Below are 72,089 nucleotides of genomic sequence, written 5' to 3'. Positions count from 1 at the left end.
AATGTATGAGATTATTTGTATTTTTTATATATATTTGTTTCCAACAAGTTATCCTCCCACGTATAGGCATCACATGAGTGGGAGGGAGGAAAAAAATAAGGAAGAGTAGAGGGAGGAGAGGAAAAATGTAAGTCAAGTGTGAATTACATTCACATCCCTTTATAATTAAAAACTTCCATTGACTTCTTTTGACGTATCCCTTTACATAATAATTAAAATTCATATAGACACATATCTTATAAATAGTACACAATTCTTCACATAATAACTAAATATTTTTTAAAAAATAAATACAAATTTTCTACAAGCTCATATTTCGTTGGCCCCATCTCCATTTTTGGAATGACATAGAAAAAATTGTAAAATGATAATTGAAGTTTTTGTTTTTTATAAAGAAAATATTGGATCATGGCAAAATGAAACCTTGATAATCCATAAACTTATTTTCTCCAATGAAAAGGTATGATTATTATCTTCATATTTAAACTCTGATTTAATATTGTTTATTAATCGATATATTTGAAAAATCAAATATTTATAGTATATTGAAGTTAAATTTTGAAACAATGTAGATGAATAGATTTGTTTCCAACACTAACAAATATTTGGATTATTCTTAAATTTAAATTATGACTACGTAGGAAATTCAGTTTCATTTTTTTTATTTTTTTTTAAATTCCTTTTCTAGGAGACAAGTGAGAGAAATTACAAGAAACAAAAGTAAACAAGAATTGGGTTGGTATATAAGAAATGGAAGTGGATTGGAAAAGGAAAAATGGGAGATAAACGGATGTGAAAGAAAACAGATAGAATCCAAACAATATAACAACTACCCACTAGGATCTCTTTCAAGACAAACAATCAAACAATTGTACTTCAGAACACCACAAATTAATCGCCAAATAATTATCAAGTAGTCAACCAACAATGGATAGCAATAAACCACAAAATTCTGGAAGACTAAAAGTAAAGAGCACACACGAATTATATGTGGAAAACCTCTTCGATGTGAAGAGTAAAAACCACAGAACTTGTGAGGAGTCCACCTTGTTACTTATCTTATTATGATAAAATCGAAGGAAAAAGAACTCAAATCAGTCATACAACGGTTCACTATCCACCAATACTTTCATACATAAAAGATGAACACTTGAGAGATAAAAAGAATGAAAAAACCAAGTTTAACAGGTTCTGTTTGGTAACCATTACGGACAAACTAGAGCTACAAACAACGATGCAACCGTTCAAAACGAGAGTCCCAAACAAGCTGACCAAATTTCAGCACGTTCCAACAGTTCAAACTCCGGGAATCAACAACTTTGTGGAAGTTGTCGCTGAAAAATCGAACTGTTGTATTTCTCTCCGATCTTCTGTCTTTTTTTCATTAGGTCATCCCCATATCACATAAATGAAAACCAAAGGCTTTCAATATGGGTCAACCTAAAAATTAGTCTCAATTAGGCTCACAAAACACAAGTTTAAAATAAAGTCTTACTTGTGCAACAAGTGGGCTAGACACCCACAACAATCTCCTCCTCTAGCCTAACACAGGGAAGACTCATCACATCCATGATCACTTGAACCTCATCCTGGCAAGCTTACTACAAAGCTCAATCTTACTTCCAGGAACTACCTTACTTAACATATCTGCACTGTTCTTGTTGGTGTGGACTTTCTTCAGATTCAATTTCTTCTCTTTAGTTACATCTCGTAGCCAATGATATCTATGTCAATGTGTTTAGTACGAGTATGATACATTGGATTCATGCTCAAATCCATAGCACTTTGACTATCACAAAATATTACATACTCACCTTACTTCAAACATAACTCTTGAAGGAACCTTTTAAGCCATAACATCTCCTTGCTTGCTTCCACCGCTGCAATATACTCTGCATTAGTTGTGGACAATGCTATGCATTTTTGTTGCTTGGATTGTCATGAGACGGCTCCCCCTGAAAATGTAAACATACAACTTGAGGTAACTTTCTTTTATCAAGATCACCTACTATGTTTGCATCAATATAGTCTTCAAGCATAGGTTTGTCACTTCCATAACACAAACTCAATTTGGAGGTGCCCTGCAAGTATCTGAAGATCCACTTCACTGCTTCCCAATGAGTCTTACCTGGATTGGATAGAAAATGACTCACTAGACTAAGTGCATATATAATATTAGGTTTAATACACACCATAGCATACATCAAATAACCAATAAAAGTAGAATAAGGAATGAATGACATAACTTCGTTCTCTTTTTTTGTTGTAGGGAAAGCTCTCTTACTTAACTTAAAGTAAGTTGCTAGCGGTGTACTAATAGGTTTAGCATGCTTTATATTTAACCTTTCCGGCACCCCTTCAATATACTTCTCCTACGATAACCACAATTTTCCAGCTTTACTATCACGAGCAATCTTCATACCTAAGATTTGCTCTACAGGACCCAAATCTTTTATATAAAATGACTTGAACAAATCTTTCTTCAAATTTTGAATCAATATTTATACCTTGTCCAACTATCAACATATCATCTACATATAAAAGAAGAATGATGAAGTTGCATGCGAGGAACTTTCTAAAATACACACAAGAATTAGTTGTAGTTTGCTTATAATCATTGCTTATCATAAACTAATCAAATTTCTTGTACCACTACCTTGATGTCTATTTAAGCCCATAAAGACCCTTCTTCAACTTGCAAACAAGTTTATCTTTCCCCTTTTCTTGAAATCCTTCAAATTGTTCTGTGTAGATCTCTTCATGCAAGTCACTATGTAAAAAAACAATTTTTACATCAAGTTGCTCTATCACAAGATCAAGACTTGTTAATCTCAAAACTGTTCTGGTAGATGTCATTTTGACCATTAGAGAAAAGATCTCATCAAAGTAAATGCCCTTTTTCTTGTTGCATCCCTTAATCACTAATCTGGCTTTATACCTCACTATTTTCTCACCATCCTTCTTGTACTTGAAAACCCATCTTTTTTTCAATATTTTCCTGCCCTTTGGAGGCTTCACTAGCTTATAGGTACCATTCTTTTCCAGGGAATTTATCTCATCCTTCATTGCATTGATCCACCGGTTTTTTTCATCATGAGACAAGGCCTCTTGATAGTTCTCTGGCTCTCCATCTTTACTAACTAGAATGAACTCTAAGCTTGGATACCTTGTTAAAAGTTTATATACTCTAATGAACTTTTGAGCCTGAGTATCCTCCACTTGGGGAATAGGTTGCTCCCCCTTCCCATGAACTTCTCTATGAATCACTTCCTCATATGCATCTTCATCATGAATTTCTTCATCAAATGAAGACCCACCAAGATCATCATCATCATCAACATGATCTGGTACATTACCATTAGGTTGTATCTCACCAACATCATCATTTATATCATCAACATTTTCATCTATCGGCCTGTTGGCTGAACAACAGAAGGAGTAGAAGTATAATCATTAGTAGTATCAAAACACAATTCTAAAGTAGAAGTTTACCTTGTACTAAAAAGTGAAGGGATCGAATCCTGTAGTGGAAGTGTAACACCCCAAATTTTGTTAGTAATGTAATTTCAGTAATTTATATTAATTAAGGATATTTTTGGAATTTTGGAAAATTTTAATTATTGAGATTTAATGTAAATTGGGATTTTACTTTTAATTTTGGAATTTTGTTTTGAAGAGGAAAGGATTTTATATGTAGGGTATGTCTAGAAGGAAAGCATAAAAGAAAATATAATGAAATAAAATAAAGTAAAATCAATTAAAATTTTATTTTATTTTATTTTTTCATTTTCTTTTTTTAAAAAAAATCTCTCCCTCACCCCTCTCCTTCATAACCGAGACCACCCCCCTCCCGTTTTCTTCTTCCTCTTTGTGTGAACCCTAGCGCTAGCCCTGTCTTGCTACCGATTGCCAACCTTCAAGCGCTGCTGTCCACTACAGTCTGGACCCGCCAGATCTAAAGTGAAACATCAGCCATTCGCACCTCCAACAAGATGCCACCGCTCCCCTTTCTCTCATCCAACTGTGTCGAGCCCCTAAAAGCAACCTTTTTTTTCGTCAGATCCGTACCGAGCCACTTCTTCGTCGTCTCTTTCCTTTGTCTGTCGCCACCAACTTGAGTTCTGCAGTCGTTTGGGCCACGAACCAGTCGCTCGCGTTTTCTTCTTTTTCCATTGAAGTCGCATCGGCTTCCTTATCCAGCATCCATGTGACTTTAGCCATCTACCAGATCTGAGGTTACCGTTCAACCACTCGTCGTTGCTTGCTATCGCGGACTGCTATTTTATGCCAGAACTTTGGAGTTAGTGGTAAGTTCTTCGTTGATTTTTTTTACAATGGGTTTTAGATATCTTGAATGCGCATTAAGTTTCGATATTTTTTGGTTGACGTTCAGTGTGATTGGAGTTTGGATCAGAGATTGGGTCGTTCCGAGTCACTGTCAAGTAAGGATTGTGAGCAATTTGTGAGTTTAATTGGGTTCTTGTTAATTTGTAACACTCTTCAATTTGGCGTGTATCTACAGTGAATTTCGTGTCTGAATCTCAATTGTAGTTCGACTTCAGCAAACACTTCGAGTAAGTGTTTTGGATGTATTGATGTGAATTTTTTATTTGGGTTATATTCTTAGGATTGGAGTCTAATTTTGATTTTCACTATAGGGTTCGATTTAAGATTCTTTTTAAGTAAGGAAAGGGATAAATTTGTTTCGATTGAGCTCAAACTCTAAGGTAAGTAATCTTACTACTGGAACCGCCTTTGTGTCGCACGATGAATTTATGATTTATTTTAAGGATTTCGAGACTAGTTACAAGGATAATTTTGACTATTCTGAGATTTAATGGACTGTTTAGAAAAGATGTATGAGGATGTGACACTATGTCTGAAGCATCTTAATGTATGAGCATGATTTAGAATTTTATGAGACATATTAAAAGTATGATTGAGCATGACCCTAAATTATGAGTTAAGCGACACTACTACTGGAATGTCTTAAAGCTAGGTAAAAGTTGGAGCATTTGTTGATGTACATATTTATGTGATTTATTATGAAAGTGCGTAGGCTACATGATTTATTATGAAATTTCAAATGTTCGATTGTTTACATGAGTTAGTGCATGAAAGTGATGTACTAGAGTTGATCATTTAAAACTAGATTAAACACATATGTTGAGAGTAATTAACATGACCTTGACGAGGAGATTTTAGAGGACTCGTGATTATATGAATGTTATATATAGTATGAAGTTAGATGTAATATCTTTTCCTTTCAGACTATGTGACTGCATGAAAGTGATGCTAGTATATGAAAGAGATGTACTAGGGCTGGTGTGTACGAAAGTGATACATACCTAGAGGGTACTGGGGTGTATGTAAGAGGTGCGCGCTCAGTGGGTTATGTATATACGAAAGAGATATATACATAACCATGTGCACGAAAGAGGTATGAATCCCTACATTCATAGAGAGGATATAGGGTGTAGAAAGAGGTACACACTCAGTGGGCTATGTATATACGAAAGAGGTGTATACATAACCAGTACGATAGAGGTACACACTCAGTGGGTTATGTTTATAAGAAAGAGGTGTATACTTAACCAGGTATACGAAAGAGGTACACATTCAGTGGGTTATGTGTATATGAACGAGGTGTATACATAACCATGTGTATGAAAGAGGTACACATTAAGTGGGTTATGTGTATACGAAAGAGGTGTGTGCATAATCATGTGTACGTAAGAGATTGTGTTTCCTTCGGAATTCACCAGAGGTTGTGGGTCCTACGAGACTTACTAGAGATAGTGGGTATACTTAACTATAGTAGGATAGAAACAAGTTTTTTTTTTTCATGTATGTATGTATGTATCCCAGGAGGACTAGAGTAGTTTATACGTTCCAACAAAGGTAGGCATCTAGAGGACATAGATGTCTAGCCTGACCCCGGTAGTGGGGTTACTTATTGAGTATTTTATACTCATTCTTTCTCATTTTGTTGTTTCAGATAAGAGTAGAGATGAACTAGCAACTAACAAGAGGAATCCTTGAATAAGCCACTGAGGACTAGTTTACATGCTTCCGCTCATATTTAATATTTCTTTTATGTTTTACATTTTCAGTTTTGAGATTCGAGACTACCGTTTAAGTTTTTTTTAGACTTATTTGTTTCTTTTCATGATTTATGGATTCCCTATCCTTTGACTTTAAATATTTGAATTTAATGCAAATCTTTTAGTTATTTCATTTATTTAGCATTTATTTCACTATAAACAGAATGTCATTTTAACTTACATGCATGAATGTATTAGTAACGGCCTAGCTTGAGTCTTAGGGGGTCGGGTCATTATAGGAAGCATTTGTGTGAGAATGTCTTGCATCACGCAAATTGATTTTTACATAAACAAATTCATTATACTAAACAAAATATAGACATGTAAAATAGCTTGCTTTGGGAAAAAATTAGAACCATTCTTACCTCTGTAGATTTCCAAGCTTCATGAACAATCCTCTTGAAGTTCCAACGAATGGCTCCTCCAACGATCTTGATCACGAACGATTTCTTGAACAATCTCGAACATTACCACAAGAGTAACCTCATTATTATCTAGGATTCCAATAGAGGGATGAGTGGTATCCAACTATTGGGAGAGGGAGAGGAGAAAAGGGTTTTGGAGAGTAGAGAAGATTCTCTTTGTGCCTTGGGAAAAATTTTGCACAATAACACTTGTGTGTTGTATATTGTTCATATCAGTATCTCCTAGAGGGGCCATAGGGAGATCTTTATATAAAGAAGTGTCAAGCATTTTTCCTAATCCTTTTCCTATTTCACTTTTCCACAATTAATTAATTAAATAATACTTATTTTCATTAATTAGCCAAATTAAATAATACTTATTTAATTTAATTTGCACATTAATTAAATAACTATTTATACATTCAATCTAATTTAATGTATATACATTTAATTATCATAAATATCGTATGTATATGCAGTACCTCTCTATTAATTAATTCTTTGTAAATCTAATTCACTTGAATTAATTAATTGAATCTTATTCAAATATTACTTTCCAATTTAATTTGAATTATAAATCATATCTGATGGAATGTACAAGCATACAGCGGAAGCAATCAGATCAATAAGCACTCTAATTACATTTAATTTAAATTCTAAAAACATGCAAAAATTGTTTTTCAAAGAAAAGGGTTTCATGAATACAATACCTTTGAAGAATTCCACGAAATCCAAGCTGCTTTCCACGAATTTGTGTTCAAATAAATCGTAGACCACTAAAAGTGTCTTCTCTACTATTCTCCAAATTGGATTTGAGTGGTGGAACTCTTGATTGAGCTTAATTAGGGGAGGGAAGAGAGGGTTTAAGAGAAAAGTTGAACATTTCTGCAGAATTTCCCAAATTTAGCATTATTCTCCATCTCCCATTCAAAATTGAAGCTTTTATGTATCTAATGCATGCAAGTACTAAGCTCCACTAAGAGATTCAGCTCATTGACACTTTAAAGAGCACATGGAAGTGGGCTAGGTGTTGGATTTATGTTGATTTTTATTTTAATTAATTCCAAATTAATTAAAAAACAAATTTCAAATTCTGAATTTGAAATTCTGATAAAATCAATTTAATATCTTAAATAATTAATTAAACATATTTAATTAAATAAATAAATAATAATTTAATACTAAATATTAAATTATCAAACACCTATTTCACACATGAATCCTATTCATGTAAATATATTTAAATCAACATTTAAATATTTTAAACTCTCCGATTACGTTCAATTTCGATAAATTAAATGTTAATTATATTGATTATAATCATCCAAATTCTAAATTGAATTTGAACATTTCAAATTTCAAAACCCTAAAAGGAAATTTGAACACTTCAAATTGAAACCTTAATTTTGATTTTGAACATTTCAAAATCACTCAATTTATTAATCCAAGATACGAGCTAGTAGAGAGACCTTATGGACCTATAGATCATGTGCTCCAACGATTTGAGATTAATTGGCTAAACTCTTTAAACCGAATTAATCAATATTCATTAACTACTGAAACACACCACTATAGCTCAATAATTGCACTCTCCTCACCGTAAATATATTTCTATCCACTTGATTTAACCGTAATTAGTAAGTCGATCCTTCACAAATTGTTCGTAATATCGGCTAGGTCAAATGTTGTTTTACCCTCAAAATTACATCTTTCTCCTTAATCCCATTGATCCTCTAATGAACAATTGGTTTGTGATCCAATCACTAAACTGAGTCCCTTTCGGATCAATGAGAGGGTGGGGCCCCTTGTTCAAGACCTGGATTCAGTACTTAAGAGAATAACCTATCTATTATCCCTAAATTAGGTAGGTGTGAATTCTATCTTCCACCCTACGTCCCCAACTATCTACCCGATCTTACCCCTGAAATAGAAGACTTATTGAGTTCATAGTTAGCTCAGAATTAAGGTTGAGTTACCCAGATCATTAATTTGAAATAGTCAGTCTTAAACTGTAAACAACGTTATAAAGTAAGAGTGACTTATTTCTTGGTCCATCTTATGCAAACTCATTGGGACACCCTCGCTCCTAATGTCACTACATGAACGAACCAAGACCACTTCGTTTGTAGCACTTTACAATAAATTGTAACAACTACAAAGTGGGCCGCATTCGATAGTGTTACCAAAATAAGGCACCCAACCTTATTCATATATTATAGACCCTATTTACTCGAACTTGATCCATGTTTATGTCACCACATAAAGTTTAAGTATTCATATAATAGTCATGGATCTTTGTTTATTGAATTTAATTTTTATAAGTGCAATTTACATATTAAAAAACAATTTTATTGAATAAATATCAATAATATCTTTATTGATAATAGAATACGTTTAACATTACAAATTGAAAGTTTTAGGACATACAACCCAACAATATCCATAATTGATTATATATTAATCATATCAATATATGATTTCTTAAATTAATTTGAACAATTCAAATCATCCCCCTTAAATATCTTCTAGTGAGCTAACAAGGGGACCTGGTGGACCTGTAGATCAGAAGTTCCAACGATATGAGATTAATTGGCTAAACTCATTAACTAAGTTAATCAATATTCATTAATTGTGGGTACATTTCACTAAAGACCCACCGTTGCACTCTTCTCACTACAGATATATTTATGTGTCCACGGATATAGACTAATAACAGTAAGTTAGTCCTTCATGAGTGTTCGTAACTCCAATTGGATCAAATTATCATTTTATCCTTGGGTTACCTCTAATTCCTTAAGTATCGGTGCTTCTCTAATGAACAACCTATTTATGGTCCAACCAATAAATAGAAATCCATCTCGGGCCAATGAAAAGGTAGGGCCATTTGTTCAAGTCCCGAATGAAGGAACTCGTATCAGGAGAACCTTGAGCGGAAGCGGATCAACTAAATTCCATTAGTTATCGAATACAAAGTTTACAGTAAACATACAAATGGATATGCATTCAAAATTAAATTACAACATGCTTTATAAAGAAAATGGGTTTCAAGAAACCTCACCTTTGAAGAATCTTTCTCCGCATTCTCCCTCGAACAGTCACGAACAACTTGAAGACCTTCTTCAAGAATTTTCTCGAACCAAAACCCAGACACAACCACAATGCTACCTTGTATTCTCAGGGTGAGAATTTAGGAGTGGTGGGCTTTGACTATTTTGATTTAGAGGGAAAGATTAAATGGTGAAAGAGGAAGAAGATTGGGAAAACTTTCACACTAGGCAAACTCACAGAACACTTCTGTGATTTCTCTCAATCGTTCAACCCATTAGCAAAATCATTAAGGAAGAAGAAAAAACTAACTTTTCTTTTATTCCTTCTGTCATATCAATATAACCACCTCCACCAAAGTGGGTGGAGAGAAAATATGGGGAAGGGAGTTGTACTCCCTTCCTTATTATTCAAATGATAATAATATAATATAAATAAATACGATAACTAACTTATCATGTAATATTTATATTAAAATATATGTTATATCAAATATAATATATAACCTATAGTTTTAATATTGTATCACATACAATATAAACTATAGTTTATTTTCTCTATTATATGACATTTAATATAAATCATATTTATATTAAATTTAATAACAATGAATCCAATTCATAGAAAATATATTTGAATCTCATTCAAATATTTATTTCCTCCCGTTAAGCTATAATGTATCAAATACATTATGAAAATTATATCACATATAATTGAAATAATTTAATTATATCATATATAATTAAATCTCTCTATTAATTTGAACAATTCAAATTAATCCAAAAACAGATTCTCAACTAAATCCTTTTGAGCTACCAAGGGGACCTCATGGACCTGTAGCTTAATCTAACGATGCATGAATAATTAATTAAACTATTTAATTAAATTATTTACCATCCGTTAATTATCAGGCACTCTACTAAAGACCGACAACTGCACTCTTTGCACTATAAATATATTTCTGTGTCTATTGGATATAACCAATCAACAGTGTGATGACTTTCACAAATTGCTCGTAATTACAGTTGGGCGAAAATACCATTTTGCCCCTATAGTTACATCTAACTCCTTAAGTACCACTAATTCCTCTAATGAATAATAAGTCATAGTCCCACTATGACCAAGTCCCTCTCGGGCTAGGAGAGGGTGTGGCCATTATGTTCAAGACCCGAAATCAGCCCTTAAAGGAGCAATTTATCTACTTGTCCTGCATCGGAGAAGGAGTGAATTTCGTCTTATGTAGCTGAGTTCCCAACTCCCTAGTTAGAAAATTCCTAAAATGATAGGCTTGTTGAGTTGGCAATCTGGTCACTCTCACCCATACAAATCAAAGGACCGCCTTCATGAGCAAGAGTTCACAACTCACTCAGGATTCAGGTCATGTCACCTATGGTCATTCTAGTGAAATGTAAGTCTCTATTATTAACAGCGTTATATAAAGAGACTAATCATTTTGTGGTCCGATCTTATACAAACTCTTTGTATAGGATACCTCCACTCTCATGTCTCCATGTAAATGATCAGGATCAAATCATTTTATTTTATTAACAACAATATGTTTATATGGAGTTTACAAACTACGAGATTACAAGGAGATTTAGGATACCATTCCCAACACTAGAGACACCATTTAAGGGAAAACTCATCTACTTACCTTTAAGGCGAGAAGGAGGGAATTTCATCTTGTATTATTATGTTCCCAGTCGCCTACTCGACCTTGTCCCCAAAATGGAGGTATATTGGGTCAGCGAACTGGCCACCCTCACCCTTACAAATCAATGGACAATCCCTCGTGAACAAAAAGTTCATAATATACTTAGAATTAAGACTGAGTTGCCTAAGTCATTCTAATGAAATAGGAACCTTACTAGTTAATGGTGTTACATCTAGTGGTTACTATTTCGCGGACTAGTCTTATGTAAACTCATTGCAAATGATACCTCTACTTGCATGTCAACTACACGAACGCGTTGGATCATTTTGTTTGTATCAAATACAAAGTAGGTCATATCCATAGTGTTACCAGGATAAGGTACCAAGCCTTGTCCCTATACTATAGACCCTTCAGGCTGTATCTTGAACATTGATCCTTGTATGTCTCCACATACAGTTCAAGACTCAAAAGGCAATCTTAGATTATTAGTTTATTGGATTTATGGTTATTAAGAAAAAATAGACAGATAACACAAATAACAACATTGATTGAATTAACATCTATAACTCTTTATTGATGACAGTCAATTAATAACATTTACTATCTACGAGTTTTAGGGCATAAAACTAAACATACTCCCACTTGAACTAAAACTCTAGTTAATGGGTTGTATATGATATCAGAATATAAAAGGTGGGATTATTGTAAATAAATACAATAAACTAGGGCATCCATATACCCATTACACATTTTCCACTTGCCCTAGATTATACAATGTACATGTCTTGTAGACCTAAACTCTCTAGATGACCCTCAAACACTTTAGCCGAGAGAGAGCCTTCGTAAATAGATCAACAGTGGATATTGCCCCACTGTTGTCACAGTATAAAGTGGCGAGCTCATATTTGAAACCACTTCCAAATCACTTAGGAACTTCTTGAGCCAAGCTGTTTTCTTTGCTACTTCACAAGCAGCTATATACTTAGCTTACATAGTGGAATCTACAATATATCCTTACTTGATGCTACACCACACTACAGCTTCCACATTTAGGGTAAACACCGATTTTGATGTGGATTTCCTAAAATCCTTATCAATTTGGAAATCAGAGTCGGTGTATCTTGTAAGGACCAAATCCTTTTCTCTATACACCAGCTTATAGTCCCTCATTCTCCTAAGATACTTGAGGATATTCTTAATCATAGTCCAGTGGTCTAACCCTATTTTGGACTGGTACCTGCTGACTATTAATGTCAGTAAGGTACCCTACATCATTCCTAATGAGTAGGATATCGTCCATATAAAGTACTAGAAAAGCTACTTTATTGTTAATGATTTTCATGTAGATACAAGATTCATCAACATTTTGATCAAAACCAAAAGATTTGATTATTGTATCAAATCTAATGTTTCAAGATTTGGATGTCTGTTTCAACCCACAAATTGATCGATTCAACTTACAAACTTTTTGCTTCCCTTAGGCTGAGACATAAGGATATTCTCTTCAAGATTACCATTCAAAAACCAATCTTGACATTCATTTTCCATATCTCATAGTCATAATATGTGGCTACGGACAAGAGATTTTTTATAGACTTAAGCATAGCAATAGGGGAAAAAAGTTTCCTCATAGTTAACCTCTTCCCTCTAGGTATAACCCTTTGCTATAAATCTAGCTTTGAAGGTTTGTACCTTTCCAGTTACATCTCTCTTTCTTTTATAGATCCATTAGCACCTTATGGGTTTTACCCCTTCAGGTGGATCTATAAGATCTTATACTGGATTGGAGCATATACACACCATTCCAAGGTCCATGGCTTTTACTCATTGGTTCTTGTCTATGTCATTCATTACCTGTTTTATAGGACAATGGATCCTTAACACCATCATCTAGCATGATAACCTAAGTTTTAGTTAAACCCAAGTAGCGGTCAGATTGTATCGCAACTCTTCCACAACGTCGAGGCACTCTCAATGATTGAGAAGAATGAGACTGGCCTAAAGTTTTGGCTTCTTCATTAACTCTTGATGAAGGACCAGGTACATCAACAACCCTTGTTGATTCTTCAGTAGCTTCACTTAATACTATTTTTCTTCGTAGTCTATGATCTCTCATGTAGTCTTCTTAAAAAAAAGTAGCATTTGTCGATATAAAAACCTTATTTTCTTAAAGGTCATAAAACAGACCACCTCTCGTTTCCTTAGAGTAATCAACAAATTAGCATAATCTTGAACGAGGTTCCAACTTCTTAGGATTTTTCACTAACACATATGCAAGACAACTCTAGATTCTGAAGCAAAGTAAACTTGGTTTACACCCCCTCCATAATTTGAAAGGTGTTACAAAAACACTCTTCAAGGGAACATTATTCAAGATGTAAACTACAGTCTCTACTATATATCCCCAAAACTAGTTATATATATATATATAATTTTGAATTAAAGGGAGGGAAATAACCTCCCTCCCTTTACTTCTCTCAACTCACGTAGTGAGTGGGAGGTGGTTGGATGAGATATTTTCCTTTTACACAAAAGAGTTCTAAAAAATAAGGGTTTCTTCAAACCCTAATTTTTTTTTATTTAATTTTCTTTTATGGGATGTTGCAAATGTAGGATTGGTGTCCTAATTCTCCTGGAGTCTCGTAGTTTGTAAACTGTACACATTGTTATGAATAAAATAAGAGTTATTTTATTTGGCATTTACTCATATCTAATAAACAAAGCTCCATGGTTATTATATGTAAACTTAAGCATGTATATGAGATATACAAGTGGATCATGCCTTAAGTGATAACCTAAAAAGGTCTGTAGTATAAGGATTAAGGAGGGATACCTGATCCTGATGACACTATTGATACGACTCACTTTGTAGAGGTTTACAAATGTTGTGAACTACTACAGATGGTTGATCCTGACATTTCATGTGGAGACATGCGAGCGGGGGTGTCCTATACAAAGAGTTTGTAAAAGACCGGACCACGAGATGACTAGTCTCTTTATATAATGTCATTTATACTTGAGACTTACATCTCACCTAAACGACCATAGATGACATGAACTCAACCCTGAATGTTTTAGGAACTCCTACCTTTGAGGGCGGTCCTTTGATTAGTATGGGTGAGAATGGTCAGATTGCCAACTCAACGTGTCTACCCTGGGGATTTGTCTGATTTGGGAGCTGGGAACTCAGTAATATAAGATGGAATTCACTCATTCTCCAAAGCAAAGGTAAGTAGATAGATTGCTCTCTTAAGGGCTGATTCCGGGTCTTGAACATAGTGGCCACAGCTTCTCTTTGGAAGAAAGGACCCAGGCATAATAGAACTATGACTTATGTTCATTAGAGAGACCAGTGATACTTAAGGAGTTAGATGTAACTACAGGGGCATAACGATTATTGGCCCAGCTGTACTTACAAGCGATCTGTGAAGGGTTATCACAATGTTGATTGGTTGATATGGACACAAAATATGTTTGTAGTAAGGAGAGTGCATTTGTCGGTCTTTAGTAGAGTACCTGGAAGTTAACGGATGGTGGATCCCATGACTAAAGAGTTTTGTTAGTTATTCACGTACCGTTGGAGCTTCAAGCTATAGGTCCATAAGGTCCCCTTGGTAGCTCAATGGATTCAAGTTGAGAATCAGTTCTTGGTGTTGCTTTGAAATGTTCAAATTGACAAGAGAAAATTCGATTATATATGATATGATCGGTGTGATGTATGAGATACATCAAGTGGAGGATTAATATAAATAAGATTTTCATTAAGTACCATGAAATAGAAGAAGAGCTATGGTTTATATGTTTCATGAGATGAAATATTAAAACTATAGGTTATAAATATAATATGGTAAGTTGGTTATCATATATATTTATAATAATATTAATTATTGGATAATTATCTATTTTTCTCTAATAACCAATTGAGTGGGAGGTTATTGGTGGTTTTCATGGTAACCGTGAGATAAAAGAAAAAATTGATTTTCTAAATTTAGAAGATTTTGCAAGAGTTGCTATTTTCGGAAAAACTCACGATTTGCTGTCAGATGGATTTGTTTTCACTAAACAATAGCTGAAAGAGAGACTAAATGGTCGTGAGTGACACTATACAATAGTTAACTTAGCTAGTCATAACTAAACGATCGCAGGGCATTTGCATACGATAGCTTGCCTTCATCTAAATGATGGAGCATTCGTCTATACGATAGACTTCTTCTCATCTCCTACTTGCTCAACCATCTACACGATTGTTATTTCTCCGATCTCTTCCTCTAACCAAGTCCACACAGAGCCCACACTTTTGGATTCTCTCACCGAGAATACCAACTTAGCCAATGTGGTGGTGTCCTCACTCAACTCAACTGAGTTCGAGGTTTTGGAGGTCGTTTGTTGGGTTCGTGATCTTAGAGATTGTTGAGTTCGAGTTTGCTGTTTGATCATGCTGTGTTGCAGTCGTTGTGTCCGAGTGTTCGTGTGTTGCTGTCTTGGAGACTGAATGAGCGTTCATGATCGAGGGAGTTTGAAGCATGAGTCTTCAAAGGTATGTATTTGCTATCCCTTGATCTTATTGTAACGCATGTTGTAATTTCGTATTGTTCATGATTTGTAAGTTTTCGTTTCTTGAATGTGATTGTTAGTATTCAATTTCGAATGGAATTTGGAACGATCATTCTGCTGCTCATGAAAATTCTCATGTCTAATTTCCTTTAATTGGTATCAGAGCCAGGTTGCTCTGATATTCCAAATTTCACTTCTTTTACAGTTTTGTGGGTTTTCTGCATTTGTATTTGTTAAATGCTTTTGTGGTTGACGTTGATGAATGTTTACGGATTAATTGCATCTATTTAAAGCTTTCTTTTGATTAAAAAGTGTTAATTTGTAAATGCCCCTGTGTTTTTGGGCATATTAACATGCAATCAAGTCTGTAATTCAAAATGTTTGAGTTTTTTGAGTCGTTTGTGATGAAGTTTCAAAGCATGGAGAAAGGGTTCTCAACGAAGAAGAAGACCAAGAGTTGGTCATATCGTGTAGCTTTAGGTAAACGATCATTGGGATTTGGCTAAACAATCGTGTACATTTTTCTACACGATCGTGTAGTATTTACTAAACGATAGGGTAAAGCGTTTACTTTATCACGTAGGGTTGGTTGCCCGATCACGTGGACACTGGAGGTAAACGATCGAGTGGGAGCATTTGATGCTCATCGTTTAATAAAAGACACGTGCACTAAACGTTCGTGTAGTTAACATGCTCATCACGCAGTCACTGACTATATGATCACGCGGTATACGATACTTAGGCACTCGCTCAATGATTGTTTAGACGATTGTACTTCACCGCATCGTTGTCATTTAGATAATCGTTTAAGGTTTGCGTTATGTGTTGCGTGCTGCACGATCGCATTCATCATGCTTCATCGCATAGTAAAGGAACACGATCGTTGCTAAACGATTGTTTAGCTCTAGAAGCGTAGGTAAATGATTGAGTAAAGTGTTTAATATTTTGTGTAGGCGATCACTCATTTTGGTACACGGTCAGTGGAGATGTAGACTTTGACCAGACAGTTCAAGACTCGGTTTGCCTGTTTAAACCGGTGACTCTTTGCTTTTGTAATAGTTAGCTTTTAGTATTGAGGATTTGAGACTAATTATCCCGATTCATCAATTTTTTGTTTAATATACATGAGATGTATGTGGTTTATATGGCATAGTGTATGACATATAGATTTGAAACCCACCTTAGGTTGTGCAATTATTCATGCATAATGTATTATAAATGTTATAATATGGCACGATGAAATTACAAGAGAGCATGCGCATGCGTCATGAAATATAAGAGTTATATTTATGCATACAGTAAACATATCCATGCATCATCTTTATATTATAAGCGTTATAGTATAATGGTGAATGGAAGCATGTTTTGCTTGGTTCGTTGTTGTGTTATATAAGAGTTATATAAAAGTAGTAATGAATGAACAATGCATGGAGCATGATACTTAGGCTAATTTATAAGCATTATGAATGCCTTTTATGTGTTTGCTTCACATTGTGGATGGTTTTGGTTGTTTATGTTATAAGCGTTATAATGGAAATTAGAACTAAAATCGATAAGAAAGAGTTGCATGCGGACTTAGGCGAACTCATGTTTTAAAAGGGTTTTAAAATTGGATTGACATAGACCTAAGTTCAAGGTTCTAATAGGATTAGCAACCTAGTTTAATCTTTTTAAATCGGTTTAATAGAATTAAATTGATTGGCATAAAAGATTAAAATTGTATTAAATCTATCTATAAGGGACCTTTTGTCTAAGCCAGATTCTGTCTAGGCTGGGGTACTTAAGCTGACGGAAACAGAATACCCCTACCTGGGAACTTACCTGGAAAGGTGAATTAGATAAATTTTCTGCAAGCATGCAACAATTGGTTAGAGACTCCGTTAAAGAGTTTAATGGATGATGATAAAAAATTGTTCAACTATCCAAGGTAAATGTTACTCTTGGGCAAACCTAAAAAGTCACTTAGTTAAAATTCTTAGCTGTAATTTTTCTAGTAAACTAAACCCTAGGTTATAAGATACTTAGTGAGAGGAAGAGATATATATGATATGTCAATGATATCACTCACGTTTCTCCCTGAATGTTCACGTCATGAGATTTATGGCCTCGTGGTGCCCTCGGAGCATCCTCTTCGGATGGTGTTTGCATGAGTCAATATCAAGGTGGACGGAGAAAGTGTTTATAGTAAGTGGGACAAGGGTGTGTGTCAATACATCCTACGGTCCCCTTCATTGGTTCGCACCGTGAGATCATTCTTGCACTCCCTCATGGAACCCTGAGAGTGTCCCCCTTCAGATGGATTTTGTGCAGTTGGTCAATATCAAGGTGAACTCTAGAAATGAACAAGGTCACTTTAGTTTTTGCCTCAATTGGATTTTTTCCATTTGGATTGGCTGCTTTGGACGGAACTCTAGAGCCTAAAATGGTGGGTCACACTTATGGAAAATTGTTAAGTAAGTTAATGATTTCTTGATCAAATCAATGATGCCTAATTGTTATAGGAGCAAGAGTTGTTATGGTATTAATGACTGGTTGAGAATGTCTCAATTCAAAGGAGGGATAAATTGACCACTCTTCAGGGGCTTTTGTCCTAAAACTTTGAAGCGTCATTGTCAAACTAGATGTCACATGGGGTTCATGTTAGTCTTGCTAAACCGTATTGGATGTTGTATGTTTTTCAAGGGGTATTTACTAAAAACCTAACATAGGTCAATGTGTTTTTGTTTTCAGCAACATGTTTGATTTTCCGTTTAATGCCTCTAGTTTGACCAATTTCATATAGTGGAAAGAGTCTTGTAAAATGTATTTCGTGGTAAACGACCTTCTATCATGGTTAAGGAGTGTCCTCAAGTCTTGACCCTTGATGCACCGCGAAGTGTTCGTAATGCATATGAGGTGTGGATGAAGGCTAATTCATTGGCCCAAATTCACATATTGGCTAGCATACCTGATGCTTTGGCCAAAAGGGTTGAGAACAAGGTCATTGCACGTAAGATCATGGATTTTTCAAGAATTGATTGAACGTCAGTTCTATTTTTTTTACACAAAGGGATGGATGACAATACGAGTAGTGTCAGTTTCCAAGTTAAACTCGAGGAAGAGAAAGCAAATGTTGCTGACTCTGTTGAAGTTCATCGACGAGAAGTGTTCTCTGACATGGAACTTGGAGCTTATTTAGGTTCTGATACTGATCCCACTACTCTCCAAAAGAGGAGGATGTCTAAAGACAGTAAATATGATTTAATTGTCTTGGAGACGTGTTTGGTAGAGAATGATGATTCTACCTGGATCTTTGATTCAGGTGCTACTAAACACGCCAGTTCCTCTTACCAAAGATTCAGTTCCTGGCAAACGTTGCCACTTGGAGAGATGACTCTTCGAGTCGGTGCTGGTGAGGTTGTTTTAGTTGTTGCTGTAGGCAAGCTGAAGTTATTTTTGGACAAGAAATGTTATCTGTTACTGGATAATGTTTTTGTAGTTCCTCATATCAAGAGGAAATTAATCTCGGTATCTTGTCTCATTGAAAAAATTTTTATTGTCTCCTTTTCTGAGAGTAAAGTGTTTATTTTCAAGAATGGAATGGAGATTGGTTTTGGTTCAATAGAAAGTAACTTATATGTATTAAGGTCGTTAGTCTTAAAAGCCTTGTTTAATACTAAAATATACAGTACGGAAACAACAGCTAAAAGACCAAAGGTTTCTCCTAAGGAAATCACCCATATTTGGCATATAAGGTTAGGTCACATCAACCTCAATAGGATTGAGCAGTTGGTGAAATGTGGACTTCTAAAGAGTTTAGAAGAAAACTCTTTGTCGGTGTGTAAATCATGCCTTAAAGGCAAGATGACCAAGCGACTTTTTACTGGAAAGAGTTACATAGCCAAGGAAACCTTGAAGCTTGTACATTCTGGCCTCTGTGGTCCGATGAGTGTTAAGGCTTGAGGTGGGTATAAATATTTCATCTCTTTCATAGATGATTATTCAAGGTATGGGTATCTCTACCTAATACAATGTAAGTCTGTAGCCCTTGACAAGTTTAAGGAGTGTAAGACTGAACTTGAAAACTTGTTAGGTAAGAAGATAAAAATACTACGATCTGATCTGATGGAGAGTATATAGACCTCCAATTCCATAACTATATGTTAGAACATGGGATTACGTCCCAACTCTCGGCTCCAGGTACACCTCGGCAGAATGGTGCATCAGAAAGGAGAAACATAACCTTGTTGGACATGGTTCGATGATGAGCTATGCTCATCTTCCAGACTCATTTTGGGGTTTTGCAGTGGAGACTACATGTTACATTCTGAACAACATTCCCTCGAAAAGTGTTTCTGAAAAACATTTTGAGCTATGAAGAGGCTGTAAATGTAATTTACGCCACTTCAGGATTTGGGGGTGTCCGACCCACGTGCTTGTGACTATCCTGAAGAAGTTGAAACCACGTTTGAAAGTTTGCCTCTTTGTAGGCTACCCCAAGGAAACAAGTGGTGGATATTTCTATGATCAGAGTGAGAACAAAGTGTTTATCTCTACAAATGTTATCTTCTTGGAAGAAGACCACATCAGGGATTATAAACCATGAAGTAAGCTTGTTTTATGTGAGATTTCTAGTGAGACTGAGACTACTGAGGGTTCAACAAGAGTTGTTGAACAGACTGACAAATCAACAAGAGTTGTTGAGGTTGGTACATCTAGTCAACCAGCTCAAGAGAGATTGTCTTGACGTAATGGTAGGGTTATGAACCCACCGGATCGCTATATGGATTTGAATGAAGCCCAAAACGTCATTTCTAATGATGGGGTCGAGGATCCATTGTATTTTAAGCAAACAATGAAGGATGTTGACCAAGATGGGTGGATTAAGGCTATGAACCAAGAAATGAAGTCTATGTACTTCAATAAAGTTTGGGAGCTTGTGGATCAACCTGATGGGGTAAAACCTATAGGGTGTAAGTGGATCTATAAGTGAAAATGAGGTGTAGATGAAAAGGTGCAAATATTTAAGGCTAAACTCGTGGCCAAGGATTATACCCAGGTCGAGGGAGTGGAGTATGAGGAAACTTTCTCACATGGTCATGTTCAAGTCTATCAGGATACTCCTGTCCATAGCCACATTTTATGATTATGAGATATGGCAAATGGACGTCAAGATTGTCTTTCTTAATGGTAATCTTGAGGAGACCATCTATATGGCTCAACTAGAGGGGTTCGTAGTTCCAAATCAAGAGCAAAGATTTTGCAAGCTTAATGGTCTATTTATGGGCTGAAACAAGCGTTTAGATCGTGGAACATTAGATTTGACAATACGGTCAAATCATTTGGCTTTGATCAGAACGTTGATGAGCCTTGTGTTTACAAAAAGAACATCAATAGCTCAGTAGCTTTTCTGGTACTGTATGTGGATGATATCCTACTCATTGGGAATGATGTAGGGTTTCTGACTGACATTAAGAAGTGGTTAGTTGTCCAGTTCAAAATGAAATATTTGGGTGAGGCATAGTATGTTCTAGGAATCCAGATCATTCGGGATCGTAAGAACAAGAGGTTAGCCCTGTCTCAGGCATCATACATCGTTCAAATGTTGATCAGGTACAGGATGCAGGATTCGAAGAGGGGGTTGTTACCCTTCAGGCATGGAATCATTTTGTCTAAGGATCAATGTCCTAAGATACCTCAAGAGGTTGAAGAGATGAGACGGATTCCCTATGCTTCAGCTATTGGAAGCTTAATGATGCAATGTTGTGTGCCAGACCCGACATTCGCTATGCAGTAGGGATTGTCATCGTTATCAATCCAATCTAGGATTAGATCATTGGACGACAGTCAAGACGATCCTCAAATATCTTCAGAGGTCGAGGGACTACATGCTCGTGTATGAAGATAAGAATCTGATCCTTATAGAATATACAGGCTTTGACTTTCAGAGTGATAGAGATTGACGTAAATTGACATTGGGATCAATGTTCACTCTGAATGAAGGGGTTGTAGTGTGGTGAAGCATCAAGCAAGAATGCATTGCGGACTCCAGTATGGAAGTCAAATATATAGCTGCTTGTGAAGCAGCTAAGGAGGCTATTTAGCTGAGGAAATTCTTTACAGATTTGGAAGTTTTTCCAAATATGGATTTGCCAATCACTCTTTATTGTGTAACAGCGAGACTGTGGCAAATTCAAAGGAACCTCGAAGTGATCATCGAGGCAAACATATCAAACGAAAATACCACTTGATCAGGGAGATTGTGCATCGCGGTGATATAATAGTCACGAAGATCGTGTCCGAGCACAACATTGCTGATCTGTTTACAAAGGCTCTCATGGTTAAAGTGTTTGAGGGTCATCTAGAGAGTCTAGGTCTACGGGACATGCAACATCTTGTCTAGGGCAAGTGGGAGATGATACTGGGGTTGGGAGATGATACGGGGTATAGAGTATACCCTAGTTTATTGTATATTGTACTTGTAATTTTTCATGTATTGTACATTAGTCTCCCAAGGCATTAGGACAAGTGGGAGATTGTTGGGATTGGTGTCCTAATTCTCCCGGAGTCTCGTAGTTTGTAAACTGTACATATTGTTATGAATAAAATAAGAGTTATTTTATTTGGCATTTACTCATACCCAATAAACAAAGCTCTATGGTTATTGTATGTAAACTAAAGCATGTATATAAGATATACAAGTGGATCATGCCTTAAGTGATAACCTAAAAAGGTCTGTAGTATAAGGATTAAGGAGGGATACCTGATCCTGGTGACACTATGAATACGGCCCACTTTGTAGAAGTTTGCAAGTGTTGTGAACTACTACAGATGGTTGATCCTGACCATTCATGTGGAGACATGCGAGCGGGAGTATCCTATCTAAAGAGTTTGTATAAGACCAGACTATGAGATGACTAGTCTCTTTATATAACATCATAAAATACTTGAGACTTACATCTCACCTAAACAACCATAGGTGACATGACCTCAATCCTGAGTGTTTTGGGAACTCCTACCTTTGAAGCGGTCTTTTGATTAGTATGGGTGAGAATGGCCAGATTACCAACTCAATATGTCTACCTTATTGAGGATTTGTCTGATTTGGGAGCTAGGAACTCAGTTACATAAGATGGAATTCACTCCTTCTCCGAAGCAGGGGTAAGTAGATAGATTGCTCCCTTAAGGGCTGATTCCGGGTCTTGAACATGGTGGCCACAGCTTCTCTTTGGAAGAAAAGACTCAGTCATAGTAGAACTATAACTTAAGAAGTTAGATGTAACTACAAGGGCATAACAGTTATTGGCCCATGTATACTTACGAGTGATCTGTGAAGAGTTATCGCACTGTTGATTGTTTGGTATGGACACAAAATATGTCTGTAGTAAGGAGAGTGCAGTTGTCAGTCTTTAGTGGAATGTCTGACAGTTAACGGATGGTGGATCCCATGACTAAAGAGTTTTGTCAGTTATTCACGTACCGTTGGAGCTTCAAGCTATAGATCCATAAGGTCCCCTTGGTAGCTCAATGGATTCAAGTTGAGAATCAGTTCTTGGTGTTGCTTTGAAATGTTCAAATTGACAAGAGAAAATTCAATTATATATGATATGATCGGTGTGATGTATGAGATACATCAAGTGGAGGATTAATGTAAATAAGATTTACATTAAGTACCATGAAATAGAAGAAGAGCTATGGTTTATATGTTTCATGAGATGAAATATTAAAACTATAGGTTATAAATATAATATGGTAAGTTGGTTATCATATATATTTATAATAGTATTAATTATTAGATAATTATTTATTTTTCTCTAATAACCAATTAAGTGGGAGGTTATTGGTGGTTTTCATGGTAACCGTGAGATAAAAGAAAAATTGTTTTTCTAAATTTAGAAGATTTTGCAAGAGTTGCTATTCTCGGAAAAACTCACGATATGTTGTCAAGTGGATTTGTTTTCACTAAACGACTAAACGGTCGTGGAGTGACATTATACGATAGTTCACTTAGTTAGTCGTAGCTAAATGATCGCAGGACGTTTGCTATACAATAGCTTGCCTTCATCTAAACGACTGATCATTCGTCTATATGATAGACTTTTTCTCATCTCCCACTTGCTCAATCGTCTACACGATTTTTATTTCTCCGGTCTCTTCCTCTAACCAAATCCACACAGAGCCCACACTTCTGGATTCTCTCACTGAGAATACTAACTTAGCCATTATGGTGGTGTCCTCACTCAACTCAATTGAGTTCGAGGTTTTGGAGGCCGTTCGTTGGGTTCGTGATCTTAGACATCGTTGAGATCGATTTTGTTGTTTGATTGTGCTATGTTGCAGTTGTTGTGTTGGAGTGTTCGTGTCTTGCTACCTTGGAGACTGAATGAGTGTTCGTGATCGAGAGAGTTTGAAGCATGAGTCTTCAAAGGTATGTATTTGTTATCCCTTGATCTTATTGTAAAACATGTAATTTTGTGCATGACCTGTAAGTTTTCGTTTCTTGACTGCAATTGTTAGTGTTCAATTTCAAATAAAATTTGGAACGATCATTCCGCTGCTCATGGAAATCCTCATGTCTGATTTCCTTTAGTAAATTTTTTATTGTATGCATATTTTCTTCTGTAAAATTTTGGTACTCTGTGAAAACAAAATTGTGATCTATCCACGTTTCCGCTCAATGCCTTCACAAATTCCTTCACAAAGTTGATAGAAAAGGTGTTGGCTCTTCAAAACCAAGTACTCAAAATGAAGATGCTTTTGACTCAGAATGGATTGATAATGATGAACAGGTGTCCAGAGAAGATCCTCAGGAATTGAAGAATAAGGATAACATGAGAAATGAGACCAAGAGGAGAGTTAAAAAGAAGGATGTTGTTGCAGTGTCATTGAATGGTATATCTTTTCATGCTGAGGATAGTGCAAAGATGTGGAAGTTTGTGGTCAATAGAAGGATTGTTGTTGAAAGAGATCTTTCTAAACAAGTACACAAGACTGCCTAGAGATTATGGAGTTACTAGTGAAGGTTGATATTGTGCGAATTATTCTGAATCCTGGGTCTTACTATCCACAATTGATGCGTGAGTTTTATGTAACCTACCTCACTAGTTTGATTGCTAAGGCAACCCTTGTTGAGGTTGATGCCCTAAAATCTCGTGTCCTGTAGTTTGTAAACAATTTGTACGAACGCTTGTGATGTATAATATATGATATTTTACTTTATTTCTTGATTTTGCTCAGTTGAATGTTTTATTTGCTTTACCACAAACCAATAAACCTAAAATCCCTAGTTATCTGGATGTAACTTAAGCATGTATATGGTGACATACAAGTAGATCATGTCTTAAGTGATAACCAAAATGGTCTGTAGTATATGGATATAAGAGAGAAACCTTATCCTGATAACGCTACGGATGCGACCCACTTTGTGGAATGGTCACAAGTGTTGTAACTTGTCACAGATGGCCTGATCCTGATCATTCGTGTAGAGGACATGCGAGCGGAGGCGTCTTATACAAAGAGTTTATATAAGACCTGACCATGAAGTGTTAACGTCTCGTTATATAATACTGTTCATGACAGTATCCAAAAGTGGTCCAACTAGGGATTTCCTTCAGACTCCTTACAGGAAAAAAGTGATTGATGTGCTGGCTAATGAGTCAAAAGGAATTGGTGTATTAATACAAAGGCTTTCTGCTCGAAAAGTTGAAATGGATGACATGCTGAATCAGCTTCGTGGTTTCTTGGATGCTCCTGATCAGGGTGTGGACTCTAGTGCACACAATGAGGATGTGATGATGATTGATGGTTGTTTGTCTGTTTCTCCTCTTCATTTCATTGAATCCATTTTTTTTAAGCGTGTCAAAAGGGGAAAAGTAGAATGTGGTTGTTGCTGATTGTTGTTTGGTTGCTTCTGGTTGTTTTTATTCCCCCTTAGGTTGGTTTGTTTGGTTTTGGTGATTTCTATTATTGTTTTGGTGGTGTTGTGGATTGTCTCTCAGACTGTTATGTTTTGTTTCAATAATATTGTGCTACTATACTTCTAACTATGCTCTATTTATTTATGTGTTTGTCACTACTTAAAAAATATAGTCAAATGGAGAGTTTATTATATATTATGTGATTGACAATATTTGTTTAAGTTTCACATATGTTATCTGAGATGTCTCTGTATTGGTGGTTTTCTGGCAAAGGGGTATTTTCCGAAAATGTTGATTCTGCAAAATACTTTTCTTACTGATATTATCTTTCAGCATGTATTATTTGTCGATCTCTTTCATTTTTTATCTAATTCTTTTTCAATCTTTTTATACATTTTGGAGATTTGTATTATTATCACTATTTATCTAATTTATTTTATTTCATTTATTTTTCTGTTTATATTATTATTATTTATATAGTTTATAATTTTTAAAATGTAATATCATTATATAACAATATATCATTGGTATATAAATTGTAACCTTCCGAGTTTAGGTGAATTTAAGTTAATTATCTCAAACTATTGGATTTTTATTTCCCTTTAATTTTGTATTTTGGTTCAAATATAATTAATTCAAATTTTTTGGATAAGGGATTTTAAAAAATTATTTAAGTTGATAAAATATTTGAAATTTGTAAATTTTGATCCGATTTTTTTTTTAAGGCAAAACCCTCTTTCACAACTCACATCCCTCTTTTTCTCTCTCCTCAATTTCTCTTCTACACAAAATAGAATTTATGCCGATAAGGGTGTAGTTCAACTGGCATAGTACACTCTTGTTGTATAGTGTGGTCTGAGGTTCGATTTCTCCCAAAAAAAAAAAAAAAAAAAAAGAAAAGAAAAGAAAGAACCCATGCCCGTTGTCGCTCAAATGCCAACCATTGATCTAGATTCCCCCGACTTCCTTCGCCCGTCCAAGCCCGCCGCTTGACTAGCACCGTCATACATTGTCGGGGCTCTTAGTTGTGGGTAAGAATTGGGTGTTTTTATGAGTTTTTGTTGTAGATTATTGAATACCCATTGCTATATTGGCCTAATTTATGTTTGCTCGTGATGTTAGGATCATCGATTCGAGTATTCGGAGGCCATTAACATACTGTTCCGCAGATTCAAGGTGTTTTTATAAGTTTTTGGTAAGTTTTGTGGGTTCTTGTTTAATTGATCTTGAATGCCTTTTTAAGTTTTGGCCTAAATATTGATTTACCCAACATGTTTGATTTATGAGTTCCTTTTCAACAATTTGCTTGTAATTTTTTACCTTTAAAATACTTTAAATATTGTGTATTTCCATTTGCGTAACCCTCTTTTTAAAATTTTCTTAGTTTGTAAAATTGATTTTCATCGATTTTAGTGTGCATGGATAGTTTTACAAATTGATTTTCATCGATTTTAGGGTGTATGAATAGTTTGGACGATGTTTGTTAATTAATATATTTTTCATTTAAGAAAATTGTTTTACGATTTTTATGATTTAGAAAAAAGATCTATCTTTTCAAATGAAATTTTAAAATTTTCTATTTGTTTTATCGTCCAATATTTCAATTTTCAAGTAACTTAACCTACATTAATTCTATATATATATATATATATATATTATATCCTTTACGCATGTGTATATGTGTGTATGTGTTAGGTCATGATATTTTTCTACTCATCTAAGGAAAAATTTATTGCACATCAAAATCATATAACAATGACAAAAACATTAGTAGATATTTAATCAAAGCATAAAGACAAAATTAAAATCTCTAAAACTATCAAATAACTCAACTAATCAAATTCCAAAAAAATTGAAAATAAAATAGTTCAGATTAAGCAACAATGTAAGGGCTCCAAATATTTAGCGGGACTAATTTTTCAGTTTTTATATATTTATGTTATATTTTGATCCCTATCTATTTTAAAATTAACATTAATTCTTATACTGTATTCTCCACGAACAATGAAACACTTCATGTTTGTTACATGATGATGTAGAATACAAAGTTTTTGTTAAACATAAGTGAAATAAACTACATTCGGTTACAGTTTTTGTTATAAACCTAGTTGCCTTTAAATACTATGTATAACTAATTTTGTGAGAGAGTGAGAGCAATTGTAACTGAGTGATTACACTATCTTGAATAAAGAAAACTCCGTCAGCTTCTCCGTGGACGTAGGCTTCCCTTGGCTGAACCACGTAAACGACCGTATTCATCTTCTTCTTCTTATCGTCTTCCTTTTCCGTATACCCCCCTGACCCAAATGATCGTTTAGCTTTAGTAAACGATCGTCTAGCTTTTACCCAACAATCGTTTAGCTTTTACCCATGATGATCATTTACTTCTGCAAGCCTCATCGTGTAGACGACCATCGTTTAGACGACCATCATCTAGACGACCTTCAGTAAAGCCTCATCGTCTAGACAACTCCTGCCTTATCGTCCTATCGACTCCTGCTTTACCTCCATCGCCTAGACAATCAAAGACTCCTCGCCCTAGCGAATTTCGGCCGCCTCCCGACATTCCTCTATTTTCTTTTCTCTCGATTCTTTCTCTGTGAAAGGAAAAGAAAAGATAAGTCAGTCGAAGGGTTTCTCCAGCGGAAGTTTGTGATTCTAATCTCAGCCATTGAAGTGTAAGGCCGAGATTGTACGTCACAAGGTTTGTACATCCTGCACGCGATCTAGCATTTTTCTGAAGCATCAAGGGGTATCTGATAGTCGTGTAAGGGCCTTCGTTCACTCTCGGCCCGAAAAGACTTTGCAAATCCGTCTTGCGTTCTGCCTGCTTCCGCATTTCAAGCCCAACAAGTGGTATCAAAGCCTACAAAAAAGCTTCAAGATTAGTCAAGATTCAAAGAAGCAATAATCTTGAAGTCTTTTAGTCGAACTTTCAGTTTAGCAATGGCAGTTGCAAGGTACGACATCGAGAAATTTGATGGAAAATGCAACTTTGGTTTGTGGAAGGTCAAAATAAAGGCTATTTTGGGACAACAGAGGGCACACAAGGCCCTTGATGATCCGACAAAGCTACCAAGTGCAGTGACTGAAGAAGAAAAAGAAAATATGGAGTTTACTACTCATGGAACATTCGTTTTGAACTTGTTAGATAATGTCTTACGGCAAGTAATCGATCAGGAGACAACCTACAAGATGTGGAACAAATTAAATGAGCTTTCTGAGACAAGGAATCTGCCTAATAAACTTTTTTTAAGGAAAAGGTTCTTTACATTTAAGATGAATGCATCGAAGTCAGTAACAGAGAACTTAGATGATTTCAAGAGAATTACTACTGAGTTTAAGACTCAAGGAGAAGAAATCGGGGCAGACAATGAAGCATTTGTGCTTCTTAACTCATTGCCAGAATTCTATAGAGAAGTGAAGATAGCCCTGAAGTATGGGAGAGATTCCATTACTACTGATATCATTATTTCTGCTCTTAAAATCAAAGAAATGGAACTCATTACAAGCAAAGAAGAAAAATCTAATGCAGAAGGCTGGTTTGTTAAAGGGAAGTCAAAACAAAATAACAAGGAGAAAGGCAAACAAAGCTCAAATGATGAAGGAGGAAAAGAAAAGTTCAAGGTCAGATGCAAATATTGTAAAAAACTTGGACATTTGATCAAAGATTGCAGAACACTCAAGTGGAAAAATAAGCAGAAAAATAAACAATCTCAGCCACAACCCAAAGTCCAACCAAACTAGTCAGGTGAAGCCTCAGTTTGTGAAGATTCTTACTTTTATTCTGATGCTTTGGCTACATCTAATTACAGGGCAGAAGAAGAAGCAAATAAGAACCTAGATTGGGTTCTAGATTCAGGATGTTCATTCCACATGACACCTCACAAGGGCTGGTTCAGTACCTACAGAGAATTGGATGGAGGTTCAATCTACATGGAAAATAATAACTCATGTCCAGTGGTTGGGATTGGTTCAGTCTCATTGAAGTTAGAAGATGGAACAGTCAAGCTCTTAAGAAATGTCAGACATGTGCCTAAGCTGAAGAGAAATCTAATTTCACTAGGCATGCTTGACTCTATTGGCTGTGAATACTGAGGCAAGGAAAGATACTGTGAAGTGTTGAAAAACAGTAAGTCTGTCCTTAGAGGGGTGAAGATAAATGGAATGTATGTAATGCAAGGTGTTCATCAAGTACACAGCCTTGATTGTGACTCATAATCAGCCTACTGAAGGAGACCTGTGGCACAAAAGACTCTCTCACATCAGTGCCAAAGGTCTACAAGCTCTAGCCAACCAAGGTATTCTACATAAGGGAGCACATCCGAGCCTATCCTTTTGTGAACATTGTGTAATAGGGAAGGCTACTAGGTAGAGCTTTGTAAAGACACAGCACACAACCAAGGTCATCCTTGACTATGTGCATTCAGACTTTGAGTGGTGCCAGGTATTTCCTTACATTTGTTAATGATTACTCAAAAAAGAGTTGGATCTATTTATTTAAATCTAAGGATTTAGTGTTTGAAAAGTTTAAAGAATGGAAAGTGATGGTTGAGAAAATGTCTAACTGTCAGATTAAGTATCTTAGAACAGATAATGGGCTTGAATATTGTGCAGAAGAGTTCAATGTTTATTGCAGACAGCAGGGCATATTAAGACACATGACAGTTAGGTATACACCCCAGCAAAATGGGGTAGCAGAAAGGTTAAACAGAACAGTAATGGAGAGGGTCAGAAGCTTACTATCTGATGCTTTACTACCTGAGAAGTTTTGGGCAGAGGTAGCTTCATATACAGTCTATACACTGAATAGATGCCCTCATGCATCTCTTAACCTTCTAACCCTTGAAGAAAGATGGACCAAGTAGTCACCTAACCTGAATAACCTGAGGGTATTTGGCTGCATTGGCTATGTTCATCAGAGTAAAGGGAAGCTTGCTGCCAGAGCTGTGAAGTGTATGTTTTTGGGCTTCACATAATGTGTTAAAAGGGTTTAGAATGTGGCACCCGATTGAGAAAAGATGCATAACTAGTAGAGATGTATCTTGAAGCAATTATAATTGAGTGATTACACTATCTTGAAGCAATTTTGAATAAAGAAAACTCCGTCAGCTTCTCCGTGGACGTAGGCCTCCCTTGGTCGAACCACGTAAATGATCGTGTTCATCTTCTTCTTCTTATCGTCTTCCTTTTTCGTATACCCCCCGACCCAAACGATCGTTTAGCTTTAGCAAACGATCTTCTAGCTTTTACCCAACGATCGTTTACTTCTGCAAGCCTCATCGTGTAGACGACCTTCAGTAAAGCCTCATCGTTTAGACAACTCCTGCCTTATCGTTCTGTCGACTTTTGCTTTACCTCCATCGCCTAGACGATCGAACACTTCTCTCGCTAGCGAATTCCGGCCGCCTCTTGGCATTCCTCTCTTTTCTTTTCTCTCAATTATTTCTCTGTGAAAGGAAAAGAAAAGATAAGTTAGTCGTAGGGTTTCTTCAGTAGAAGTTTGTGATTCTCCTCTTAACCATTGAAGTGTAAGGCCGAGATCGTACGTCACACGGTTTGTACATCCTGCACGCGACCTAGCGTTTGTCTGAAGCATCGAGGGGTATCCAATAGTCATGTAAGGGCCTTCGTTCACTCTCGGCCCGAAAATACTTTGCAAATCCGTCTTGCATTTTGCCTGCTTCCGCATTTCAAGCCCAACAGTTTTATAATGAATATCTGAGCAAGACTAGATATTCAATTATATTCTTTTAAGATTTAGGATTCAATCATAAAAAACTTTAGAACTTTAATTGTTTTTTGCTATTGGGTTTGAGATGAAGAGAACTTTTGATTAATAAAAACAGGTCATAGATCATGAGCCTAATCTATACTATATAGGTTACAAGAAAAGATTTTTACATCTCCATTTTGTCCTTATATCTTACAAAGCATATATTTTCCTTTTTATATGCATATTTGTATTCATGTCAAAGTAGTTGGATTGTATAAAGCTAAATATCTTTTTAGGATTATTGTATATGCTCATAAATAAGGCTAACTTATCAAATTATTAATTTCAATTAAGAACTTAGTTGAAAGGATGAATGGTTCTTAAATCGAACATAAAATCCATGATGGTCACTTTCATATTCTAAGACAATTCACACTAGAATTAGTTTGATAAAGATTAATCTAATGAATCAATTTAATCATCAAATCTAAAACAAGATTTGAAAAAGACACCACAGGGTTGAATAAACACAAAGTTTTTAATATCATTAATTTAAATTTTGAAGAGCATTATTTATCATTTTAAAGGTCAAATAGACATTTGAAGGCTCTAGAACTCAAAAGTCATTAAAAAAATTAATAAATGAAAATCGTAAAAAACAAGATCTAGAAAATTGAAAGCCAATTGTATACTAATTGAGAAATCAAAATAGAAAACAAAAAATGTAGAAATACTCAAAATAATCTTAAATATCTCCTAAAATAACAAGTTTAATATGCACATATGACAAGATTTAACATCACAAAGTTTAATTTAGTGTACATTTGACAGTAGATTCTTTCCCTTTTTTTTATCTTGCCATCTTCATAAATTTAGGCTCAATAGTTGATAGAAACATTTAAAAGTTGATATAGTATAAGATTTAAAGCAATAGACAATGATGTTATAATTACAATATGATCATATTGGTAGAGTTTGTCTTTCATTTAGTGGGAATTAGAGGCAAATCAACCTCATCACACCACTCCACACACCTTGTTTCAAAATAAGGAATTCTCATCTCATTTGGACAATAACTTAACCAAATTTGGCCTCCAATTCGCCATTTTAATACACTCCCTTCCGTTTCTTTACTCAGCCTCCACCCCACCTCTTCCCCATACTCATCTCCCGCAAAAACCACTCCTCCGGCTTTACTAAATGCCCGGTTCGTTCCACTGTACCGGTTCATAAAACTCTCTCCCACGCCCCCGTCTTCGCCCTTCTCGCTCCCACCGGAATTCTTCTTCGTCGCCACCTCGTTCCCCGTCGTGTTATCGCACAGCACCGCCTCGAACACCGCCGCATTCCCCTCCGCCTCCTGGTCCCACCGCCAATTCCTCATCTTCGTCCTAGTCGAGCTCCTCGACGTCGCCTTCACCGTCGACATTTTCGTTTTTCCAAATCTACCCTTCAAAATCTTCTGCACTTTCACCTCCCGTTCTGCATTCTCCGTCGACCGGCCCAAACTCACTGCCCCGACATAATTTGCTCCGACTTCCGGCCCGACCCAAACCCGAACCCGTGAAACGAAATGCCTCTCCTCTGCATACTCCACGTCATCAACGCTCCCGAGGGCCAGCCTTGCCACGTGGAGTCTAATATTATCGACACGTGTTCCTACGTGAACATAGCCCTCGTGGTACCGGACGGAATATTCTAACTGAACGACCGCCTCAAGCTGCTGGTGGGCCAGAGCGTATCTCAACGCCGATTCTTTCGCTTCGATTAATGGGAACTGATACTTCCGACCACCGCCACCGGCGCGTGTCACTCTCATCCCCATTACCGGCGCGTGGCCTTTCAGAATCCACAACCCGTGCGCCTCCGTCGCGTAGGTGAAACCGAGGCTTCGTTGCGGCGGCGCGTGGGTTAGTGTCTGTAGCCCAACGCCGACTTCTCTGAGGATTAGCCATTTCGCTATCACGTACCCGAGCGTGCGAGTGAAACAGAGCTCAGCATCAACGCCAATGGTGATGAGAAACGTTCGCAATACCGGCGCGTGGTTGGACGACATAGCTTCAAGGTGTGGGGAAAGCAAGTAATTGAAGTAGAAAGAGCCGATTTCAGCAGGGGCGTCACAGGCGCAAACCCAGAAGAGTCGGATGAGGAAAATGAGATTAAAGAAGCCGGAGAAAGATTCCGGCGAGTGAGAGTCCATGATCCATGAAACCGGGTCGGGTTTCAGTTTCTGTAAACGAGAGCGAGGGCAGGTACTCTTCTGCCCGGCAGGTGACCGGGAAATGATTTCTTGAAGGAGTTGAAGAACCAGAGGAAGGAATGGTGTCTCGGACGACAGAGAACAGGCATTCGAGACCCACAAGGTCTTCAGCTCGGTAAATGACGGGAACCCATTAAGTACGACGGCGAAATTAAGAAGTGTATGGGAATCGGCGGCGGTGGAGCGGTGGGCAGTGAGTTGAATCGAGGAATTTCCATGAGTGGCGAGGTTGAAGGTGAAAGCAGAGGAGTGAGTCCAGTCATCGGAGTTGGGGAGGTCAGAAATCCAAGACCAGATATCCATTGTAGTGAGTGAAGAAAAAAACAGAGATGGTGGGGGATTTAAAAAGAAGAATGGGTGATTATCGGAGAGCCAAGATAGAAGAAATGGAAGCCATGGAAATTAAGGGAAGAATTGGTGGTTCATATTGATAGTTGCTGGGACTGTGAACTTGTCAGATTGTGATTTCATGGAAGAATTGAGAGGACAATTAAGAGGAGGGGTTTTGTTTCACTTTCAAGTGCAGAAGAGTCTGAAATTCTTTCTTGGCATGGAAGGGAAATAATTGGGGCCGTAGCTCGAAGGTGACAACGGAAGGTTTGGCGGCTTCCACGTAAAACAAGAAATCTTGCTTGGATGTAAAATTGTGAATCATAAAAATATAATGAGAAATAAGATTTCGAAGAGATGAAAATGTGAATCTTGTCTTTATTAATTGATTTGCATCGTTGATTTTTTGGCTTTATATTTGGAATGGTTAATGTCCGTGAATTATAGTGAAAATTTCCACTTCTCTTGCAAACAATATCTAAGTTATATTTTCTATTTTAATTCTATCAATCTCATATATCAATATGTGTGTTGAACATTGATTCAGACGAGTCCCAAAAACAATACATTGGTCCAAGTCCAAAAAAAATTGAAAGGTGGTATGAGAAAACACGAATCCCAAAAGAAAAGGTCATAGTTTTGGGTCTTGAGTCGAACAATTGAGCCGGTGAATATATACTTAATCGAAAAATAATGGAGCGGAGTTGTCCCCCCCGGCCATGCCACCTCGACCTCCAGAATTATCCTGATATTGTCAAAGTTACACATAATCACAAATAAGTGTAGATAGCCTTATTTGACGACTCCATAAAGGAGGGAGAGTAAATAATCTTCAAATAAGAGTCATGACTTTACTTTTGTGTTTAGATGAGCTATATACTCCATGTACTCATTTAGGCATAAAAGTGTGATAGGTTTGGCAAAAAGTCCTGCTTTACTGATAACTCAAAATAACTCGCAGACAGAAGGGACAAGAAAGGAAACTTCGGGTTTGATTTTATCCGTCCTGGTTCATCCATACATAGCTAGAAAACCTTCCAATAAGAAGAAACTTCCTCTTTGGCTTTGAGCTATACTTGTGCGATGAACCATCACGTTGGTCAACTTGAAAGGTGAGAAATTAGGAGAAACAGGCTTGTAGACACACTCACAAAAGGCCTACAACAATGATGAACATGTGCAAGTTTCCCTCACTAACAATTTCAACAAGTTACAGGTGAGGAATTTGAACCTCCACTCTTTTGGTTAAATATGTGTATAATTTTTGTCAATTTAATAATGTTTGTATTCGTTGAAAGAAATAATATGTTTACTTATTTCAAAACACATAGAGCTATTTATTTTACTCTTCTAGTAAGCCTACATATAAGAGATTAAAATATGCATTGAAACGTACGCATCGTATTTTTTATTAGTGGAATTATAAAATTGTTATAAATTGATAAACTTTTTATAACATATAAACTACTACTTTATACATAGTGTTATTGTATTTGTTTATATTGAGGCTATAGATGATTTTTTAGATATTTTATGGAAAAATTATAATTCTTTTATTTACAAAGATATATGTTGATATTGATATTTCATCCATGCATAAAAAAGTTGAAATAATGATATCATGCATGTGTACCATTTAATTGAAACAATCATTTTAATGTTTCGTTTTTCTCCTAAAATGGGACTACTAAAAAAGAAACACTATGTTCATATAAATACTATTTGTATTTTTAAATGTATGATGATTAGAAATGCCTAGTTAAGCCATCATTAATATCTCATTCATACAAGTTCTTCTAGGGATTTTCCCTAAACTCATAGCTCTTCTTCTTCTTCTTTGTTTTTTTTTTTTCTTCTTCTTTTTGGGGAAAGAGAAACACATTAAATTAGCCAGTTGAGATATCCAATTAGTTTGGTTTAAAATTATTTTTTGTAAAGATATATATTTATTTTTTTAAAAAAATAAAAATAAAAATTAACAAACTCAACTTGGGAAAGTGAAGACCATTTTATTATTCAATACTCTCCTTAAAGCATATATACTATGTTACAAGGGATAAATAACCCATAATATAATGGACACGTGTCTACAAATAATTGGATGAAAATGAACTAACTAAAATATATCTAATACTCCCCTTCAAGATGGGGCAACAATGTTTAAAACACCCATCTTGGATAGTAACGAAAATAAAATGATAGAACAAAAGGGCTTGGTAAAGATGTGTGCTAATTGTAGTCGAGAACTGACAGAAAGAAGGTTCATGAATCCACTCTATATAATCATAATTAGTAAGTTAACCCTTCATAGGTTGGTTGTAATAACGACTGGGTCAATAGTTGTTTACCCCTGATATTACATCTTGTTCCTTAAGTCCCACTAATCATCTAATGAACAATTGGTTTGTGATCCAATCACCAAACTGAGTCTCCCTCGGGCAAATGAGAGGGTGGGGCCCCTTGTTCATGACCCGGAGTCAACACTTAAGGGAAAAACCTCTCTACTATCCCTAAAAGTGGGTAGGAGTGAATTTCGTCTTGCACCCTATGTCCCTAACTATCTACCCGGTCTTACCCCTGAAATGGAAGGCTTATTGAGCCGGCGCTGTTGAGCCTATTCTTCCAATGCAAATCTAAGGATAATCTTGAATAAACAGGAGTTCATAGTTAGCTCAGGATTAAGGTCAAGTTACATAAGTCTTCACTTTGAAATAGTCAGTCTTAAACAGTAAAAAGCGTTAAAAGTAAGAGTGACTTATTTCTTAGTCCTATCTTATACAAACTCTTTGCATAGGACGCCCCCACTCGCATGTCTCTACATGAACAAATCAGGATCACTTCGTTTGTAGCATTTTACAACAATTGTAATATCTGTAAAGTGGGCCGCATCCGATAGTGTCCCTAGAATAAGATACCTACCCTTATCTGTTTACTATAGACCATTTTGGCTATCTACTCGAACTTGATCCATATTTATGTCTCCACATAAAGTTGAAGTGCTCATGTAATAGCCATGAATCTTCGTTTATTGGATTTAGGCCATTTCTAAAACGAAATGAGTAATTCGTATATTTGATAACAACTTTATTGAATAAAACTTTGATAACATCTATATTGATTAACAGAATAAGTTTATTGTTTAAAAATCATGAGTTTTAAGATATAAAACCCAATAAAAAGGATATATCAAAAGCTCGAGGGAGAACAACGTCGTTAAGGAATTGAGGGTGTTGATTATAAGTCACGACTTTGTGAAAAGGGAAAATATCTTTATGGAAGACAACATCACGAGAGACAAAGAATCTCTGATTTTCAATGTAAAACAATTTGTAACCTTTAACCCTTGGTGGATATCCAACAAACACATAAGGATAGCCCTTGGAGAAAATTTGATAGCCCTTGGAGAAAATTTATGGCGAGTTGAGAGCAAGGTTGATGTAACATAAAGGCAACCAAATACTCTAAGGACTGAATAATCAGTTGAAGAACCATTAAGTAATGTGAAAGAAGTTTGCTAGTTAAGAATTTTGGAAGGAGTCCAGTTGATAAAAATGTGGCTTTCAATATACACTCACTCTAAAAAGTCATAGGAATCCGAGACTGGAAATACAAAGCTCGAGCAACATTAAGGATATGTTGATGTTTTCGTTCGAAAACTGAGTTTTGTTCAGGTCAAACCACACATGAGAATTGATGAACAACTCCAATTTTTACAAGAAACCTTTAAACTGAAACTCAGGGGCGTTATCAAATCTAAAAACTTGTATAGTCTTACCATTTTGAGTGTTTATCAGCTGAAAAAAATTGAAGGATGATGACTAAAACATCAAATTTATTTTTCATCATGTAAGTCCATGTATAACATGTGCAATCATCAACTATGGTAAGAAAATATGTATAACCAACTTATGAAGGTGTAGCAAACGGACCCCAAACATCAACATGTATTAAATCAAAAGGTTGTATAGATAAATGATTATTCGAATGAAAGGATAATCTCATTTGTTTAGCAATAGGACACATATAACAGGGTTCAACATGCTCCGTACTATATGAATCTAAGTGTAAAACATCTTTAAGATGATTCAAACGAGTAAAAGAGAGATGACTAAGCCTGGAATGCCATAAATCCACAAAAAATTTTGAAACTGTAGCCATACACACTTTAGAATTTTTCACAACAGCCATAATCTCAAAATCATGCAAAATATTAAGTCCTTCCTTGAGGTCACCCTTGCCAATCGTTCGCAAGTGAACTTGTCCTGAATTATGCAAGAATCAAGATAAAATTGCACTAAAACAGATGGAGTGGATGTAAGGGCACTGATGGAAAGAAGATTGTATCAAAACTGGGGCACATAGAGAACATGTTGAAGGCAAAGATCATCAGACAAACATATAGTGCTAGAAAATTGGACATTCAACTGAGTTTTGTCAGGCAAAATCATTGAGGTATTACCCGAAGTTAAGGATGAAAAATCCACAAGATTAAAATATATATGAGTCGAAGCACTTGAATCAAGTATCCAATAGTCATAAGGATTGAAAGTTGAACAAGTACTGCTAGATATGAAGTAGTAGCATCTGATTCAACAATTACTATCGCTAATTTTGATTGCAACATAGTGAGAATCTCATGTCATTGAGTGAGTGTAGCAAAAGAGATGGATGTTGAATCAATAGGTGCAGGAATATTTGCGACAATATTGGTAGTAGTAGGAGGAACTGATGCTAGATTGGCAATATTGGAAGATTATTATTGTTGGCCTCCTTTTGTCTGATAACCGAGAGGATATCCATGGATTTTATAGCAACGATCCATAGTGTGTCCTGATTTGCCACAATGAGAGCAAATTGGGCGATCTTTACGTTGTCGATTAGAGTCAAAGGAACCTTGTGGAAAAGAAGAATGCTTCAGAACTACAGCAGCAATATGCATAATTGTAGAAGAAAGGTCAACTGTAGGTAGAAATTACATATTTGGAACAGACCTTTGTTGTTCTTCTTGTGCAATCAGTGAAACGACCTTATTAATTGAAGGTGTTGGATCCATCAGTAAGATTTGAGAGCGAGAATGGTTGTAGGATTCGTTCAATCCTATGAACAAGCTCATTAGATACTCATACTGAAAGAAAATTTTCAAATCCTCCATACCTCCACAAGTTCATTTGCCATACATATGGTCAGGACCAATACGTGACATATTCATCCCATATGCTCTTCATCTTGGAGAAATACATCGTAACTGATTGTTGATCTTGAGTTAGAGTGGCAAGACTACACTTGAGTTGGAAAATATGAGGTTCATTCTTGTGTTGAAAATGTTGCTTGAGATAAGCCAGATTGCTAGTGTTGAATCGGAAAATAGGATGCTGAAAGCTATTCCTTTTGATACTAAATTTAAGATCCAGTCAATCACTATGTGATTGTTGTGAATCTAGGCAAGGAGCAAAGCACCAGTAGGTTGAGTGATTGTGTTGTCGATGAATCCAAGCTTGTTATGAATAGATAAGGCCAAGATCATTGAACAACTCCAGGTAACGTAGTTTTCATCCGTGAGTAACTCAGGGATTAATACAAGGTTGGATGTGTCATTGTGATGAAGAAAGAAAGGGCTTTGTGATGATTCGAAAGAAGAAATTGTAGAAGAATCAAAAGTTGCAGGTTGAATTCCAATTTGAGGTTCTTCATGAATCATAGTGAAAACCTAAAAAATTCTTTCAAGACGACAAAGACCATCTTAAATAATCTTGCTGATATCATCTTAAATCACCAATTGATCTAAAAGCTTAAGTTGATGGGTGAAGGTAAAATTAATTCCCCTCACTTGTGGGCTTGAAATTGAAGAAGAGCCAAACAAGAGCTTGAACATAGGACCTCAATGGACCACCTGCCCTGATACTATAACAAACTCAGTTTGGGAAAGTGAAGAATTATCAGACCTCATGGTCGGACTCTGAAAAAAAAGTTAGAAGTTCAAAATGCAAAAAAATTGATTCTGGTTAAAAAAAAAAAACATTTCTTTGTATTTTTTTTTTTCATTATATTTAGTCAATGCTTAAGGTAAGCAGAGTGTTTATTGGCCTGCCTACCTTAATAATAGTCCACTATTGGTGGAAGCCAATGTCGGGGACTCATTTTGACTAAAACAAGGGGTGAGTCTTTACCAACTTTCAAATATTCACGGATTTTCACAAGGTTCGTCCACGAGGGTGAGTTAGGGCCTAAGATCAGGCTAAAAGACATAGTCGATGGACAACAGGTGAATATTCCTGTACTACCCCTTATTAGTCCCAAGGGACGGAGAAGGCTAGGTTAGCCGAAAGATGGGTATCGGTTCAAGGATGCCACCTTATAGATAAATAACCTATTGGGCTTGAGAAGTGAAATATGGGTTGAAAAATTACACACTGCACTCGATCTTTTGGGCTTAACAATACTCAGGCCCTATACAAATACCGTATACTACATTTGTTATTCACACAAACACAAAATAATGTGCTAAAAGCACAATCCGTGTGATGAGAAATCTCGACCCTACACCTTGATGGCTGAAATTAGAACTTGGCACTGTTGTTGATTGTAGAACTTTAATGTCTATACTTTTCTTTTCTTTGTTGCGGAGAAAATAGAGAGAAAAGAAAAAAGAGAATCGGAGGGAGATGCTGCCGGAAATCGCCTGGACGATGAGGCTGCAGTCGTCTAGCCGATTTGAGGTAAAGCAGGAAGTCGTCTAGACGATAAGGGAAGAGTCGTCTAGACGATGAAGGCTTTACTGAAGATCGTCTAGATGATGGGGTTCNCGATTTGAGGTAAAGCAGGAAGTCGTCTAGACGATAAGGGAAGAGTCGTCTAGACGATGAAGGCTTTACTGAAGATCGTCTAGATGATGGGGTTCAAGACGATGAGCGTCTACACGATAGGGGTGCCGAGGTAAACGATTGATGGCTAAAAGCTAAACGATCGTTGGCTAAATGCTACACGATCGATGACTCAAAGGTACACAATAGAACAAGACGATCGGAGAAGAAGATGAACACGATGGTTTACGGCCAAGGATAGCCAACATCTACGAAGAAGCTGATGATCATTTTGTACAATTTTTCTCTCTTACTTTTACAATTAGTTACACAGTATATATAAAGGTAGCTTGAATGTTATGAATGTAACATATTTGTAACTACTTTTAAGTTGTTTTCACATTTCTGGATTAACATAACCCTTAACAGAATTGACACATGTCCACACAAAATTGGATACAAATGAACTCACTAAAATTCTAACAAAAATAAAGCTACAATTGAAAAGTATATTGGGCCAATTGGGCCGTTATAAACAAAACAGAACCACAATAATGAAGGACTCGTGGTAGTTAAGGACTTGAAGAAGAAGGAACTTTGTTGGCCCTAGAAGCGGTCAGACGGCGGCGAATTTTGATCGGAGAGAAATGGAGAAGGCCCTGAGAATATACGGCGAAGTTTTGAGGTTAGTGCGGCGGTTACCTAAGGACTCGAGGCCTTACTACGCCAAGTACGCTCGAGAGAATTTCGTCAACTACAGAGAAGTCGATGCGAACGATGCCAAATCCCTAGAAGAACTCTTCCACAGAGCTTACAAGCACTCGCTTTGGGTTCTGAACAAGGTTTTAACTCTTAATTCTCTAATCTTTCAGTCTTGAAATTGTTTTTTCCTCTCGACTTGTGGATCCGTTTTGAGGGGCTGTGGTGATTGGCAGTATTCGGTGGATGGATCTGCGGCGGATAAACTGAAGGAGATCTGTTATAGTTAGTGAAACTGAAGGAGCTTTTCTGCCAGCCCTAAAGGATCCGCGTCGGATTTTACAGTTGAAACTCCGGCGGTGGCGGGCTTGAATTCTGATCAATTCAGTAGAGGTAGGGAATTGAAGGATTATGGATTTGTAATGAAAGTGGAGATGTAAATTGCTGTGTTTTTGAATGTTGGATTTGCGTAAAATAATAAAGATTTGAAGTTTGCATGAAACTTTGAAAGAACACTTATGTCTAATTCATCTTTCTGGAAAAGAAAAATGTTTACCCTTAACCAAATTTAAGTTAAAGATTTACGATGAGATCTGACTTTATAAATACGTGGGCTTCGTATATGACAATATTATTTTGTGATTGTTGCGTTTTTCTGTTCTAAACAATGGAGGATGGAATCACGAAGTATTGATGGTAATGAGTGTCTCAATTGACTATGGATATTTATAATGTTAAAAGCAAAAAATTGCTTCAAATATAACAACGTAATCTATCACATTTGATATGTGAGGAAATATTTTAGGTGGCTTGCAATTCAAATATATATGAAAATTTTATTTTAAATTTGTATTGAATTGTTAAATTTCGATGAAGAATAATGAGAGTTTTAAAATTGGAAATGGTTTTTTAATTTCTATATTTATCTTATTTTATAAAATTTATTTGCAATTTAAAAATTCAAAAAATTACCAAACTAAAAATCAAACGACCTATCAAATAATACTATATCCACTGAACTTTCAAATATCTTTTAAACAAAAGAGTGTCTTCTTAAGTGAAGAACAATACATTATTAAATGAGATAAACTTATAATCTTTGAAACTACAATCAAGTGTAATAAACTTAAATGGTGTGATGAAAAAGATTAATGATAGGAAAAGTTCAAAATGTAGAGTAAGCAATGAAGAAGATAGGCATTAGTTTTACGAAGGCAAACGGTAGCAAGTTCGGTCTTTTTTGACAATATGGTTGTGGAAAAATAGAACCTCGAAGTAGAGATTGATAGTACAAGTATTATGCTAAATGAGCTATGCTCATTTTGGCCGATCTATCTTATTTCAACTAAAAATTCATGAAATCATGGATTGGGAAAACAGAAACCAGAGAATTGTTGGGTACCATGAAGCTCGTGAAATTCCAAAATTCGAAACGGTCTCATTTTCTTCTCACAAACGCTTTGTTCCCGTGTCCAATGACCAAAGGCAAACACGCATAGATTATTGGATCTCACGAATGGCAGAGATGACCTGAGAAATGGAATTGAAATTTCGCCTTTTCTTCATAAGTAGCTTAGCCAATTCAAGGGCTCGCCTTTCGCATCCCGCTCGCTTGCTCGGGTCATTGATGGATTCAAAATCTTCCACATGAGCCACTCCCACTATTCTCCTGTCCACACACACACATTGATTTCAGGAGTCGGTGTGTTTATAGGAGAGGATCACAGATTTCGAAAAGGTTAAAATCGCTTTTCAAAATCACTCTCGAAATATATGTATATATCCTTGGTATTGAAAGAAGTGGGCTAAACCTGATCATTTTAGCAGCTCCAAAACCAAGGCTGTCATGTAACAAGTCGGTCAAATATTTGTTCTGAACCAGCTGCCGAAGCCCGGGGTTGTTGTAAATGGCAGGGAGATAAGCCTCCCCAGGACCATCTTTGTGCAGCTCCCAGAGCCCCACGAACTTCTTATGAAACAGATTCCAAGTCTCTTCAATCGTCTTCAAAATCCACTCTTTGTATGCCTTGCATTGCATCAAACAAAATGCGATTGATATAGGTGTCTAATCTACTAAACTATTTCTGATACTCACAACACGAACATTATGATTTATATCATACCTTTCGATCGTTACCTTCCACGACATGTCCATCTTGTGAAAAGAAGGCCAAGATTAAGTTCCCCAAAAAGGCTCCGATATCGAAACCCATTGGTCCATAGAATGCAAACTCCGGATCGATGACTTGAGTTGATTCTTGCGTGACCATAATAGACCCTGTGTGAAGATCTCCATGAACAAGGGCCTGGGTTCTCTCTATAAACCTGAAAAGAAAAACCAATTGCCACATATATCATAAATAAATCTCCCTATAATAGATTAGGTGATTGGTTTTCCTTTTCTATAGAAAACAAACAATATCTCAACAACATCAAAAGAATCTAACATCTCAGCAACATGATCATCATAAACTAAAATGTTCATATTCTTTGGTATCATTTAGTTTATTTTTTATCTAACAAAAACAGGATAGAAACGGAGCCAGATCAGTCAGATACATTGAAAATAGAAAGAAGATTGGATTTTGAATCAATCAGGCATAGCAGACTAGCATTTAAAAGATTCACATGGTTAACGTATATCTAAAAGTTAGAACTTTAGCTGATAATCAAACCATCCAGAATCAATCTTTAGCTTGCCTACTCATCATATGTATTAGCAAAATCAACAAAGAAGCAAGAACAGAAGAGTATTGTATAACATACTTTGCTTTCAACTCCGCAACCTCAACCTTCAAATCATTGTCTTCTCTAACAGCCTCGGCATCACGATCAAGATACGGTGATGTCCAACGGTTGTATTCAGACACTTTGTACGGGTCAGAAAACACGACCTGTTCAGTGAGTCTGCATAACTCCACATTCCCACAGAACTCGGCAACTGTACAAGTGAAGTATTGCAAGCTAAATAACCATGCCAATGCACCAAAGTAAATTGGGACAAAAAGAAACAAATCTTTTCCCTCTATCTCTAGATGGTCACTAAAAACACATCTTCATAGGCAAGCAAAAACATGGAAGTACCAGATTCTTTGTGCACGGTGGTCGAATTATAAAGGATGGATGTGCCAAAGAGAGTCTTCGCCATGTATTCTGATATGTGATCTGCCAGCAACGGATACTTGATTCCAGCGATCAAACCTTTCCTCAAGATTATATGAGGAGGTTCCAAGTAACGCATGCCAATCAACGACATCGTACGATCAAAGTGATAAACATCAGGGACATGATTTGGGCACAAATGTCCATGCTTTCTTAATGTCACTGCCTCAAAATATGCTCGTTCCTTTGTCATTGGCCATGACTCCCCTATGCAACGAACGTAAGGAAGAGCCTACATGATTTAAAAAACCCAGATTTCAAATGATAAAATTCCTCCAAGAAACAGGGTACCTCAATATGTTCCAACGCACAAATCATTAACTAAGTTCTGAAGAAGCTCTATAACATGCGAACATTTCAAACCCATTGATTAAGTTTGTAATCTCCTCTACATCTAGTGTTTCTGGGTGAAGTATTTATCTAAAAACTCTTATTAAGCAGGCTCCATTAAGCTGTCAAGAATGAAGACAATAATTAATTATGACTAATTATCCTTCTTCAATCCATGAAACCCTGAAACGACTCTTCAAATCAAATCATTAACCAGACAAATTCGCTCCCCACATAAACCCTAAACCCCAATACTTCCCCAACACAAACAAAATCCGCTCTCCATTTCCAAACCCCAGAACGACAAGTCAGGCCATAGCGACAGAAATTCAATAAATAAGCTAAAAATGACAAGAAATTAGGTCACCTGCTTGATAACGAAGGAACCCGATGAGCCTAAGACTATGTAAACGAAATTAAGGTTGCCATCTCCGACTTCCTTAATCTTAATGTCATCGAACTTATTGCCGAGCTTGTCGGACAATGAAGGAACAGTCTTAATGTACTCGATCAGGGAGCTCTCGTCGAGCGGACGGAACTCGGAGAAGGCCATTAGGTGCGGCGGAGAGTGACGAGCTCCGGCGGGATTTGCTTTGGGGGTTTAATAAAGTAAGAAGTGAAGAGTGAAATCTCTACTTCATCAGCTAAAATTCTTGACTAATGATGGAATCTGTGAGGAAATGAACATTGAAGGGAGCCAATCAGAGGAGAGGGACATTGAACCTGGACGATTATTGGGTTAATCGAATGAGAAATTGAACAGAGATTCATGGGGTCTTCCGCCACTTTTAGAAGATATTAAATTCCATCTTGCGGTTGGACATAACTCAATTTTCTTCAAGCATGATCTTGATTGTTCAAAGGAAAAAGCATTTTTTTCTCTTCCTCCTCGGGCGTGGTTCATCACTCAATTCTCTTCAAATGTTTGCCTTTTCTTTTTCTTCCCTTTCTTCGAAACAATTTTCTCTTTATATTGTTTTCTTTTAAAACTTATAAATAAAACGGTAATAGATGTCTTGTCCATGTTATTGCTATCGGAGCATGTACAATTATAGGAGGGATGTTCAGTACCGATTCTTATAGTACTGTTCGGGAAGTCGATAAGTTAATTTCCTGTCGATGTGTATTTGCTGGGTTGTCCACCTAAACCCGAGGCTGTTATAGATGCTATAACAAAACTTCGTAAGAAAATATCTCGAAAAATCTATGAAGATTGAATTAAGTCTCAAGAGGAGAATCAATGTTTTACTACCAACCACAAATTTCACGTTGGCCCAAATACTCATACTGGAAATTATGATCAAGGATTACTCTATCAACCATCATCTACTTCAAAGATCATCCCTCCTGAATTTTTTTTCAAATACAAAAGTACAGTCTCTTCCTACGAATTAGTAAATTAGACAGTATACTTTTGTATAAAATCAATGGTGTTTCTCTTGTTCCCCTCCATTGAAGATTGTGTGCACATAAAAAGTTATAATAAAAAAAGAAAATTTTACTTCTTCCTACATAATTTATAGCTTTGTTATTGCCCATGACTTAATATTCTCTCCTTACTTCTAGTGTTAGATATTTTTCCACTTCCACTATTCCTATGAATTATAGCAGAAATTTGATTGAGTTACAATTAAATTTTGACCAGCTATTTTATTGAGATTAGTATTTAATTGGGCTTTTATATATATAAAAAGGGTATTTAATTAACATGGACAAAATAGTTTTAACATTGTGTGATGATATATGATTCGGGCCTGTTTGGCATTTTGGGCTTTGCAAGTATGCAGATTCCATTTGGGCTGAGTTTCATACATCTAAGGAAGCTGATTTGGGCCGAGTTACTAACCACCTATGACTAAATGATCTTGAGTAAATTTGATCGGTAATTGACTAATAAAAAATAATATGGCATGTCGAGGTGACAATTTATAAATGAAACATATTTTTACTAATTTTGTATATATATTTAGATCCTCAAGTCAACACATGTGAAAAGGTGAGGACTTACTTGGTTTTTTTTTTAATTTTTAAATATATCAAACATATGAAAGGAGACGAGAACTTATAGAATTATTAATGGTTATATCAAACATATATGTAGTTTTTATTTAACAATATACAGGGTGACAGAATCAAACATCTGATCTCGAGATCGATAGGACATATTTTATGTCAATTGAGTTATACTCATATTAGCAACATGTGAATAGATTAAGTCCATATATGTATGGAATTGTATATTGTGAAAATTTCCACTTTATTGAATATTATGTCATACTTGAATTGTATTTATTGAAATTGTTTGAAATTTTGCTTAATTAAATAAACGCAAGAGTTAGTTTCAAAGGTTTGACTTGGGGTGATCATTTGGGTCAACATTAGAAAATTCTTTTATAAAATTAAAATTACACAATTCACCCCTTCTCCTTTCAAGTTTTCTTTACCAACCAAAGAATTATTCTTATGAGAATGACCTTTCCCCAACATTGTCGAATTTCAACACCTAACACATACTAAATCTAGGTCCGAAAAGTGATTAGATGAGAATCTTAATCGTCTACTCGTTTAGGTTGTTTGGTAAAATAACTTATTTATTTATCTATCAAAATCACTTTTAATTTGTGTTAACGTGTTAAAAGTTATTTGACGATGTAGCATATTTTTATAAAAAAAAAATTAGATTAAATAAAATTAGTTACAATTCAAATCATATATATTTTCAAATAATTATATCATAAATTAAATATGAATATAAAAAATAATTGAAATGATAATCTACTTTTGTTCGTATACTAAACTACACGAATATAGTATTAATTTACTAGTAAGTAGTTTTTTCTAATTTAAAATTAAACTATACCAAACACTATTTTACTTAAACAATTGATTTTTCTAAAAGTACACCTACAAGCAATTATTTTAAAAGTTACAACAAATCTAAACTAAGTCCTAGTCATCGATCTACAAGTTTTTTCTTTATATGAGATTATCATTTTCTCGCCTAATATGAAAAGAATATGTATGAGATTATCGTTTTCTCCAAGTATCTAGTGAGTTGCAACCACCCGACTTTGTTAAAAGTATTGTTCAAATAAGTTGACAAATATTGCCCATATTTGTTTAGTGCAACAATTGTAGGAGTGGGAGACCAAAAACCATAGGCCTTTAAAAAATATATTTGAATTACCCATTTTAAATGAGTAAGATGAATGACACTATACTCAAACTCAAATAAATGGGGATACATTCATCTACACATATTTTGAATATGAACTTGTGAAGTTATAAAAACATCATGAACAATAACTTTTTGGTCTTTAGGTTCTGGTTCTAGTTTCCATTTGGTCCATAGATTTTAAAATATTACACATTTAGTCCTTAAATTTTGAGTTTTATTTCAATTTAGTTTCTAAGTTTCAAAATGTTACAAGATTTGAGTTTTGTTTCAATTTAGTCTTTAGATTTCAAGATGTTACATCTTTCTCATTAAATGCTTACTTACAATCATTGACGTTGGTTTCTAATAATTAATTAAAAATAATTAGAAGTGAAATTTTAAATTTAATTTTAAAAATAATAAAAATAGTGGAACTTAATTAACCATAGTTCTTTTAACGATTTTTAATTTATTAGCATAAATTAATTTTAAAATACGGAAAATGAATATTTAGTAAAAATCGAGGTTAAAAGTGTAAACCTCGAAACTAGGGACTAAATTAAAGTAAAACTTAAATGTCAAAGGTAAAATTATAGCATCTTGAAACTTAGAGACTAAAATGAAATCGGACTCAAAACTTAAGAATTAAATATGTGACATTTTGAAACCTAAAAACTAAATAGAAACTAAATAAAAAAAAAAAAAAAAAAAAAAACTTAAGGACCAAAAATATACTTTTTCGAAAAACATAATATCTCAATCAAATTAATAGGTTTTGTGTAACATAGATATTACACTACACACAACAACTTTATAAATAATGGAGACAAGATTTTGTAATGGTAGGTAATAACAACCATGGAGTGAGGTGTAATAAAGTGAAGGGCTAACTCTATAAACATATCTAATTGATCTTCCAAATCCCTTAATCACTTTGGTTAGTTTAAAAGTTTAGGTAGAAAAGGGAAATAAAATGATAGATACAAAAAAAGCTTCAAATATTTCTTAAAGTGCAAGTGAAAAGAAAATATTAGTCTAAGTGTAGAAGGAAGGAAAGGTCAAGAAACTATGCATAAGCAATAAGCAATGGTGGACACCCCATCCTTTTTTGGGGGGCAAAGTGTGGTGGTTGGTGTGTCAACCCTCTCATTATTATTTGAGCAATTTTTTTTTCTCTTTTAGTACAACCATTTGAGGTAAAGAAATTCCAATTTATGTATTTTATGTATGCTTATATTAGTTATTATTTGAGAAGTTTGTCATAATATAATTGATAATTTATGAAAGAAATTTATCCAAAAAAAAAAACTTTGAAATTATATCCTGGAAGTTTATTAAAACACAACCATATGGTAGTGGTCTTAGTACACATTTTGGGTGTGAGATAATCAGTTAATTCCATTTGATTGAGTAGGTTAAACATAATAATTTAGGTCATCGTTTTTAGTTTTCAAAAAATAAGTAAAAAAAAAAAAGTCACTTTCGTATCTAAATTTCTTTTTTTGATATATACTTTTTTTTTTTATCAATACCTTTAAAACCAAACTAGATTTTGAAAACTAAAAAAAAAAAACCTAATTTTTAAAAACTTGTTTTGTGTTTGGTAGTCAACTAATAATTCATTTTTTTTTTACCTGAGGACAATACAAACTATTATAAAAAAAATTGAAAGAAAATAAGTTTAATCTCCAATGCCAAAAATCAAATAGACCAAATGGGCCTAAAATCTTTAAATAGCTTTTTTTTTTCCTGTTGTTTAATTTATATATATATTATTTTGGCTAGTGTCTTAATATATATAAAAATATATATTTTTTAGTCATTGCGATCATTGTCTTTGGTAATTTCCTTAATAAAAAGGTAGTATAAGCAAGTGTTTTGTTTATTTGCCTAATAAGTGGATGTTTATATTGGGCCAAGCATTTTAAATTAAAAAAATATATTGATAATGAATAAATACTAAAAGTATTACTTTAATTACAAAATTTGAAAACTAAAATAAAGTATTCCTCTATTTTAAAATTTAGAGAAAGAATATTGGTTGAATATTAAGTTTATTACGAAATGGTTTTTTAATGTTAAATGACAACCATTGCAGCAATTTTTTTTTGGACGAATTACTACAACACTTTTTAAAAGCAAAATTTGACAATATTTCATTATGAACTAGTTATAATTAGAATGGCTTAAAATAGGGGTGTGAGGTGTTTGGTGACAAACTATTAAAATAATATGTGAAGATTAAATTAATAGGTTGAGATTGTAAGTTCGTCATATTTAGACTTGTATTTCTACTTATATTTCTTGTCAGAATCGATGTCAAACAAATCAATTGATTCATGGCACGGATCATTAAAAGTTACAATCTATGTGCATAGTGGAATGTCAAATGAGTTTGTTGTCGACCAATTGAATGATGGTTTTTGAGGGAGTGAATTTCTTTATTTTATTTTTTTAATAACATTTTTTTTTATTCTAAATTTGAAAAAGTGTATGAATTTGGTTGTTAATACATCTATATGTCAGTTAAACTATATTTCCTTTGGTTGTTGACTGTTTTCTACTGTTATGTTATTTTAAAATAATTTTTTGAAAACACAAATATATTTTCTTAAAATTACCTTTTTTTTTTTTTTGAGAAGTTGTGTTGAATGGACTCGAGTTTTTTTTTTATATATTTTCAAACAAGTCTCAAATAATATTATTTTTTATTCATGAGTTTTCACCATTTTTCTTATTTTTATCTTTATCATAATTAATTATTACTGTGTTTTATTATTAATTCGGAAGTTTTAAATGTTTTTATTATGTAATTTATTTTGAATTTGGCAGGTTTGAGAAGTAGCATATAGTGAAGCCTTTTTTATATATAATGTTAGTTGCAAATTTGAAATACATTATTTCCTTTTCAAATTTTATTATTTTGTGGAAAAATTAAATAACCATCCATTTTTGTTAAATTTATTATTTCGAAAATAAATAAAAACAAGAAAATAAAATTCCAATCATACATGGATTTTTCAATTTTTAATTTTTCAGAAATGTTTGGCATGATTTTTTTTCCAGATTTATTATTTTGCACATTATTTCTCTTTCAGATTTTCTTTTTAAACCACCCATCGCATGCATGGAATTTTTTTTATAAAAAAATAAAATAAAATAAATTGGCAACATTAATGATGTGCATGGAAGTTATTTTATGGAAATTTTCCTTTTCAATACTTTTAGTATTATTTTGTAAATAATAAAATTACAAAATTGAAAGGCTATTATAGTAATTGACATATTATATAAAACTTTCTAACTATTTCGTGTTAGACGGTTTCGTAAATATTGAAAGATTTTAATACCTTGTAATATTTGGTCCTATTTTGATCTATTTATGAAGAAACTCCTTTTTTTTCTTTCCTTCTAAATTTGGTCAGAATTAAAGAAGAAAATGAAGAATAGATGAACATAGTTTAAAAGAGAAAACATATAATTACTTTATATATATATACCAAATCAAATTCTCATTAATTTTCTGCCTTTATATCAAATTTACTCATATTTTTATTATATCCATTCTCTTTAATCAACTTTATCATTTGGAATTTCTTTAAAGAAAGTTTTATTAATTGAGTTCTAAATACAATGATAAATAATTTATTATAGATTCATGGAAAAGAGTAGGATGTAGAAAGTGCAAAGTTAAATTACAAACTCATTCTTTAAATTTGTAAAATTGTGTTTAATAGATCTTAAAACTTATAAATACGTTTCATAAATTTTTTACTTTTAATTTTAGGTTTAATTCATCTTTAAACAGTTTAATATCACTTTTTTTTTAAAAAAAAATTATGCATGTACATGTGTCTTATGGTCTTTTGAGTTTTCCCTTTATAAATTCATAAATTTTATAATAATTTAAATGGTAGAGACTTTTTTAAAAGCTTTTAAAATTCTAGATCATATTAAACACACAATCTAAAATCTAAAGTCTAATCAAACATTTTAAAGTTGATAACCAATCAAGACATGATACTAAAAAGTTAAAAGAAACTAATTTCATGATATAATATAACTAAAATTCAATAGTTAAATTAAATTAAATGAAATTAAAAAACGATAAAGTGAACATTAGTATTAGGTCGTGGTAAAATGTAGACAGTTAAAACGTAGGATTTAAACTTAAAATTTGATAATAAATTTACATATTTAGACTAAATAAAAATTAAACTCAAAATTGGGATTTTTTTTTTTAAAATTAGGGACAAAATAAAATTTATAACGAAAAATAATGACAAAAAGGGAAAAAGAAATAATCAATAGAAGGCTTTTAGTAATTTCAAGATCTAAAGGTTACCGATGAAGTTAGATCTAAAGGTTACCGAAAAATAATGTCCATTTTAATTTTTATCAAATGACGTGTATATGACGCCAGGCCACTCCCTATATTTTATATTAACAAAAAGGAAAAAGGGAATAGAAATGAGACGTGGCACCATGCATTTTTAAAATGTAAAATTATAAACGAAAAAAAAAAAAAAAAAAAAAAAAAAAAAAAAAAAAAAAAGAGGAATATCGGGTAAAACTTATAATTTAAGTCAATTTAACTTCTAAATTTTACAATTATTCATGCATTAGTTTTCAATAGTAGATAGATTTTTCAAATGTTAGTGTTACAAAATGGACAATAAAATAAATGTATATATAATTTTCGAATAAAATTTTGTTTAAAAGTCTAAATTGATACGATTATAAGTTTCGCACACGGTTTTTTCAAACATAACATAATAGATGGTGTAAATTGATAGAATTACAAAAATTTAAGGTTTAAATTTTATAATCATTAGTTCATGATTTAAAATCGAACGACCCCTAAAATTTAGAGATACAAATCAATATTTTTCTTAAAAAAGAAAAGAAAAAAACTTCCATACTTTAGAAGTTAGAACTGTTATAATATTATCCTCAACCATTTAATCTTTTGCAAATAATTCAAAACTGTCATCAAAGTAGAGATTTTTTTTTTCACATTCGGATGAAAATACTAATGTAGAACAACGCTTGCAAAAGATTAAATTTGAATGAACAATATTCCACGTTCTAACGATTTGTCTATTCTAATGGCGTCTTGAAATATTTATGAACAAATGTAAGACAATGTTATAATTTTTAAAATAATACGAGTATTTTTAATCATGGATAAATTTCAATAAATTTTTATCTTTTTCGTCTTGATAATTTGAATTTTGTTCCATCTTAGTCATTATTCTTTCAATTGTCTAATTTTAATTATTGTTCTTTTAATAAATTTTAAATTACTCTATAGTTTGTTTCTAGTTGATTTTCTCTCTAACAAATTTAGCCTCTACGAATATCTCTTTTTATAAGTTGTGAACATATATTTACACATGTATATTCACACAATAAAATTATTATTATTATATAATTAATTTTTCTAAAGAAAATAAATTTTAAATGACTAAATTTAAGATTTATTAAAAATATAACGAATAATTTTAAGATTCATTTAAAATACATGAACTAAAGCTAAATAATCAAAATTAACAAACTCAAAATACATAGACCAAAGTGATAATTTTTTTTTTATCATTTAACCTTAAAATAGAAAAAGAAAAATATATTATTTTGATCATTAGGTTTGAGTCTAGGTTTCAAGATGTTACATTGATTTTTGAGATTATTTTATAAAAAAAAAAAAAAAATTATGGTCCTTAAGTTTTGGATCTAATTTATATTTTGTCCCTTATGTTTCAAATTATTATACATTTAAGGGGTGCTTGGAGCGCTAAGTTAGTTATTATAGTTGGTGGTGATTATAGTCTATAGATTCTAATAGTTTATGTTTGGGGTGTAAACTACTCTAGTATGGATCTGAAATAGCAAACACGATAACAAAAAGGGAAAGAGAGGATAAGTAGGAAATAGTAAACACTATAACAAATATTAAACACCGTAACAGAGATTTTATTAGATTTAATTATATGTTATAATAATAAACATCGTAAAATAGTAGTACTATTATTAAAAAATACCAACCATATAATTGAAGGCCCAAACACAAAGTGGGCTATATTAGCCATCTCCACCTATATGAAGTTGGACTCAAACACTCATTCAGACCATGTTTACATCTAGTGAAAGGTAATCTATCAATGGTAATGTAAAAAGTGGATCGCAATTGATTACTTTTGTTGTTGCTTACTTGCGTTTTGTGAGGCCCACCTCGAAATATATTATCAAATTGTGCAATCTAATTGAAGATTGAATGGTGTTCAATCTAATTTTGGTTGAAAATTAGGTGGGATCCATCACCATTGTTGTTATCGCTATCATTATTGTATAGATATTGTTACTGTAACAACATGAAATTATGAATCTGTCACCTTTATTGTTACCTTTACCTTTACTATTACTGTTAGGGTTAAACAATAATGATAACTGTACAATGTGCCAGATTCATAATTATAGGTAAACGTGATCAAAAGCAATCAAATTATGTTTGTGATTATGGCCTATTACGATTTATTCATCAATGAAATCTTATTATACTTAAACAGATCGGTAGACGACCTTAATTTTTAAATTTTGAATTTGATTCCAATTTTGTCCTTAAATTTCAAAATAGTACAACTTTGTGCTAGAAATTTGAGTTTTTGTTTAAATTTGCTCCCTCTAAGATTTATATAAAAAATTTTAAATAGTCATGATGTAAAATAATTAAATATGTTTTTAATTATTTTAAATTGATTAGTTGACATTAAAAAAAAGTAAGTATTTAACACAAATTCAAGATTAAAAAGCATAAATCATGAAATTCAAAATATAAGGGTAAGAATTTAACACTTTAAAACTTAGATACTAAAATTAAATTAAACTTGAAACTTAGACATAAAATATAACATTTTAAAATTTATTTAAAAACTAAATGGAAACTATACTCAACTATAAATTTAAAATTGGAAAATTTCACAAAAGGACCAAAAAACCAAAATCTTTTCTACCACTGACCTTTTGTCCATGAGAAATTCCAAAATTACCCCCAATTTTAAAAAGCCTCCAGACCAAAGTCTTCCATCTTCTTCCTTCAACCATCTCAAACATTCATTCAATATGTATCCAATGCAACATTAACATTCTACCAAAGTATTTATTCCCAACTAATATTCTACCAATAACATTGAATAACATTGGTATGAACAGAATGGAAGGTCACTCTCAGTATTCGATTTCTGTCGAACTCCACACGAAATTCTCCCATTGTTCTCTCGGAGTGTTCTCTTAGAGTTTCAGTCCAACATCCTCATCTTCGTCGATCGCTTTCATTGTTAGGTTCATAAACGAAAAGAATGTAAGTGATATTCTACAATTTTTTTGGTCCAAATCACTTTCACAATAAGTGTCGTTTAACATGAAATGAACGATCGTATACTAATATATACACAATTTTTCATTATAATATAAACAATCGTTCATAAATTACTAGACGATAATGTAGTAAGTTATAAAATATCGTGTAGTAATTTATAAACGATTATGTAGTACTGTATAAACGATCGTTTAGATTTATATACGATCATATATACAATACTAAGCAAACACTTATAAATAGTTGGGCAATCATTTACCAATTACTGGGCGATTTCTTAAACTTTTATAGGATATTGCTTAATATTTGCTTATCCCATTACAGATCAATGACGCTACTTCGCATCTTTGTACAATTTGGTGGGAATTTGGATGAGTCCAGAAGAAATTATGTTGGAGGTCATATGAAAGGTCTGAAAGTCAAAAGTGATATAACAGTCAATGGATTAGTGAGTATTATGTACCAACAACTGAATATCGATCCGGATATATTTGATATAGACATCAAATGTTGTTACAATTTATTGGTCCCAGCTTCCTTGATTGACATAATCAATGATGAAAACCTTAGCTTTTTATAGAAGGCAATGATGCATCCTGGATGCCGTTATTTATATCAGTTACACCTTGCGAAAATCATGGAGTACACACAGACAATACGTACCAACATTGCAATCCAACCAATCAACCTAGTCAAAACTTTGGGTTTATAACCATTCCAATACGTAATATTCACACCATGTCTTCACTGGATGATCATATTGAGCTATGTAGCATGGGAGATGACCAAAGTGAAGCTTGGTTTGGTCACAACAGTGAACCTAGATGTACTTCACAGTTCGATACTGAACATGAATATGGACAATCTTCAGGACCACAAACTTTTCCAACACCTTACATCCATGTTCTAACCCCACTTTCTCCCGTCCCACTAGTTGTGATGCCTTCGATTCCAATGCATTCCACCGTTCCAACCCAACCATTTTTAGATATACCCAGACCATCAGAGGGCCCATTGTATGACAACCTCATCACAATACCTCATGACTGTTGAATGACGAGAATATAAAGGTCGGTCATCGAAATATGATTTATCAGTTAAATTATCGATGCTTGCAATAAGAAAGAACTTTGACTATTGTGTAAAAAAACCAACAAAGAGCTTGCTAACTATCCGGTGTTTGGTGAAGGAATGCAAGTGGAGGGTTCATGAAAAAATAATGAAAGAAAGTGATTCCTTCAAAGTGACGAAATATCCCAACAAATATACATGTTCTCTTGAAATGAGAATGAGTAATCATCGACAAGCAAAAAGTTGGATTATTGGATACTTAATCAAGTCCAAATACGAACAAGTTGGTCCAATATACCGCCCGAGAGATATAATTAAATACATCTAACGAGATTATGAAGTGAACATAAGTTACTGGTGAGCTTATCGCGCTAGAGAATATGGGTTGGTGTTCACACGAGAGTCGCTAGAAGGATCATATGTTATTGTTAAGGCATTTGGCGAGACACTTAAGCTTGCAAATCTAGGTATGATTTTTGAGATTGAAGTAGAGGACGGGCAATACTTTAAGTACGTCGTCAATTATCCTACATTTAAATTATAAATCAGTGACAATACAATGTTAAGATAACTAATTCATGCAATAGCCTTATCTTGACTTTAGTGACATTCTTTTGAGTTGAAGTCCCCACAACCTTAGCTGAATCCGAATTGAAATGGCCCCTAAGATTAAACGCTTGAGTAAGAAGTTCATGTATTTCTTTAGCGGTCTGATGAACTGGCTATTCATTGACAATTGGATAATTGACGGCAGTGTCCATCAATTTAGATATTGGAGTCAGTTCTTGAGTTTTGGACTGCTCACTAATAATCCCAACTGACTATTCATTGTCATGTTCTTCTGTACTGATCTGAGGGGGATCTTCTCCATGGTGGGTTTCTTTGTGGGTATGAGGAGATCTTCTATACTGGTCCGATGAACCTCTGTATTGTTACCATCATCATCATTATCATTACGAGAAATCCTCTCATTATTGTCTCTCTCATCATGATGAGTCTTTATATTATTACGATCTTGAACAAATCAAACAAAATATTCTGTTAAGTGAGGTCATCGATTAAGAGTATCTAAATGATCAGTTAATAATCTTAAACGATTGTCTATATTTTCTAAATGATCATTTAAGAATATGTAAATGATCGTTTAGAAGATCTAAACAATCGTTTAAAACTATCTGAACGGTCGTTTAAGATTATCTAAACGATCATCAAAGAATATTTCAACGATTATTCAAAACTATAAGCGATCGTTTAGATTATCTAAACAATCTTATAAGACTATGTAAAGGATCGTCCATTTGAGAATATCTAAATGACTGTACAAAAATACATACTTCATTCAGACGAAGGACTATCATCTTTATTTCGTTCAATCGTTGGCCCATATTAGATGATGTTGGACAGTAAATGTAACTCCTATTTGACGAACCATGGTAGTCAATTCGCCAAATCTTTACGAACTTCTTTAATTTCCTCCCTAAGAACCTTGTAGAATTTGGGTGACGATATCTTGAGGACTTCTGCTACCTATTTGATGTTTCGTCATGTGCCCTCTTACCCTTCAGGGGTTAGTCTGAACCGACATACATGGTTCCGGCTCTATGGGATTAGTCTGAACCAATATATGTGGTTCCAGCTCTACATGTTGAACATTTACAGGTTGATCTACATGGGGTTCATGCTCTTCGTGCCCTCTAAAGGATTTGTGAGTATCGATGGAGTGTTCAACCCCTTCAATCCTTCTTTCTCCAACAACATAAACCACATTAAGTCCTTCAAGTCAATCCTCCTTGTACATTATCTCCTCTGCGCTAGGTACAAATCTCAACACAACAATAGTCTATACATAAACAAATTGAGTTTTCTTGTCTTTTCCAATCATCACCGTTTCAATGAATAGTGTCAATTAACATTGACGATATCTTCGTCATTAGTAAAATTGAACTTCTCGAATGCGGTCTCTACATCCTTGCAAGAACTACCATTTTCATTTGGATCCTTCGATCCAAGAATGAGTTCTTGCATTCCTCCACCAAACACCAAATAATATTGTATATTCGCTTATAAATCATCAAGTCATTCGGTCATTTCATGAAAATTTTCGTTAAAATTGTTATTAGAAAGAAAAAGAAAAGAAAAAAAAAAAAAGTGGACCCAGCGTGTGGTGTAAATGCGATGCAGGTGAGCAGAACCACTGGAACTTTACCAACCCCCAAATTTCTCAATCAGCTTCCATTGCTGAGATGTCTTCTTCATTCCTCTCCATCTCTCACTTTGCTTCTTCTCTCTCTTCTCACTCTGTATTTATTTATCTTCTTCTATTCCCATTTCCATTCCACCATAACTCAATCCCTCCATTCTTCTTCTAAACCTTCTCCTTCTTCTCCTTCTATTCCCATTTCCAGTCCACCATAACTCAATCCCTCCATTCTTCAACAAAAAATGGGCAGTATCGAAGCTGACAGAACTGTTACAGGCTTCGCCGCGAAAGACCCATCTGGGATTCTCTCTCCTTACACTTACACTCTCAGGTCTTACTTCCATTCCCCTCTCTCCCTCCCTTTTTCACCCTTCTCCTAAATCATTCCTCTTACTTCTCTTCTCCCTTTTTGCAGAAACACCGGCCCCCAAGATGTTTTCATCAAAGTCATTTGCTGTGGAATCTGTCACTCTGATCTTCACCAAATCAAGAATGAACTCGGCATGTCCAATTACCCCATGGTTCCTGGGTAATTCACTAATTGAGGCTTTTCTTTTTTGTGGGGTTTTCTGTTTTCTTTTGGTGTTTTAGGGTTTAATTTCTTTTGTGGAAACAGACACGAAGTGGTCGGAGAAGTTGTGGAGATTGGATCGGAAGTGGATCGATTCAGTGTTGGGGAGTTAGTCGGAGTTGGGTGTATTCTTGGATCTTGTGCGAGTTGTAATCCTTGTATTTCCGATAAGGAGCAGTACTGTCACAAGAGAATCTGGACCTATAACGATGTCTATCACGACGGCCGCCCTACCCAAGGCGGCTTCTCCTCCGCCATGGTCGTCCACCAAAAGTAAATTCCCCCATTTGAAATCATCTGTTTTACAATTCTCTCCAATTTTCTTAATCTATTAATTAACAACTACGATTGTTCGATGTTTTTTTTTTAAGGTTTGTTGTGAGAATCCCAGAAGGGATGTCGCCGGAGCAGGCGGCGCCGCTGCTATGCGCGGGAGTGACGGTGTACAGCCCGTTGAGTCACTTTGGACTGAAACAAAGTGGGCTAAGAGGCGGAATTTTGGGGCTGGGAGGCGTTGGGCATATGGGTGTGAAAGTGGCGAAGGCTTTGGGCCATCACGTGACGGTGATAAGCTCGTCGGAGAAGAAGAGGGAGGAGGCTCTGGAACATCTCGGTGCCGACGAGTACTTGGTCAGCTCCAACAAGGCTCAAATGGAACGAGCCATTGACTCGCTCGATTACATTATCGACACCATCCCTGTTTCTCATCCACTCGAACCTTATCTCTCACTGCTGAAACTCGACGGCAAATTGATCTTGATGGGTGTCATTAATACCCCATTGCAATTCGTTTCCCCTCTCCTCATGCTCGGTAAATTTTTCACTCTGAATTAAATCAAAGTGATGCTCGGTTTATTTCTCTGTTTTTTACTCTGTGTTTTTGTGGGATGAACAGGAAGGAAGACGATTACAGGGAGCTTCATCGGAAGCATGACAGAAACACAAGAAGTATTGGATTTCTTCAAAGAGAAGGAGCTGACCTCCATGATTGAAGTGATAAAGCTTGATTACATAAACAAGGCTTTCGAGAGGTTGGAGAAGAATGATGTTAGATACAGGTTTGTCGTCGACGTTGCCGGAAGTAAGCTACCTCAGTGAAGGTGATCGGCGCCGGAGAACGTCGAGGGAAAAGATAGCGGAGTTATTACGTAATTTGGGTGGTTGATGGAATTATAAATGCTCTGTACTATGAAACTTGGATAAACATGTTGGGTTTGTTTGGTTTTTGTTGATAATAATTGAAAATGTTTAAAGAGGTCGAAGATTATGAGGTTTGTGATTGTTGAGAACGACAATGTTGTTGAAATGAAAACAATAGAGTTATCAACGGAGTTGTGTGGACTCTATATTGGGGATGAATGAATGGAATCTCTAATTTCAAAGTTGATGGAAGAAATCCTATAGAACTAATTTTCAATATTCAACTTGGCAAAGGAAAAAGTGGCCTAATATATTAAATATTAAAATATAAATTTAGGGGACTTTGAATAAAGAGTTTGTAATTATAATCTTATATCATTATAGTTGGGTTATTATAGTTTGTGTTTGTAATAGAACTAGTGATAAACTATTTTAGTTTAAGAAGGAAATAGTAAACACAGTGGCGGAGAAGTAAAAAAAAAATGATGAATATGATAGCAAATGAGGTTTTGAAATAGTAAAAATTGTAGTAAATAGCAAATACCGCAGCAAATGAGAGTTTTAAAATAATGTTGATTATAGTTAATTGGAGACTACAAAATATTATTTATAGTAGTAAGAGATGATTATATAATTTTATGATAGTTTTTACCCCATACACTCCCTTAATGATTGTATCTATCGTCCCTTCAAATAGGAAAATAATTATATCATTTACTTGACTATAAAAGATACTTTAAATGTTAGACTTGATTGTTTTTCTTATGGGTAATTTTACATCTAGTACAAGAATATGCAATAAAACTATTGAAGAAAGCATGACATAAGCAAAAAAATGACATGACTAAAATGAGCCTAAGAAAAAGAGTTGACCTTGTGTTCGACCTCGACCAAGGGTGAGACCGAACCTTACCAAGGACATGCTTTACGCATGCCTCTCCAAAGGATTATTTGAATTTTTTTAAAAATAATATTTTTTTAATAAATAATGACAAAAATAGAGTAGGAGAAATATTTTAAAAAATAGGTATTTTGGAAAAGTAATGACAGATTTAGGGTAGTGAAATCGTATACGCGATACACGATTTCCATGTGGCGGTACACGAGTCCATTTATCAGCCGACTGGTTGACCGGTCAAGCGAACTCGTGTATCCGGTACATGAGTTTGCTTATAATTTTTTTTTTTTGTTTAAAGTATAAAAATTACTTTGGAATTGGGAAACCCTTAGATTCTTATGATTTATGTTTGTATTATTTAGAAGAATGAGTTTTAGAAGGTTTACATAATTTACAAGCTTGAAATTTGGAGATGAGTTTTGAATACTTTTGTATTTCTATTATTTCAAATTACTAGTTTAAGTAAAACACAAAATTATATTTGGCTTACAAAACTAAAATTCATGAATGGAAAATTTGTAATCCGAAGGTTCTAATTTATGTGTTGGACAAACAATGCTAAAATTAGTATAACTCAACGAACATAAAATTTGTACTTTTGACCCTGTTGATATTAAATAATATTTACAATTAGTTCTTTTGAGATTTGCAATTTGAAAATGATACAATGTGGGATTTAAAAACGACCCCCCTGGCCCTTACTCCTCATGGGGTTGTCTTCGCGTCCCTCTAAATTAGGTTTACCCCGTTGTCGCGCTCGTCTACGACGAATACGTCTTCGATCATTGTCAGCAATATTGAGTCATCTTGTTTGTTGAATAATATTTTCTACATTCATCAATGTTTGCTTACACATTGAACCCAATTCTGCAAGGTTGTTCTGCACTGAATATTGTTGAATTTCGCCGATAAAATTATTCTATAGAATAAAAAAAAATATTAAACAATATTCATATTATATATATGGAAAATGTCTAATTTGAAATATCTTACCATGTAGTAATAGTAAGCGTTGTCTGGTGAGATAAATCGCTTCGTGATCGAATTGTTACCAGGGAAAGTAGTCGTCTGATATATAGTTGGCCATCTGTTAATTCTTCCTGTGCACAACGATCACGTCGTCCATGCCAGTAGGATAATACTCCGCATGGATTCGACGCAGTCTTGGTCGTGCTTACCCTTAAATCGATCTGGTGTATGTTTTGGGAGTGTTATAGGACAACAAATGGTATCGTTTGTCGCATCTCGAACTGTCTTAGCACACGATCTGGATGATGTCACTCTACTTATGGAAGCATATAAGAGGGCTAACAGTCAACCAGATGTCTTCACCATTCACAACAATATAAGTAATGATGACCAATGCTATGAGTATGGTGTCCAAATAACCTGACAAAAATAATAATAATAATAATAATATAAGTATACATATAAATTTTTTAAATATTCATTTATATTACATATTTACTACATGATTGGGCGTCAGCATGTCAATGTTTTCCTGTACACGAGCAACATATTTGCTAACTGTTCAGAGACAGTTAATACACCACTCCATCTAAATTTAATAAAAATACAATCCTTTCCTTTCTTCCAAAGTAGACCCTAGTTCAAACGTTGAATTTGTCATTTCCCAATCTATTTTGTTGAACATTTACGAGATACCAACTCAGATCTTGTTCACCACTACCGTCGTTTCCAAATAATTCATCCACTTCAACGTCGATGTCACTATCTCCATCATTTCCAGGTTCAAGAATTACTAAAATCTTCAGGACGCATCGACATATTTAATTTTGTTTTTTTTCAACTGTTATAGTTGACAAAAAATATGTTAATATGTTAACCCAACAAATCTAATTTCTAAGTTTTCTAAGTTTTCTAAGTTTTCTAAGTTTAAATCAAATTATATATAAACTATATAATACAACTATACATAAACTATTTAACATAATTATTACATACATAAAAATATTACATAAATTAATACATACATAAATAAAAACATAAACTATACATAAACTATCAGTAATTATACATACATAAGTAAAATTATACATACATAGATAATATAAATTATCATACATACTATACCATTAACATATAATCTATAACTAACATACATTCATAAACTATACATACATACATAAACTATAACTATATATATATAAATACATACATACATAAACTATACATACATAACTATACATAAACTATAAATACATACATACATACATAAATAAATTATACATACATAAACTATACATACATAAACTATAACTATTTATACATACATAAACTATAACTATTTATACATACATAAATTATAACTATAACTATTTATACATACATAAACTATAACTATAACTATTTATACATACATAAATTATAACTATTTATACATACTTAAACTATAACTATTTATACATACTTAAACTTACTATACATAAACTATACAAAAATGTAGGAATATACCAAGCAAAATTTAGCCCAAAAACATGCAAAAATATACATATAAATACAGATCAGCCCAACTAGAGAAAGAAATATACCAAGCAAAATTCGGCAGGAAAAAATGTAGGAAAATCGAGAACCACGACCGCTAGATTCAGTGAAGATCAAATGGAGGACTGGAAGTCGAGCAAAATCAAAGTTTTGAAAGATTTCGGTGAAATAGAGGCTTCGGTGAGGAAAATCAACGATGGTTTCGGTGAGGGATCGATGGTTTGGGCGAGGAAAATCGGCGGTAGGGAATATGAGTAGCCGTTTCGGTGAGGAAGAAAAAGGGTTGGGGCGAAGCTTTTAAGGCGTGGAAGTCGTGTACCCGATACACGACTTAGGGTAGTCGTGTACGCGAAGCTTTTAAGGCGTGGAAGTCGTGTACCCGATACATGACTTAGGGTAATCGTGTACCCGGTACACGATTTCCTCAATCAAACCTGCATGACTGCCACGCCAGACTGGCATGCTAGGTGGCCAGGGAATCGTGTACCTGGTACACGATTTAAACACCTATTTTTAGGAATACTTTCCCTCCAACCCTATTTTTGTCTTTATTTATTAAAAAAATATTATTTAAAAAAAATTGGATTATTCAGGCTTAAAATATAGCCTAAAGAAGATGCTTAGCCTCAGCCAAGGCTGATGCCAATACTAGCCAAATATGAAATCGGGCACACCCCTTGACTTGATAGGTTATTTAATTATCTTGAGGCAATTCTGAAATTCTAAGGAATAACCTAGGTCAACGTTCTCTATAAATACATCATTATAATTTCATGTGAGATAACTTGACTTCTGCTCTTAAGTCCCCTATCTTTTACATTCTTTCATTATCTGACTTAAGCATCGAAGTGTATGATGTGCACCACACCGATGTGCAGGTATTTTCTTTTGTAAACTATGTTCTTCTTCCTTTCAAATAAATTCATTGTTGGTGGTTGGTGTCACGTGAAGGTCAAGTATATTTCTCCTATCCAAAATTTGGCATCAATAGTATCCATCTCCTTGGCTATAAAAAACTTCTAAATAAAATAATTAAAATAAACGTAGGAGCAAAATATTTTTGTTGGTGGGTAAGTTCCTAGGTGTAATTGATATATATATATATATATATATATATATATTAAAAATTACAAATAGAATTTGAGAAGTAAAATAAACGTAGCTTAGCGATAATTGATATATATTTTTAAAGACTGAGATTTTCTAACTTCTCCTCCAAGTAAAAGTGACATATGAGAAAGGGAGATTAGAAAGAAAAAAAGTAAGATAGATGAGCTAAATATTTCTATTGGTGGGTAAGTTCATAGGTGTAAAATTGTAATACATTTTAAATAAAAAAAATAATAAATAAGTTTAAACAATTAGAATATAAATATAGCAAAATATACTTTTGATCCCTAACGTTTGAAGTTAATGTCTATTTGGTCCTTGAGATTTCAAAATGAACACTTTAGTCCCTTAGATTTTTAAAATGATTCTAAATAGTCCTTAACTTAACTTTAACCTAACGAAATATTGATTGGACCGTTATGTGCTAACGTGATGAGATGACATGTTAATTTTATTTGATTACTTGGAAAATAGATTTAAAAATTAATAATAAAAAAAAAAAGAGTAAAAGAAAAGTTATCTTTCTCGTCATCTTCCTCTAAACCCTAGCCGTCTATCTCATTCCATCACAGTCTAACCAACCTGTCACAGTAAAGCAGTTGTTGCAGTTCAATGGTCATCGTCGTCGAAGCCCAATTTTGATGATAGAAGATTGCCTTTTCTTCACAGCCTAGTGTCGCAACCCTTGTTGAATTGTGAAGATTATCATATATGTAATCAAACATTATGAAAAAATATAAATAAGTAAACCTAAGTCATTCCCGAATTTAATAAGCATGAGAGAAATTCCACTTTCCATGATCCATATTTCACTGAAAATCACTTCAACAAGATTGGACAGGTGCACAATTGATCATCAAGAAAGTAAATCCCAAACAAAAAGTCATATAACATATTAATTAAACTTAAATGTGACCTATGAGAGCTTAGTTAAATGAGAATCACATTGTTCTATTGTGTGATATGAACTATATATCTGTGTCTTATTCAAACTCACTACTTGCATTTGATTCGAATCCTTTGTTTTAGTCTGATTTTACAGTGTCATCGTAAGTATGATTCAAATTGGTGTTGTTTGACTGATGATAATCGAGAGAATTTGTTGAAGTTGGAGGTAAAGTAGAGAAGAAATTAAAGATATCAAAACAAAAAACTAAGAGTAACAAACAATATTCCTCAATCAATTGTTCTTCTAAAAGATCATGCGACTTCAACCTTAAATTTTCAAATTGAACTTCCAAATTCCAATCGATAGGCAACGACCACTGGACTATATTGTGATAGACTTAAAAGGACACAACACGGTGGAATATCAAAAGGAAAATAGTCATAAATATATATTTTTTTCTTTTTTCAATTAACTTTTTAATCTATTTGCCAAGTAGTCAAATAAAATTAACATGTCATCTTATCCACATCGCACATAATAATCTAGTTAATATTCCGTTTAGTCAATGACTATTTAGAATAATTTTACAAACATGAAGGACTAAGATGTTCATTTTGAAATTTCGAGGGACAAAATAGACATCAACTTCAAATTTCAGGGATTAAAAGTACATTTTGTCCTATTATTTATTAAATGATTTTGTTTAAAGATTTTTTACCGAAGTTTTTTTTTTTTAGAATAAAGATTCTTTATCAAAGTTAAAAAGAAGGGAAAAGTAAATAAAATATATCTATTATTATCATCGAACTTTCAAATTTAACCTATTAAACTTTTAAACTTAATTAATTGTTATAGTTGTTATTCACTTTTCACTAAAACTAGTGACTTAATGTGATAAATAGGAAAAGAAAAAACTTATCAACTTATTGAAAACCAAACTTTTCATAAAATTAAAGTTGATTAATGAGAAAAATTGATATCAAAATAACAATGCTAATAAACACATGTAAATTATTTTTTCGACACTCTTCGAGTCAAACCCTACTGGGAACAAAGGTAAAATTGTGATAAAAGCAAAAGTAAAAATTGAAACGCTCACCCAAGTTTAAGTTGTACTTTAAAGAAATTAAAAAATGGTAGGATAAAAATTGATACGACTTTTAAATTTAAGAGTTAAAACTTTTATATTTTCTCTAATAATAAAAAAAAAAATAATGAAAAGAATATAAACGACGAGACAACTTAGAAATGACTTGATCATTATCTTAACAAATAAAGATAGTACATTAGCCAATTTGAACTTCTTAAAAAGAATAATTGGATTTGATCAAGTTGAGCATTAGATGTCCTATGGGTGTGACTCTTTGAAAGTTAATTGGATAAATAGGGGAATTTTAGAATTTAATTAGGTAAAAAGGGGTGTTTTTAAATTATTTAAGAAAAAGGTTTTTATTTATTTATTTTTTTTTTTTGGAATGTGTCTCAAGAGATGCATTCAAATCAAATCTGAATGCGTCAGCCGAAAGTACCTATATACACGTCAGACCTCGTTGATCGTATATTAATTTGAAAATTTTGTCGTTTTGCACTTGAAGCCCCCCTTAAATTTTACCCATTTTCCCCTCAATTTCTTCACCTTCTTCTTCCATTTTCTCTCTAACACCCGAGAACCATTTTCTACTTCCACCTCCTTCATATTTTTTTCCCCAAATAGCCATCCTTTTAACATTCAACTTCATATTCCTCCCCCAAATTTGACGGCCATCTCAATTTCTACCATCTTCCTCACCTGTTCATATTCGTACTTTATTTTAGTACAAATTTTTTTGGTAAGTTGATATAGTCTTATTATTTTATAAAAAAAAAACCTACTTTATAATCTTATACTACTTTTTTTATTATTATTTTATTTACTGTGGATATTATTTCGGAGAAAAATCCTACAAACGATCATTCAAAGATTTTTCTTGATAAGATGCAACATTTTTGTTTTAGTAAGTTGATATATTGTTAATTTCGTGTCTGTTTAACTTCAAAATATAATATTTTGTTACATATATTTTATATTATAAGCACTATTACGTTAGATTAAGTTGTATTATTCATCGTAATATTGTAAATTTTATGATGATTAAAAGACGAAGATGCATGTCTATATAAGGAAATATTTATCATCGATTTTCAAAATGAGGAAGCATGTCTATATAAGAAAATTTTATGATGCATGGACATGATTCTTTTAAAAAGTAATTTTAGTTTATAATGATATTTTTTTGGATATATTTTTGTTATTTAATAGAGAATTAAGTTTCTCATAATTTTGTATATTTTTTTTATAGTGGTTTTATTTAGGCAAATTGATTCTCATAATTTTTTTTGGGGCTAATTTCATAGTTTTTTTTATAATTAGTCTTGTAGTTTTTAGTATATGCCGGTGTTTTTTCTTTAAGTAAAATGGACATTCAAAAAGCACATTAGATATATTTATGGAGGTAACCAAAATAATTATTTGATTTTAAAGTCTTTTAAGTTTGTGAATTATAAACATCTCAAAAAGTTCAGTACCTAGAAGTTTCAAATTTGAGAATATATACATATATGACAAGAGAAATTTCATTAAATGTGAGATTCAAACAAACAAATAGCGAATGTGAATGTAAGGAGGAAAAACAACAAACCAATGTTAAATATGAATTGAACTTGGTGTGAAATTGCTGTAGTTTTTTATATAATTGATGGAAACAGTGCTTTTGTGAAATTAATTTTTATTATGAAGTACATGAGTGATCGGTAAATTTCAACTTTATACTTGAACAACTTGGTTACATGTGTTTGGTAGATAAATACAAAATTATCGTGATAATAACTAAGATGGACATAATATTATTTTTTAATTTATAATTATTAAGGTCCCGTTTGATAACTATTTTGGTTTACATTTTCGCCACTAAATTTCTTGTTCTGATATCTACTTTTTACCCATGATTCAGAAACCACATCAAAATTAAAAAACTAAAAAAAGTTTTTTAAAGACTTGTTTTTGTTTTTGGAGTTCGATTAAGAATGTAACTTTTCTACTTACGATTGATACAACTATGGTAAGAAAATGAGAGGAAATAAGCATAATTTTCAAAAATAAAAAACTAAAAACGAAATGGTTACAAAATGAGAGCTAGATAATTGTTTAAAATAGATATATAAAATAAAATTTAATCCTAATTGATAAATTTAAAAATGAAATTTTATTAAATATTACGTATGCTTGGAGTATCTAAAAGCTAATAAATAACTTATTTTTTTTTTAAAAAAGGCATGAAATTAACATATTGTTTAGAAGTGATTTTGCGACATGTGGCGAGTAATTTCAACAAGTATAAGAATAGTATGTTGAAGAGCTTGGTGTGTAGTGCATGATAGAAATTTCAAGTTTGAAAGTTTAATGACTGTATGACCGAACTTCAAACAGCAAACCCTAATTGCTTACGATTTTTTGCTTCCATAGATCCTAAGCAATGGACATAGTCACATGATGGTGGTCATCGTCATGGATGGCTAACCACGAACGTGGCCGAAAATATGAATGTTGTTCTGAAAGGAGTCAGAAAGTTACCCATTACTACACTAGTCCAAGCAAAATTCTACCAAACTATCACTTATTCCGCTGCTTATCGTGTAGAAATAGAGACTGCTCTTGAATTTGGAAAATGTTTCACAAGGTAAATATTGAATCTTAGTTATCCCACATGTTCATACTAACTCTGGAGGTATTCTAACTAATTTTCGTATATGTCATAGGTATGCGGTTAAGAAATTAACTCATTGGGAACAACGTGTAACTAAATATTCCGTTAGCATATTTGACCATCGGACAGAGTTGTGTGATGTCACCACATCAACCAACCCAATAACATTAAAGGGTGGAACCACATATCGAATAAAGTTAAGTGAAAGAACATGCACATGCAATAAGTGGTAGAGTTATGGAATCCCGTGTTCTCACGCTATGGCTACGTGTAAGACCATTGGGTTAGACTACTACATTAAATATTATTATAAAATTCTCACTTATCTGCCATGTTATTACCTCAATTTGAGCCTTCCCCAATAAAAAATATTGGCCTGATCCTAATTTTTCTATTATTTATTCAGACGAATCACGAGTTAGAAAAATTGGCAGACTGTGTACTTCTTGCATGCAAAATGAGATGGATTGAAGGGAACTTACAAGACACGTTGCATAATTTGTAGACAAGAAGAACATAATAGACAGAATTGTCCCAATCGAACTCACGATGCGACTTATATTGGGATTGGTATCCTAATTCTCCTGGAGTTTCGTTGTTTGTAATTATACACACTGTTTTATGAATAAAATAACTGTTATTTCATTCTGGCATTTACTCATATCCAATAAACAAATCTCCATGGTTATCTTATGTAAACTTAAACATGTATATGTGATATACAAGTGGATCATGCCTTAAGTGATAACCTAAACAGGTTTGTAGTATAAGGATTAAGGGGGGGATACTTGATCCTGGTGACAATACGGACACGACCCGCTTTGTAGATGTTTACAAGTGTTGTAAACTATTACAGATGGTAGATCCTGACCATTCATGTAGAGACATGCGAGCGGGGGTGTCCTATACAAAGAGTTTGTATAAGACCAGACCACAAGATGGTTAGACTCTATATATAACGTCGTTGATACTAGAGACTTACATCTCACCTAAACGACCATGGGTAACACGACCTCAATCCTGAATGTTTTGGGAACTCATGCATTTGAGGACGGTCCTTTGATTAGTATGGGTGAGAGTGGCTAGATTTCTAACTCAACATGCCTACCTTTTTGGGGACTTGTCTGATTTGGGAGCTGGGAATTCAATTATACAAGATGGAATTCACTCCTTCCCCGAAGCAAGGGTAAGTAGATAGATTGCTCCCTTAAGGACTGATTCCGGGGCTTGAATATAATGGTCACAGCTTCTCTTTGGAAGAGAGGACTCAGTCATAGAAGGACTATGACTTATGTTCATTAGAGGATTTAGTAATACTTAAGGAGTTAGATGTAACTACAGGGGCATAATGGTTATTTGGCCAAGCTGTACTTACGAGCGATCTGTGAAGGGTTGTCACACTGTTGATTGATTAAGATGGACACATAATATATCTGTGGTAAAGAGATTTCAACTGTCGGTCTTTAGTGGAATGGTTGACAGTTAATGGATGGTGGATCCCGTGACTTAAAGAGTTTAGTTAGTTATTCACGTATCGTTGGAGCTTCAAGCTACAGGTCCATAAGCTCCCCTTAGTAGCTCAATGGATTCAAGTTAAGGATCAGTTCTTGGTGTTGATTTGAAATGTTCAAATTGACAAAAGGTAATTTGATTATATATGATATGATCGATGTGGTGTATGAGATACATCTAATGGAGGATTAATGTAAATGAGATTTACATTAAGTGCCATAGAATAGAAAAAGAGTTATGGTTTATATGTTTCATGAGATGAAATATTGAAACTATAGGTTATAAATATATTATGATAAGTTAGTTATCATTTATATTTATAATAATATTAATTATTGGATAATTATCACTTTTTCTTTAATAACCAATTGAGTGGGAGATTATTGGTAGTTTCATGGTAATTGTGAGATAAAAGAAAAAGAAGATGTTGATTTGAGATTTCCAATCTTGAAAAATTCTCACGGATAGTTGTCAAGTAAACAAGATTTACTAAGCGACAACTTGAAGTTAGCTAAATGATCGTGGAGTGTTCTTACATAATAGACACTCAGATAAGTGATGAGCTAAACAGTCGCATAGCTTTTCCTAACGATTATGCATCAACCTATACGATAGGTTGTTCTATCTCCCACTTGCTCAATCGTTTACACGATTATGGTTCCTTCTGTTTTCTCTCTCAAACCAAGTCCATACAGAGCCCACTCTCTGGATTCTCAAACCGAGAATACCAAGGTAACCTTCTTGATAGTGTCATACTCAACTCGACATTGTCGAGGTTCTATGGAGGCCATTCATGGTGTTCGGGGTGTTCACGACCTTGGCGATCACTTAGTTCGAGTGCACGGTGTTCGTGCAGTGTAGCAGTCGTGTTGGACGAACGTTCGTGTGTTGCTGTGTTGCTATGATCGAGCGCTCATGATCAAGGAACTTGAAGATGAGTCTACAAAGGTTTGTTGATTTTTCC

General features: G+C 34.1%; 4 protein-coding genes across 4 annotated transcripts; 2 read left to right on the top strand and 2 right to left on the bottom strand.

The window, feature by feature from the left end:
• Window positions 1-32,217: 32,217 nt before the first annotated feature.
• Window positions 32,218-34,141, bottom strand: LOC120070225. Its single transcript, XM_039022104.1, has one exon. The coding sequence runs from the start codon at window positions 33,934-33,936 to the stop codon at window positions 32,356-32,358; it is 1,581 nt and encodes a 526-aa protein (XP_038878032.1). The 5' UTR covers window positions 33,937-34,141; the 3' UTR covers window positions 32,218-32,355.
• Window positions 34,142-41,301: 7,160 nt separating this feature from the next.
• LOC120086049 (LYR motif-containing protein At3g19508) lies at window positions 41,302-41,964 on the top strand. The gene is made up of 2 exons (XM_039042472.1): window positions 41,302-41,605; window positions 41,699-41,964. The coding sequence occupies exons 1-2, from the start codon at window positions 41,411-41,413 to the stop codon at window positions 41,750-41,752; spliced, it is 249 nt and encodes an 82-aa protein (XP_038898400.1). The 5' UTR covers window positions 41,302-41,410; the 3' UTR covers window positions 41,753-41,964.
• Window positions 41,965-42,633: 669 nt separating this feature from the next.
• Window positions 42,634-45,898, bottom strand: LOC120086041 (methylthioribose kinase). The gene is made up of 6 exons (XM_039042461.1): window positions 45,322-45,898; window positions 44,547-44,856; window positions 44,229-44,403; window positions 43,586-43,787; window positions 43,274-43,488; window positions 42,634-43,131 (listed from the first exon to the last, which is right to left on the bottom strand). The coding sequence occupies exons 1-6, from the start codon at window positions 45,505-45,507 to the stop codon at window positions 42,963-42,965; spliced, it is 1,257 nt and encodes a 418-aa protein (XP_038898389.1). The 5' UTR covers window positions 45,508-45,898; the 3' UTR covers window positions 42,634-42,962.
• Window positions 45,899-58,788: 12,890 nt separating this feature from the next.
• LOC120070015 (cinnamyl alcohol dehydrogenase 1-like) lies at window positions 58,789-60,715 on the top strand. The gene is made up of 5 exons (XM_039021864.1): window positions 58,789-59,088; window positions 59,173-59,286; window positions 59,374-59,601; window positions 59,700-60,139; window positions 60,224-60,715. Exons 1-5 carry the CDS (start codon window positions 59,000-59,002, stop codon window positions 60,424-60,426), a joined length of 1,074 nt encoding a protein of 357 aa, XP_038877792.1. The 5' UTR covers window positions 58,789-58,999; the 3' UTR covers window positions 60,427-60,715.
• Window positions 60,716-72,089: the final 11,374 nt, after the last annotated feature.

Source organism: Benincasa hispida, chromosome 1 (genome assembly GCF_009727055.1).
Source record: "Benincasa hispida cultivar B227 chromosome 1, ASM972705v1, whole genome shotgun sequence".
NCBI lineage: Eukaryota > Viridiplantae > Streptophyta > Magnoliopsida > Cucurbitales > Cucurbitaceae > Benincasa > Benincasa hispida.
This window is presented reverse-complemented; position numbering and strand designations above follow the sequence as displayed.

Bases quoted from the DNA above. Each gene is read 5' to 3' on its own strand.
- LOC120070225 (XM_039022104.1), bottom strand. From the start codon at position 33,936: ATGGATATCTGGTCTTGGATTTCTGACCTCCCCAACTCCGATGACTGG.
- LOC120086041 (XM_039042461.1), bottom strand. From the start codon at position 45,507: ATGGCCTTCTCCGAGTTCCGTCCGCTCGACGAGAGCTCCCTGATCGAG. The intron at 43,489-43,585 runs GTATGATATAAA...ATGCAATGCAAG, and splicing joins TGGAAGGTAACGATCGAAAG to GCATACAAAGAGTGGATTTT. The intron at 43,132-43,273 runs GTTTAGCCCACT...GTGTGTGGACAG, and splicing joins GGAGCTGCTAAAATGATCAG to GAGAATAGTGGGAGTGGCTC.
- LOC120086049 (XM_039042472.1), top strand. From the start codon at position 41,411: ATGGAGAAGGCCCTGAGAATATACGGCGAAGTTTTGAGGTTAGTGCGG. The intron at 41,606-41,698 runs GTTTTAACTCTT...GGTGATTGGCAG, and splicing joins CGCTTTGGGTTCTGAACAAG to TATTCGGTGGATGGATCTGC.
- LOC120070015 (XM_039021864.1), top strand. From the start codon at position 59,000: ATGGGCAGTATCGAAGCTGACAGAACTGTTACAGGCTTCGCCGCGAAA. The intron at 59,089-59,172 runs GTCTTACTTCCA...CCCTTTTTGCAG, and splicing joins CCTTACACTTACACTCTCAG to AAACACCGGCCCCCAAGATG. The intron at 60,140-60,223 runs GTAAATTTTTCA...TGGGATGAACAG, and splicing joins TTCCCCTCTCCTCATGCTCG to GAAGGAAGACGATTACAGGG.